The 72,089-nt window shown below is 43.9% G+C and overlaps 2 protein-coding genes across 3 annotated transcripts in view; both read right to left on the bottom strand.

Moving 5' to 3' along the window:
- Positions 1-13,194: 13,194 nt before the first annotated feature.
- LOC123501353 (mucin-5AC-like) lies at positions 13,195-42,710 on the bottom strand. Of its 2 annotated transcripts, none has more exons than XM_045250141.1 (15): positions 42,119-42,710; positions 40,304-40,452; positions 39,700-39,909; positions 37,819-37,952; positions 37,066-37,192; positions 34,236-34,442; positions 32,227-32,423; positions 30,605-30,718; positions 27,754-28,380; positions 27,436-27,636; positions 26,509-27,264; positions 25,866-26,144; positions 20,270-20,389; positions 18,395-19,826; positions 13,195-18,227 (listed from the first exon to the last, which is right to left on the bottom strand). In XM_045250141.1, exons 1-15 carry the CDS (start codon positions 42,178-42,180, stop codon positions 17,770-17,772), a joined length of 5,073 nt encoding a protein of 1,690 aa, XP_045106076.1. In that variant the 5' UTR covers positions 42,181-42,710; the 3' UTR covers positions 13,195-17,769. The 2 variants fall into 2 exon arrangements, with proteins under 2 accessions (XP_045106076.1, XP_045106077.1); XM_045250142.1 differs by having other exon boundaries at positions 27,436-27,633.
- A 26,275-nt stretch (positions 42,711-68,985) lies between these two features.
- The window catches only part of LOC123501352 (mitogen-activated protein kinase kinase kinase 1-like), a 41,900-nt gene continuing 38,796 nt past the window's right edge, over positions 68,986-72,089 (bottom strand). The window contains 2 exon segments of the mRNA XM_045250139.1: positions 68,986-71,860; positions 72,004-72,089. The exon segment at positions 72,004-72,089 is cut by the window's right edge and continues 189 nt beyond it. Of these exon segments, the coding sequence (XP_045106074.1) occupies positions 71,708-71,860; positions 72,004-72,089 (239 nt within the window). The 3' untranslated portion in view covers positions 68,986-71,707.

The following is a 72,089-nucleotide window of genomic DNA, read 5'->3' as shown; positions in this document are numbered from 1 at the left end:
AAATCTCTCAGATACACAGGAGGCCGGCGGTGACGGACAGGGCGAGCAGCAGTCCCCACCACCAGCTAGCTGACTGTCACCTGCATCACCGCCCACTGCCTCCTCAACCTCCTTGGGGACGTCCTCCACCGTTTCCAGGACATCTTCTTTGGCACTTCCTTCCTCCTCGGGCTCATCTGAACCCCAGGAGAAGCTACCAGGGCCGTGGTAGCGCCACAAGCGGTCCGCGTGCACTACCAACGCCCGCTTGTGACCTCTCCTGATCTTGCACGTGACCGCCGAGGGCACGGCCACGACGGTATAGGGCCCCTCCCAGGGGCTCTGCAGCTTCAGCGAGAGGCCACGCCTGCGTCGGGGGTTGTGCAGCCACACCCTGTCCCCCTCTGCATACCTGGCGTCTCGCATGCAGCGGTCGTACAGCTCCTTCATAGCGCGATTCGCCGTCCTCAGCTTGCCATGCACCTTACGATGGGCCTTCGCGAGCCGCTCCGTCTGCGCCTTCTTCAGGTGGATAGCGCTCTGCTGCGCCAAGTCTTCTAGGAAGCCCGGCAGCGGGCCCGCCACACGCGGCCGCTCTGCCTGCCGCCGCGCCTCGGTCCGCTGCATCTCTTCATACGCCCCAACTGGCGTGCCGGCGGGTATATTTCGAGCCTTGTCAGAGAAATTAGCCAGTAACACAGTGACTAACTCCTCCCCCGCTCCTACGAGGCTCCTTCCAAGTGCCACACCGTCAGCCAGCCGCAGATCACTCACGGGCTCCACCAGACCCTCGGCCTCCTTCATCACACGTGTTAAACGGCACTGAACGCGGACCTCGGTGCGTAGGGGCAGCCTCAGTCGCTTCGTGGTAACTACCTCGGCACGCCTGACTTCACGAAGGAAAGGCACGTCATGGCCACGTACCGTCATTCTCTTCTGCCTGAAGTCAACACAGGCGTCCATCTTCGTCAGCTAGTCGTATCCCAGTAAACACTCCTCGTTCAGGACAGCGACGAAGACCGGCATGTCTTCCTCCACGCCACCTACACGCACACGAGCGTTCACCGGACCCTGCAGCGACATGCAGTCCCCCGTTACTCCAAACAGCTGTTGAGGCGAGTCTGGCAACCACTCAGCCTCCACCAGCCCTGGCCGCACCAGCGTGTGATCTGCGCCGCTGTCCACAGTCATGCGACACGACCTCCCGTCCACGGCGCCTCTCACCTGCGTGCTGTCAACGGTGTAGTGACACTTCACACAAGCCGGGGCACTGGAGTTTTGGCTGGCTGAGAGGCGGCCCCTGCCTTCAGTAGTCGTTTCCCGCTGACACTACCTCCTTCGGGCTGGGACAAGCGCTGGAGCGGTGTCCAGACCCGCCGCAGTCCTTGCAGCAGGGCTGAAAGGCGACACGATCAGGGTGGTCGAGAGAGCGCACCCTTCGCTCCCCCGGGCACCGGGCCCTCACGTGCCCCTTCTCATCGCACCGCCAGCACCGCCCGCCGAACGCTCCCGGGCTCGCCGCACGTGACGCTGGCCTCCTCTTCACTTGAGCCTTACGTCCTCTCACGTCACTGCGGGACCGAGCGAAGGTAGACAGGGAGCTCGCGGTCTGCATGAAGGCCTCAAACTATATTGCACGAGCCACTTGCACGTCAACTGGGTGTGCCTGCCTCACATAAATTTGCAGCTGGTGGTCCACCAAGGCATCCAGGAAGGCATCACGCGCCAACACGGTGACCATTTCCTCACCGGCCGTTGGGTACGCCCTTCTCACCAGTGCCTCTACGTCGTGGGCCAGCTGGGACAGTGTCTCCCCCTCTGCCTCGTCCTCTTCTTCAGCTGGGCACGATACACCTCAGCCTGGTGGCGGTGCCCGAAGCGACGACGCAGTGCCTCAGCAATGTCAGGGAAGGAGGCACGCTGTGTTGGCGGGAGGTGGCCAAAAACCTCGATAGCTGGACCCCTGAGAGCTATGGCAAGCTGCAAGGCCTTCTCAGCCTGGTCCCAGCCCTGTGCAGCCGCCAGCAGATCAAACTGGGCAGCATAGGACTCCCAGGCTACCTTACCGTCGTACTCAGCAGGCTTGCGAGACTTCAAGCGGGTGAAAGGCGAGCGAGGCGGTGAGGGTGGAGGTGACAAAGACGGCGCGCGCGCCATGCCGGATGGGGGAAGCAAGGGAAGATGGCGGGCAACTTGACGCCAACAAACCCGCGTTTTCCAGAGGCCGCGAGGCCGCTGGCGGATCTCCAGGAGCCCTCCACGGGCCCGTTCCTCCAACAAGGCCCCAGTCCCCGCCCACGGCATCAGGAGGGGCAGAAGCGACACTCCTAGGGCTCCCAAAACACCCCTTGTCGGGACACGGGCACCCCGCCATATCCGGTTGGCGCCAAACTGCCTCACTCCTTATGTCTCTCACCTCATCCCGCAGCACCTGCAGGTCCTTCTCCAGCTCGCCTTTCACCGTCTGCAGGTCACCCTTCAATGCCTGCAGATTCTGCTCCAGTTCACCTCGCACACTTTCGCAGGAACGATCGGTGTAATCCTGCGCCTCCGCCCTCAAGGAGCCCAGGCTAGACTGCAGCACCTTCATCAAATGCTGTGTGTGTTCTGACTGTTCTGTCTTCATAGACGCCAGCATAGACGTTATCAGCTTGAGCTGGTCGGGCTTCCTCTCACCTGGCTCAGCCTCACCACCACCGCCATTAGCCTCAGCATGCTCCATCACGCTAACCAGTCACAAGCAACCACAAGCACAGTAAAACACAGAACACTATATCCCACTCCTGACACCACTGTTACCTTGGTTCTCCGCTTTGACTGGCTGCGTCAGCTTCGTTGTCAAGGGTCCGGAGCACACAGGAGCACACCAACACGAGGCACACAATGGCGGGTAATGGCAGGCAACGCCGGACAGAGAAACACCAGCTTAGTCACGTCCTTTACTGAGTCCTCAGTTCATAGTACATCACAGGGCAGCCTCCACACACACACACACAGGGCACTCACAGGCGTTCCTAGGGGCGGGCACAACAGACCACAACAGCAGGTAGCACGTCTTAATAAACAGAGAGTGCGTCTCCCAGTCTTGCCTCGCACGTGCTCTCTTGCAGACTCTCTCCCCAGCGCGGCGCGCCAGCCCAACACTCACAAAGTCAGCCTGCGCAAAACACACATACGCACACATTCGTAACAATAAATTTAGGAGAAGAACAGTGACAGTCTACTACGGCTGCAATAGAATGGATATGGAAAGGAAATTTAAGATAAAGTTGCAGAGAGAAGGATAGAAACCGTAAGAGGGCAGTTTTGATATTAAACCTTTGTGCCAGACTCTATCAAAAGTTTTTGATATGTTTAATGCGACAGCAAGTTTCACATAAATCTCTAAAAGAGGATGACCAAGACTCAATAAGGAAAGCCAGATCACCAGTAGCTAGAACGGTCTTGACGGAAGCCATACTGGCGATCAGATAGAAGATTGTGAAGTGACAGATGCTTAAGAATCTCCCTATTGAGGATAGTGTTTGAATTACCTCCCATTCTCCGGTGATATAACTTATAAGAGAATGGGGGTGTGGAGTGGGGATATTGCTTTCCTTCACAACCATAATTGTATATATTTATGTTTGTTAGTTTCTGTGATTCTTTGCATTGTTGTAAAATGTATTGATTGATTGATACATTTATTGTTGAATTAATAAATAAATACAACAAAGGAGGAGGATAGACCTTGCCACCCAGCCCCTAGGTGTAAGCACAGCTCTGGGAGACATGTGCATAGTGAAGACTAGTGATACTACCCCTATGGCAACAAAGCCCCAACTGATCACTAACGCTGCTTTGTACGAAGTCCTTAATGCTACTCTTAACATAACCCAGAGTGTGCTCAGTGCCAGGGTCCACTGTGTCATCTTGTAGGGCACACTGAGCAAGGTGGTCTGCTTTTTCATTTAACGGGATACACACATAAGAGGGTATCCAGATGAAATGGACCGTGGCACCGGCACCTTCTAAGGCGTGGATGAGATCAAGACACTTATTAACTAGATCACAGTCCATGGGGGAGGTGGATTGAAGGACATACAATGCAGCCTGACTGTCAATAAAGAAATATACATTCTTATGGAGAGGCGCCACAATGTGGAGCGCCTCCAGTACAGCATACAGTTCTGGTCTAGTGGAAGACATGAATGCAGGGAGCCGCCTGGAAACCTCAGAGTCAGTGTAGAGACTGGCAGAGATGTAGTCACGGATGAACAGCCCACATCTGGACTTGCTGCCATTGACTGACCCATCACAATAAACATGAATAGCCTGAACGTGTGGGTACTTGGACAATTTAGTCATAAACATGTCTTGCAGCACATGAGGGAGCCAGTCCCTCTTAGGCTGATGCAGTGAGTGAATATCAACACTGACACGGTGAGGGTTCCAGGCAGGTTGGAGCGGTGACATAACAACGTTAATACAAGCCTCGGCTACACCTACACTTGTCAGTACTCCCAAGATCTTCCTGAGGTATGGTGTTGTAGGAGTGCGAGGATCATGATACAGGGGGGTCAGTGATCCCTTTAGAGAGTCAGAGCCCGTGCACAGCATCCAACTAATTGTGCGACAAGTCATTTCCTGTACCCTACACATAATACTCGGCAGGTGCAGTTCAGCTCTGAGGACTTCAATCCGTGCAGTCCTGGGGCATCCCAAGATTATCCGCATGGCTTCATTCTGTACAAGCTCCAGGAGACGGAGTTGAGTGGCACTAAACTGTATTAAAACAGGGACCGTCTGACAGATATATAGAACATTCTTAGGACTGGAATGCCAGCCCCCAGGCCCCTGTTGGCTAGCAGCTGAAGTGGTGCTAGCCGTGGCAGACAGAGGTCTCGAACATAGTGGACGGCTTGAAGAGTCTTCCTGAAGCTCATCTGAACACACAGGTACTTGTGTATATGAACTCTAGGGATGGGAATGTTATTTACAGTGGGCAGCCGAGAGACCTTCCCTTTAGCTTGAAATTTTGTTTTACATTCATTAATCACTAGTCCCATTTGGACACACAATGCTGCCAGTTGTGACAAAGCAACCTGGAGAATCCTGGGTGTGGGGCATTGGAGGAGTATGTCATCAGCATAGATGAGGACCTGGGTGCCCTGCGGAAAGGAACAGCGCAATTTTGTCCATTAAAACATTGAAAAGCATTGGACTAAGGACTCCACCCTGTGGTGTTCCAAGCTCAAAACTTCCTCAGAGGAGACTGCACCTTGAAACCAAACCTGTGCTGTTCTATTGTACAAATAGTCCCTGATCCATCCTAATAATCTACCTTTGACACCTTTGAGAATGAGTTCCTCCATAATAACATCTTTGTTGGCCCTGTCGAAGGCACCCTTGAGATCAACGAAAGCTCTGCAGGTAGCATCCTTATTTATAAGACACTCAACAAAACAATGACTTGTAGAGTGACCTTTTAGGAAGCCATGTACATTGCCAGAGAGTACATGGCCCACCTTGTATATAAGCCTGTTCAATATTACCCGTTCCATCATCTTACACAGACAGCTGGTGAGAGAAATAGGGCGAAAGGTGCCATCACCTTTGGGTATTGGGATGACGATGGCTGTTTTCCAAGAGCGGGAAGCTTGCCTGCAGTGAAAGACATGTTAAATAAATCCAAGATAGGGTTGTCTACCTTTACCTCTAGGAGAGCATTGAGGATATCATAGGTGATGCCATCCTTGCCAGGAGCTGTTGACTTGCCCAACTTGACTTCCGAGAGGAGTTCGTCATGCGTGATAGGCACACAGGTGTCGTCCAGCAGAGGAACACTGTGGCAAAGCAACTCTATCCTTCGTGGTCTTTGCTGATCAAGCGCCTTCTGGTGTTCCACAGGAAGGCCAGAGAAGGATGAGGCTTCCTTTCACTGCAAGACGAGTTCTCGTGCCCTGCCTGCAGGATCAGGGTCACACACCTGCCGTCTGGACTTGTCCCGGACGCTGTTGACATGGTGCCACACCTCCCGGAGGGACTGGGTCCTGCGCACCTTGTCCAGGAAGGAGACCCAGTACTTCTTCCTTTCCTGCTGCCGCAGATCCGTGAGGTGTCGAGCCACGGTTATGTTACCATGTCCTTTGTTTTTCCCATACTCCCTTTCTGTCTGACGTCACGTCCTTCTCCTCAGTCCTCGCTCGCCGCTGCCTGAAGCATACATGCTACGCCTCCTGCCTCTCGTTTCCCTCGGTTTACACTTGTTGTGTATTGTGCTACCGTAAATACACTTTCATAATGGACTAGGTGTCTCCATGCTACCCCTGTTTTACGACAACTACCACACGGTAACCATGGCATCCCGTGACTCTGTGTCTGCTGGGTTGAGCTGCCAACGTCTCTGGTAGGCAGCGAGTGTCTGTTGGCAGTTCAGAATGACAGGATCGGTAGCAAAAGTCCAGCGGCGTGGAGCATGGGCCCTTGCTGGAACCCTTGGAGTCGCGATGAATCCCTCGATGGTTTGCAGGAGTCCGTCGTACAGTGCCTCTGCATCAGCAAAGGAGACCTTCACGGCAGCGTACCATGCCACCACATAGACGACGAGGTCCGTCATCCTGGATGGTGGCACCGTCAAGCGCTTCCTGGGCACTGCCGGGGAGGACTGCACCGGGAGGGTCGTCTCCAGGGCGAAGTGGTCACTCAGCAATGACCTGACAAGATAAGTTTGGGCAGTATATGTTGGCATATTGATGAGGGCTACATAATAAAGTTCCTGGTGTTTTTCCTTGCCAGATGGTGCAGGATGAGGCTCCTCAACAATCTCCATGTCCTCTAGGGCTGCTACGCCTACCTCCACCTCAACAGTGCCTGCGACGAGCATAGTCCTTTGTGCTGGGCCCACGTGGGAAGCAGCAGGCTTTGTGGCGGGGGGCCTCACCAAACCCAGGCACGGACGCTTATTTTCTGTCTTCTTCTGGCTTATTTCTGGCTGGCAAAACGGGCCTAGACCTCCCTCAGTAGCCACTGAGTAGGCGTGTTCACTCCAAATCACTTCTGATTTCCGCTTGTAAGGGCTGCAACTCATGTAAACACGGAGTGATAATTATGACGTCCTTCCGACTCAGCGGGGAGGACGCAACTGTGTAAAATGTATTACTAATAGATAAATTTATGGCTGGATACAGTAAGTATAGTTCATGGTTCCGAGCAAAGACTATACAGAGAGAAAGTTTTGGTGTGGGTTAAAGTTTGGAGGACAGCGACGGTGCTGCCATCTGTTGGAAGCGAGTACTTTCATAGAAAACGTTGTTAGGAGTACCTTAAAATTTCTCTCATACTTCCTCCCCCACCCCCTATTTTTCCCTACATTCTCTCGGGGTTATGAACTTGTAAGGCAAATAAAACATGTTTATATATATATATATATATATATATATATATATATATATATATATATATATATATATATATATATATATATATGCGTTTTCTGCCCACCTCCACCTGGACCACACCATACTGTTTACTTGCATCGGATACGTCGACTGTCTCGTGAGCACTTCTGCCCTTGGTGTAGGACTATCCCTGAGGCCATGGAACATTTCCTACTTCAATGCTCATGCTTCCTCTCTCAACATACTGCATTACGCTCCCGGCTCTCTGTACTGGCCATCACAACACTCAACCTGGCCACCCTCCTGGCGGCCTCAGGCGTCCACCTCTCCTGGCAACCTGCTGTCCTTTGCCTTACTTGGGCCTTCTTGAGGAAGACTGGCCAGCTACCACGCCTGTGATACCCACACAGGACTACCCCAGAGCTCATAAGGATTCAAAAGAGGCCACGAAAATCTATGGATCCTTATGAGCCCTGGGGTAGTCCTGTGTGGGTATCACAGGTGTGGTAGCTGGCCGGTCTTCCTCAAGAAGGCACAAGTAAGGCAAAGGACTGCAGGTTACCAGAAGAGGTGGACGCCTGAGGCCGCCAGGAGGGTGGCCAGGTTGAGTGTTGTGATGGCCAGTACGGAGAGCCGGGAGCGTAATGCAGTATGTTGAGAGGGGAGGCGTAGACACTGAAGCAGGAAATGTTCCATGGCCTCAGGGGTAGTCCTACACCAAGGGCAGAAGGGGTCACAAGACAGACGTAGGCGATGCAAGTGAGCACTGAGCGTGGTGTGGCCCAGGCGGTTGATGCGCTCCTTCCCATGAGTGACTGACTGATTGTTTGAATCTTGTAACGGCGCTCATCCTCCCCTGCTGATGGACGCCCCCATCCATCACCCTCTTATTACCTGCGACCTGCACACCATCTGTTAGAAGCAAGGTTCCCTAATCAATTCCTCCAGCTCGCCCATTGAACCCTAGAATCCTTGGTTCCGAGAGTGAGGAGGTGCAGGTTGGCGAGTGTTTAGCCTCACCAAAGATGTTCCGATTTGTGTTTACAATAAACGGACCTTGGAGAAGGTTGGTTTTCTCTTATCCTCATTGCCTCTGGGAAAGCCTTAAAGGACTAGATACTGCTCAGGACTTGAGTTTTGGTGAATGAACTACACAGAGAGGATAACTAAGAAAGCCTAGTATTGTCACCTGAGTTAGAAAGACATAAGCACTTCTGGGGAGCTTCATACTGCTGGAGTTTCGCACTGTCTACTAAATTGGTGCGTCGCCAGAGATGAAGCTGCAGACTGACTGCCTGCCCCACCCGCAGTGAGGATACAGTAAGGCGATGGGGCATGGTACACCATCCAGGAGCTACTACGGGAGCATTTCCTTACTGGCAGCCTATAGGAGGACCAGTCCCGTGTTGAGCCTCGATCCGTACATGTCTCACACAGGTGTTGTGTTGTGTGTGCTCTCCCCTGTCTCCTCTGCCTTGCCGTGTGTGTGGGGGGGGACAGCAGTGAATGGTGGTGGTGGCGTAATAGTGGTGTCAGGAGTGGGATATGCCTATTGGCTGTCGTGCCAGGAGATGAGAAGAGGAAAGATGGCGGATGTAGTGAGCGGCGTGGAGGAGAATGTGGTAGCAGCCAGTGCGAGCCAGGCTGCTTTGCCCGTCTTGGAAAAGGATGCGGCGTCATCAAGTATTAGTGTGGCTCCCTCCGTCCCAGACAAGCTTGACCTGTTCATGCAGTGAATGTCACAGCAGATGAAGGAACAGTCACAGCAAATGAAGGAGCAGTCAAAGGAGCCGAGACATGAGGTAAGGAAACGGTCACAGCATTTGGAACAGTTGTCATGATGTAATGGTTCAAAATTCCGCCGCTGCACACCAGTGTAATGCTCCCACCACAAGTGTAGTGTTTATGATATAAATTTAAGCTCACGCACAAAAGAATTATTATTATTTGACTTACTTTTAAAGGAAGATTGATTTTTATTAGGATTGGAAGAAGACTATGGTTGTTAATGAGAAAAAAAAAAAAAAAAACATGATTTTATTGACTGATGACTGATGGTGGGGGAGAGTAATGATAGGCTGCCACCAGGTCCTGATAGTTCTCTCACGGGGATGAGAGGAACCACAGGTCAAAAAAAAAAAAAAAGAATAAATAAGTATAAATGAATAAATAAACAAATTTTGAAACCGAAAAAAATATATATTGAGGTAACGCTCTCTTCGGAGGAGCCTAGGGTAAGTATAACACTTGTATCGGTCGTCCGGCCGTCAGAACAAAACACTGATCCGGGAGTAGTTCCGAGAAAATGCCACACAGAAAAAAAAAAATAAATAAATAAATAAATAAAAAAAAAAAACTTCAAAAAAAAAAAAAAAATGATGAGAGGGGACTCGAGAGGACTCTCTACTCAAGAAAAGAAATGGAGAAATGACACTCGTTTCTCCCTGAATAGGGGGGGGGGGTGTTATGTTAGTGTATGTGTTCATGTGATGCTACGAGGCTGAGTCCGAGACTGGCTTATCTGTGAAAGATGAGAGATGGACGGCGACTCAATATTATTACACCAATTACTATCGATTTAATGTATTCACTTCTTAACACTGTATGGTCAGTTTTTAGTACTTGTGGAAAGAGTTCAGATAAGGGGGGTAGAAGATGACTCTCGCATACCTGTGAAAGACGAGAGATGGACGGCGACTGGTCACTGACGTCGCGTGGGGGAAACTGGGATGCCAAGACGAGGGAAAGTGTTTGAATGGTCTCTTTATGATATTAAGTTTAAAAGTGGGGAATAATTTACTTAATGTTATGATACTAATGATGTCAAAAGAATTACCGATAAAGAAGCTAATTATAAGACTTGAATTTTGGGAACCAGGGATGCGTAAAATTTCATAGAAAGTTTAACATAACACTTAGGATTTCATCATTCTGGGGAACAGCGTCCCAACATAGAAATTTAGAATTGGGGGAGCTGCGGCGATCAGCCAATAGGAAACGTTTTTCCTCCGCCAATCCCGTGATGCACAACCACCTGCTGTGTGGAGTATGCCTGTATGTCTGTATATTAGTGTAGTGGGGGTGTCATATGTACTTGTATTATAAGGGGGGGAAATCCATGTTATATATACAATTTACATATTAATACTACGGGGAATAATCATGGCATTACAATGGGAAATGGCAAAGCTGTTGTATCTGAAAGAGCGGATGGAACAGCAGTTTTACGAAGAGGTAAGTGACATGCTGACAATGCAGGACGAGAGTAAGCCTGCAGTATAATGAAGTGAAATATGACAGTGTTAAGAAAGGTATGAAAGAGTACTGTGCCCATGCTCTGCAGGAAATGCAGGGGATCTTTGACGAGCGGTGTGCCCATGCTGAGAAATACTGGGAGGCTCCAGTCAGTGCAATCCACTTCAAGGAAGAAGCAGTGGAAAAGCAAGAGGACACCAGGATACCAGTGAGGACTGTGTGCTCAGTCTCTGCACTTGGAGCTGGTGCCGCTTTTCTGCACTCGCCTTCGCCTCCCAGCAGTGAGGAGGCGGACTGTAGGTGCAGTCAGTCACCACATCCTTCCTCAGTTCAGTTTGACGGCAAGGTGTCTTGGGAGGCATACCAGGGCCAATTTGAGTTGTTGGCAGACGTCCACAGGTGGAGCGACGGGAAGTGGGCACTGCCCTTAGTCACCTATCTAAGAGGCCAAATGGTGGAGATCCTGAGCCACTTGATACCTGCTCAGAGGGCATCTTACAGATATGTGGTAGAGGCCCTGTAATGTCGTTTTAGCCATCTCCAGCAAGCAGAGGTGCACAGGTCACACCTGAAGATGTGGCTGAAGGGCCGAAGTGAGCCTTTGATGCAGCTGGCACAGGAGGTGGAATCCTTGGTCCACCGAGCACACCTGATGGCACAGGGAAAGATGGTGAGCCTCCTGGCAAGGGACTGTTTTGTAGACGCCCTACAGGACTTGCATCTGCAGATCTACATGAAGCAGGCTCACCCAAAGGATATTCAGGAGGCACTTACCCCAGCTTACGAGATGGAGGCCTTCTTAAGAACCACTACTGATGCCCCAAGGTTGGTTCCACCCCATTATGAAGAAGGAACTGACGCTTTACCCCATCATATGAAAGCTAGAAGGGGTGACGACAGGCAAGATGACAAAACTGTGCTCACTGTAGAAGAGGATTTTACAGAACCAAATAGGACATAACATTGCCAAGGATTTCAGGAAATCACACTGCACAAAGAGGATATTAGAAGATAATTAGATAATTTGGATGTCAGAAAAGCAATGGGGCCAGATGGTGTATCAGGCTGGGTGCTACAAAAAATGTAAAGAGCAACTGTTGGATCCAATTTGGGAAGTAATTACAAGTTCACTAAATGAAAGTAATGTTCTACTAAAATGGAAGAGAGCCAATATCATACTGATACTTAAATGAGGAAAGGCAACTGACCCATTATTATTTTCTTTTCTTTTATGTTATGGCCTATAGCACCTGTAGGCACACTTATAAAGTATGTAGGAAGCTTCCGCCCACTAGTGGTGCATGCAACTTTATAGTGGTACCCATATTAGGGCCTATATCACCACCCAAGTGCATCTTTGGTGTAACCACCTAGAACCTGGGTATCATGGTGACATGTAGGTAACTTTAAACCACTTGGCAAATGGCACAGCTTCGGAGTGGTATGTGGTGGGATTCGAACCTACACATTGACGTCTGACCGATCCCATGCTCACCACAGACCGGTGTCATTTACATGTGTTATGGGGAAGTTGTGTGAAAGTTATCAAACAAAAATAGGTTAAACATCTGGAAGAAGAACAAGTTATATCCGACAATTTGGTCATGTGTGTCGAACTTATTAAGTTTCTATTCGAGAGTAATAGAAGGACTGGAAAGCAGAGATGAACGAGTGGACACAGTATACCTGGACATAAAAGAGGCTCTTGATAAAGTTCCTTATGGAAGATTACTTTGGAAACTTGGACTGCAAGGCACTTTGTTAAAATGGACAAGAGAACTACCTGATGGGAGAGGAACAAATAATGAAGACTAAAGAGGAAAAAGATCTGGGAATGATTATTCAGGAAAATCTGAACCCCGAAATATGCATAAACAAGATATTTGGATTATCATATAAAATGTTGACTAATATGAGTGGCATTTCAATTCATGGGCAAAGATATGATGAGAAAAATTATCACAAGCATGATAAATCCAAAGCTGGAATATGCAGTTATAGTATGGTCTCTGAGCTCTAAAAAAGATATAAGATTAGAATGGATAAAGATGATTGCTACAAAGATGGTGCCAGAACTAAAGGACCTAATATATAAAGAATGGCGGAAGGAAATGGGACTGCCAACCTTACGAGATAGAAGAGAATGAGACCTAATAACAATGTACAAGATAGTCAATGGCATTGAAAAGCTAGACAAGGAAGACCTGGTGCTGGTAACAGAAGATAGAAGGACAAGAGGACATGTAAAGATCAGGATGAGGCAGTGTGTGATGGATATTGGAAAATACTGTTTTCCACATAGAACAGTGGAAAAGTGGAATGCATTGAGTTATTACAACACATAATGTGCATAACTTTAAAGAAAAATTGGATAAATGGAGACATGGAGACAGGATACTATGAGCCCTGCTCGAACCCTGTACAACACACACACACACACACACATATCACCCCTTGGTGGAGAGGGACAGTCTCATGAACCACCTCACCACCCACCACACTGAAGCTTGCATTAGGCACAGCACAGGCACAGCTGGCCGCATACTTCTGTCAATATAATAGTATTACAAAAACAGTAAAATAGCTGAATATATACTTTATCAATGGCTATCCATTATTTACAATGTCTGATTCATATTTTCTCATTCCATCTTCATGAATATTATTTACATACAATGAACAAAAGTGTGTGAGAACTAATTATTATCATACAGTTACATTACAGTATACATCTGTACTCTTTTCATATCATTTAGGCTTAAGCTTAACAAAGCATCTTTATTTCTTTCACCAAGACAATCACTGGTATTGTAGAAACTTCATTATCTCCATAAAAAAAGCCCCACATCTTCTCTTGTACCTTTGCTTGTTGGCATAGAAAAAATTGTTTGGTATGTCCAACATCATTTTGACATGAATGTTGTTAAACATCACTTTAATGAAAGTTAGTGAAGATGTGAAAATATGTTGATAAAATTATCAATAAAAATATTTGGTAATAAAACATTGACAAAGATTTGGTGAAAACAAAATAAAATCCTGCCAATAAACACTCAAATAAAGATAAATTTCATGACAAATCCACAAATTTATGGTATCATAAATATCTAAATAAGGAAAGATTTTGTGAAGGCTATTTAAGGGAACAAAATAGTGAGCATATCATGACAATGACAGTGATGATGGAGGTGGTGCCGGCTGCAGTGGTGGTGGTAGTGATGATGATGATGCAAGACCACATTTGGTTAAGCTGGCATTATACAGTTATAAATTTCTTTCCCTTCCTTTCCTTCTTGTGTCCATATTCCTGAACATTTTCACATTTCACCTGAACTACTTTTAAGAGACTTTGCTAGAAGTAATTGGAGTTTTCTCAGAGGTTTTAAAGACTTGACGTGATATTTCAACAAGTCTTGTGTACCATCAAGTGGGGAAAAAAAAACCCAACACATTTGTAACTTTGACATTTTGTTTTGACTACCTTTAAGAGGCTCCAAGATAAGTGACTGGTGTTTTCTGGGGTGTTTAAAAGACTTTAATCAAATCTTGTGTATCATCAAATGAGAAGAAACATCCTTAAGAACCCAGCTAATTAATTATCCCAGGCAAAAGTGACTTGACTTGGCACAGGTGTAGCTAAGAGGAACACACCACACAGGAAAGGCAGGGAAGGAAACTCCATTACCAGCTGAACACATTCCTTGGCCTCTGCCACACTCAACTGGGCACTGAAGAGAAAATGTACCTAGCATATCATTATTGTAAACAAACTCCTCCAGGCTAAATAAAGCTCTGAAAGAAGAAAAAGAAAGCTACAATAAAAGTAAGAACAGCCTAGTTAAAACAATGCACTGTACAAAACACAACAAGATCAGGGTGGGAAAGTCTAAGAACAGACAAACAGAAGGGGAACACACACAGTAATCCTCCTTCCTCAAGTTTGTTCATTGTGATGCTACACTACATATCTTATCATCTGGCTAGCACTGCCTGTTTATCTATCTATCTGTCTGTCTGTCTGTCTATCTGTTACTTTGTATTTTTATCACAGCAGAGTTATTAAAAAAATAACACACACAAAAGCATAAAACTTTGCAACCACTGGAAAAAATGCTAAGGATGAAAATGAAATAAATATGTAAATACAATGGAGAGATATTCCTGGTGAGTAATAACCACTACAAATATAATAATAACAATAATAAAATAATAATAATAATAAATAAATTAATTAATAAATACACAAGGTAACCATCTTTAGTGAGGCCGCATGCTCAAACGTTCCTGATCTGCGTCCTGACAACTCTCAACAGGCTCTCATGAAAACCATCACAATTCTGAAGAATGTTTTCATGCTTCCAGACAGCGTGCAACAAAGGTTCTGTAGCAACAATTAGATAAAAAACAAGCACCCTTAAGAACTTGACTAGCCATCTATGTAGCCTGAGAAAGCCATCATGACGAGAGAACAAAGTGTTTCGAATAGGGGCTGTGATTAGACGCCTGCCCTCATCCTCCTTGGGTGTTGATGCAAGTGTTGTGAAGAACATGCTGGATTGAAGTAACTGCTAGGGTGAGGGACATATTTCAGCCTGAGAGCGTTAAGCAGCCTCTCCAATGTTCAGCCTTTGTACTAGTATTACCCTGCTCTAGATGAGTGAGAGTTATGCTAAGTAACAAAAATAGAATTCCTAATGTACAAAGTTATTACTCATTCAGGGATTCTTTTCTTTACTGTTGTCTTTTCTTTTTCCTTGTTCAGTGGTGTTATGAAAAACTTGGTATATGTATTGTATGTATGTTTATGGATCTGTGTAAGTGTATAAAAACATGAGACACATACTACAGCAGTAGTAGTAATAGGCATTTGTGTTTGTTCAATGTTTGTTCATTTCTGTCACTTCTTGTAGCGTGGTGCCATGTACTTCATGGTTTCTTAAAGACATGACTGGGTACCCTGTCTCCTTTTTCTCTTTTTATTCACCAGTCTCTTCATTCACTTTCTCTCTCAAGAGGTACAGCACAAAACTGTCTTCTCTCTAACACACATACACACACACACACTGAAAGACACAGATTCCATAGTTTACACCTTGATTCCCAAACAAATCCTTTCCAATTCTAAACACCACGGATATTTGCTTTGCTTGTACTGTCTTCCTTCTTTTCTTATTTCTTGAGTGAAGCTTCTATTTCCTCCTGACATCACAGAAATTCCTCTATCATTGAGTGTAAGAAATCGAAACTCCACTTTCCATCTTGTGTTGCACTCACAAGGCAGGATTCAGGATGTAAGTAAAGCATCGTCAATCCTATGCATCCTGAACATAAATAGCTAAGTCAGTCAGCTAAGAATGGTGGTGTAAACACTTCACATTTCACTCCACAGCAATAAACATATTGACAGTGGATTTGAGATGAGTGGTACTTAGTCAGTGGTGGCATAAACACTTCACATCTCTCTCCACAATGGATTTGGGATGAGTGGAATATAGTTTCAGGGCAAGTCTGTCCAATAAAACATCTACTATATAAAAACAATACAAATACTTAATTCTTAAATCTTTTGCTGTCTTGATGATCCTCCAGTATTTTCATTCATGGTTCCACTGTTCTATGATTCTACATTAGAGTATGAAAAACATCACAAGAACCAACAGATTGCTTCCTTGACCACTGAAAAATGCAGTGAAATCTCAAGGCATTTATGAACATAAGCCATTGTGTTGCTGTCAGTTTTTTGTCCTGCAAAGCAACTTGTTCATTTTTGCACACACACACACACACACACACACACACACACACACACACACACTGAAGAGAGCAACTGAATTTCAGTTTTGGAACCCCCACTGGTTCTAATGATGGTTACCAGCATCTGCTATCATGGCTAGGACAAGACCTGAGAGGGCCCTGCTCCCCTACCATCCCCTATAACACTCTTACTCTCCTGTCTTTGGAATCCCCAGATACCCCTGCCCTCTGACCGCGTCAGGCTAAGGAAGGTTGTGTCTCCATGCGACAATGCAATCTTCTCTCACCTCCCCTACCGCTGCCATCACCACCACCACCACCACCAGCCTTGCACCCTCCACCGTATCTGCCGCGTCAGACTGCCATGACAGGCAATGGTCTCAACAGTTACAGTTTCTCACTAAGTCTGGCCAAAGGTCCCTGATGAGCTGCCCCTCAATCTCATGTCCCCAGTGGCCCCTGGTTTCAATGCTGCTGATGGAAAAGGGGTGATGATATTTAGTGGAAGAATGGTAAGTGTTGAGGCAAGTGGGAATGGAAGCCAGCTGCATTGTCTGAGGCTGAAGGGCCTACCAAGGGAAGAGGGCCAGGAGCAGAGATGGATGGCTATGTTGGAACCTACTGAAGTCACACAGGTTAAGGCTACAGTGGACTACAATGGTGTTATCGTGGACAATGATGAAGCCATTCGCACTCTCTTCGACTTCCCATTCACGGTGCTCATCAGTCACCTAGAGAATATACATAACCTTATCCCTCCCTCACACATATCCACACACACACACACACACACACATTACTTCCATACACTTGGCACTGAGATGTGGTTACCATACAGGTTCACTCATCCAAACACTGACAGGTTGTACCAATGACCTCTCAATGATGATGCCTTGCTTGGCTTTTTCCACATAGTAGAGTTCTTTCTTTGAGGGAAACAAGGGAGTTTGGGTCACCTGTTTTGTACTATCATGCACTGTAACTTTTGATAACTAAGAACCATAACACATAATCACTGGAAGTAAAAATGCACTAAAAAATGTGACCTTCAGTTGTACACTTCCTAATATCTATTGTCTCTCGCTCTCTTGGAACTAAATTAGGAGATTCTGAAGAGAGTAAACAATTCCCGCTTAACGTTTACAATTTACAGTTGAGCGAGAAATGCTATGTACACCTTGAGTGTGGTACATATTGTCACATATTGGGATAATCAAGCCTCTCAACTCTCCACTAGACATTTCAATTCCTCTGAAGGCCCCTGCTCCATTACACCACCTCACAACACCAGTCCTCTACAGACTCATTTCAACACCCTTGCACACCACCTGTCTTTAATACTCTTTAGCACTATATATAATATTACTGAATCACTTTCACCTCCCTCTCAAAACCCACCCTACTACTGTTTGAAGCTGCCAGAGACCTGTGCCTTCATCTCAGCAAATGTGGCAGTAAAATCCACACTATTTTCATTGTACACTGAGCTGAGACTAGGCATGAAGGGGGTCTGTGGGCTGGTCTGGGAAGCACCTCTTGAATTGGAGTTGTTCTTTACAGGGGATTCAAAATGCCCAAGGAAACTGGAGAGGGAGAAGTCATTAACCTCGTTGTTAAGCCACTGGGTGTCCGACTGCTGCAGGAGACGCGAGGGTGACGAGGGGGGTGAAGGAGGCGTGTTGGAGAGCGTTGGGAAGCCCGACGTATCACCCACCAGACAGCTGCCCCTGCCCCCTGCAATACCACCCACTTCCCCGCCACCCACCTCCCCCAGGCCCTGTGCTCTGCCCACCACCACACAGGCCTGGGGGTCACCTGTGGTGGCATCTAACAGTGGTTGGGTAGCAGCAGCCAAGAGACCTGTGGAGGAGAAAGAGTTTATATAACCAGCACTGGGAAGCCATGTTAAACAATTGCATGAATCCACACAAACCATAAAATTGGCTAACATCAATATGGCAAGAATTATGAGTTTATAAGTGGAACCACCGCCACAGTTACAACCAGCAAAACATGTAGCTACGCACTGGAGAAGCTAGAGTTGGAGTTGGAGTTGCCAAGTGTGATGTCCATAAGCTTGTCTGCACTGCTGCTGTCCTGACTCCCAGTGTTCAGGCTAATCATGGATGAGGCAGGCAGCGGCGGTGGGCTGTGAGGCAAGACCGAAGCTATGTGCGGCGGGGAGTGTGCCGCGGCTAACTGTTCCCTTAGCGTAGGCTGAGAACCGGTGCCCAGCAGGCCACCTGGTGCCTGGTCTGCGATGGTGACTGTCCCCCCAAGTGATATGTCCAGCAGGGGAAGAGATACGCTGCCTTCTGGTATGTGTAGCTCAGGCACAATGCCACCAGACTCCGGTGCACCTGACCCATCCTGTGTCTCCTCAGACCCAGCCAGGAGGTTCGGGAAGCCCTTGCTGAGATCTGGTGGGGATGACAGCAGCGAGGAGATGGAGGGGGTGGAGGGGAAGATTGCCCGCACAGGGGTGGAGGTGACATTCCTATCGATACTTGGGGTTGGGGTGTTGAGGAGGGAGGAGAAGGTGTTGGTCTGTGTGGGGGGAGGTGATAGCTCCAGGTGGTGTGTGCTGGCAATGGTGAGGAGGGGTGTTGGGGAAAGGGTGGTGGAGGCTGACTGTGGCATGGTGGTGACTGTGGTCATGCTGGTGGTGGCTGCCTCAAGGATTGGCGTGTGCAAGTCAGGCAGGGGCTCCACTGGAAGGGTGGAGCCAAACACGATTGGCGGGGAAGCAGGATGGCACAGGGAAGCTGAGTTGTTCAAACTTGTCACTTGCAGGCTGCCCTGGTCACCATTCTTGTTAAGGCTTGGCTGAGGTGTTCCAGGGGGTGTACTGAGGTCAGGCAGCTCATTCAGCACCTGTGACACCACTGAACTAAGCAGCCCATTGGTCTGTCTGTTCTCTATAGAGGAGGGTGAGTGAGGTACACTCACTGCAGAGGTGACACTTGTGCTGTTCTCTACAGGTAGTGGTGCTGGTGGTGCTGGTGGCGTTGGTGCTGGGGTGAGGGTGGTGAGGGCAGGCATGCTGGCCTGAGTGCTGACAATGGGCGGCATCTCAACTGTCAACAGTGGCTGGCCTGATATGTTGACTGAGATGGCATTGGTACCTGGGGACAGGGAGGGCATCTGTGGGGCAGCAGGGGTGGGTAAGGGGGAGAGGACTGACACCTGCATAGGGGTGTTGGCAACCCCTAGTGTGCTGGGGGCCTGCATGGGCTGCAGGACTGTGCTGGTGGTGGCCTGGTTGCTGGGGGAGTGTATCGGCTGGATGATCTTGTTCCTCACAGGCATGAGGGAGGGAGAGAGCACCGGTGCCAGGGACTGAGAGGAAGAGGGGGTCGCTATGGCCGACCTGGTGAAGGCACTGCTTGCTGGGGAGGTGATGCCCTTGGGGGATGGAGCAATGGTGATGGAGATGTAGCCACTTGTGCTGCCACCATCCTGAGGGAGAGAACAAACTTAAATAAGCCATAACTTTTTTGTACATAAACAAAAAGGTTGCTAAACTGATTTCTTGATGAACCATTAGAGTGAGATATAAGACTGTTTTCATTAATGCTTAGTTCCCCCACCAATATGATTTTCAAAAGCCACAGAGATGAAGAGACAAGCTCACAAGGGTGTTTTTTTTTCTTCTGTGAAAAAGTACAACTCTATATTTTAAACTACCACTAGAACTTTAAAATTTTGTTCTTTCATTAGGACAGTTAACACGGATACAGGCATGAAGAATCAGGTTCTCAAGGATGCTTTCCCCATTGACAGAGTAAAACCCATCCTAAACCATTATTAGAGCCTGCTAGAAACTGTCCCGGTAAGATTTAAAGATAGAGGTTATAATTTGAAGATATTTGATGATATGGAGAAAGTCACTCCTTCATTACCTTGTCATGGGAGGGCAGCTGCACCACTGCCTTGGGTAACAAAGGCAGTTGTCGTTGCACCACTACATTCTTCCTCACCAGCCTTCTCCCTGGTCGATTGTTGTACCTTGGTAAAAGTTTCTGCAACACAAAACATTGATCCAGTCTAGCACTCACCCTCACAAATAAACAACACAGATAATAATGAGACTAACACAAATCCATTTTTCATATGTAATAGGAGAAAGATGGCCTAGGGCAACACAGTAAAAAATGCTCACTTAGTTAGTGTAGCCAGCAAATTCAAGCTGGGTGATCCCAAATAAAGCAAAACACACACACACACACACACACACACACACACACACACACACACACACACACACACACACACCTAGCAGTAAATAGGTACGGGATGTAACTCAAGGGGTTGTGGCCTCGCTTTCCCGGTGTGTGTGTGTTGATGTGGTATCAGTCCTACCCGAAGATCGGTCTATGAGCTCTGAGCTCGCTCCGTAATGGGGAAGACTGGCTGGATGACCAGCAGGCGACCGAGGTGAATTACACACACACACACACACACACACACAAACACACACACGAGACGCAGTCGAGGAAGGACGCAATACCGTCGCTCCCGAGAATCAGCTGATCTTCACTACCTTTGTTTGGGTTTGCAGTGGCCTGGGCGATTAGTGTGGACTCGTTTTTTTTTTTTTTTTTTTTCATGAATACAGTGTTACAAAATCATGAGTGAGAAAAAGATTCCATCTAAATGCAGGTATGAGCCACGGGAAAGAATGAAAGCTGATGATGACAATGTTGGTGAGGGAGAAAGAGCATTCGAAGGCTTTGATATGGCACATACTTCACTATTTGATAGTGTTGACTATTGAACGTAAATTAGATAAATTGATAAAGGAGAGTATGGGAATGAAAGAGAATGAAGAACAGGATAAAGAGCTCCAGAAATTGAAAGAAAAGATAAAAAGAGTGGAAGAAAACGAAACTAGGCTAAAAACCGAAAATGAAGAATTAAAAGTGCAAATAGCGAACTACAAGAAATTGATGGAAGAAGGACTCGGTAAAGCCGAGAAAGATAAAGAGAAGCTAAAAGATCTAGTTAACAAAGATGAAGAAAGAGTACAAGACGTGATTAAAAAAGAAGTACAAGCATGGAGAATCCAAGATAAGAAAGACAAGGAATCATTTCAAGAAGTATTTCAAGAACAGTTAAAAGAAAGAGATGAAAATATGACAAGCAAAATGATAGGAGTCCTCAAGAAAAAGAAAATTTAGTAAGAGAAATTGAAAAAAAAAAGTGTAATTATTTTTGGACTGAAAGAAAAAATGTTAAATATAGACCAAGAAGGAAAAGACGAAATGAAATCAGTAAAAGACCTACTAAAACATCTGAATGACGAGGATAGACAGAACTTAGAAGAGGAAGTAGAAGAAATCCATAGAATGGGACCATATCAAGAAGGAACAGTGAGACCAATTAAGATATTACTAAAATCACAAGCAGCAGCAGAAGAAGTACTATATAGAAAAACAAAACTCAGAGAAACAGAAGGTTGCATAATATATATATATATATATATATATATATATATATATATATATATATATATATATATATATATATATATATATATAGAAAAATAGAAACGAGGAGGAAAGGAAGAGACACAATGAACTGGTGGCAGAAGCAAGAGAAAAAATAATGAAAGGTCAGAGGAGGAGAAGAAGGCATTTTTTGGAGAATTATAGGAGACAGGATAAGGAAATGGTATATAAAAGAGAAAGAAGAGAAAAAATGGAGCAAGTTTAACTAAAAATGATAAGAACAAGAGATTAAAATGATGTATACAAACATAGATGGGATTTTATCTAGTAAATTAGAATTAAGAGATTACATAAAGAAAGAAGAACCAGATATTGTATGCCTGGTGGAAACAAAGTTAAATGAGGCAATAAAATAGACATAGATAAAAGGTATAATATATGGAGGAGAGACAGAGTGGGTAAAGGAGGAGGAGGAGTCATGATGATGTTAAGGAAGGAGATAGTGGTAAATCAAGTGGAGTTTGGGAAGGAAAATCAGAAATACTGTATGTTAAGATGCATATTAATAAAAAGGAGTTAACAATCATTGGAACATATGTGCCACCAAAACAAACTCATGGACTAACCAAGAATATAGAGACATGATAGATGACACAATAAGGAGTCTTACAAGAATCATTAAGGAAAGGAGAAAAGTGATATTGGTAGGAGATTTCAACTGTAAGGAGGTAGACTGGGAAAATTATGAAAGTGGTATGGGGGAAGATGCCTGGGGAGATAGATTCCTGAACCTAATGATAGATAATTTGATGGTCCAAAGAGTAAAGGAAAACACAAGATTCAGAGGAAACGATGAGCCGGCAAGATTAGACCTAGTTTTACAAGGGATATACCAATTAACGATGATATAAGTGCCCATTGGGAAAGAGTGACCATGTAATATTAGAAATGGATATAGAAGAAGGAAAGGAAGATAGAGATGAATCATACAAAGGAGACCGATTAAATTACAGAAAGGCTGATATTGAGAATCTCAAGAACTATTTTAAAACGTAAACTGGGAGGAGATGGAAAACTCAAGAGAAATATAACTTATTTTTGGAAATATACAAAACTGGGGTCAGGAATATGTCCCGAAATATAGACCTAAAGAAGAAGGAAAGAAAGATTGGTTTAATGCAAGATGTGCTAGGGCAAAGGAGAAACGAGATGGAGCATGGAAAAGGTGGAGAAGAAACAGAAATCCAGAAAATAAGGAAAACTTCAAAACAGCAAGAAATGAATATGCTAAGGTGAGAAAGGAAGAAGAAAAGAACTATGAAAAGGACATTGTCGAAAAATGTAAGGAACAACCAAAATTGTTCTACAGATTCATAAATGGAAAAATAAGACAAAAAGAAACAATAGAAAGGTTAAAAGGAGAGAACGGAATGGTGGAAGACCCAAAAGTATGGCAGAACTGTTAAATAGTAAATTTCATGAGGTCTTTACTAAGGAATCCAAATTTGAAAGACCACAGGGTAATAGAGAGACTGTCTATATGAAAGAGATTAAAGTAACCAAGCTTGAAATAAAAAGTTGATGACGGAATTAGATGAGGAAAAGGCAATGGGACCGGATGAAGTCTCAGGCAGAATACTGAAAGAATGTAGGGAAGAACTAGCAAGTCCAATATACAACATCATAAAATGCTCAATAGAAAATGGAACAGTGCCAGTGGAGTGGAAAAGAGCTGAGGTGGTTCCCATATATAAGAGCGGAAGGAAGGAAGAACCTTTAAATTACAGACCGGTATCACTAACTAGTGTAATATGCAAGATGTGTGAAAAAGTAATAAAGAAGCAATGGATTGAGTTTCTTGAAGACAACAAAATATTATCAAATAGCCAATTTGGTTTTAGAAAAGGTCGGTCATGTGTAACAAATTTATTGAGTTTCTACTCTAGAATAGTTGATAAAGTACAAGAGAGAGAGGGATGGGTTGACTGTATTTATTTAGATCTAAAAAAGGCTTTTGATAAAGTGCCACATGAAAGATTACTATGGAAGTTAGAGGAGAAGGGTGGCTTAAAAGGAAGCACATTGAGATGGATGAAGAATTACTTGAGGGGGAGAGAAATAAGGACGATAGTTAAAGATATGAAGTCCAAGTGGAGAACAGTAGACAGCGGAGTGCCACAGGGGTCAGTATTGGCACCAATACTTTTCTCATATATATAAATGACATGCCAGAGGGAGTGAACAGCTACATAAATCTGTTTATGGACGATGCGAAACTGTGCAGAGTCATTAAACAAAAGAGGATTGTGAAATACTACAGGAAGACTTAAACAAGATCTGGAAATGGAGCAAAAATGGGAGATGGAATTCAATGTGGACAAAAGCCATGTCATGGAAATGGGAAAAAGTGAAAGACGACCAGTGGGAATCTATAAGATGGGAGATGGAGTAGAACTAGAAAAAGTAAAAAGGAAAAGGACTTGGGAGTGACAATGGAAGAAAATAATCAACCGGTAAGCCATATTGATAGAATTTTCAGAGAGACGTATAATTTGCTAAGGAATATTGGATTAGCATTTCACTATATGGACAAAGAAATGATGAAGAAATTGATAAGTACTAAAATAAGACCTAGATTGGAATATGCAGGAGTTGTGTGGACCCCATAAAAGAAACACATAAGAAAATGAGAGACTACAAAAATGGCTACAAGAATGGTTCCAGAATTTAAAGGGATGACATATGAGAGACTAAAGGCTATGGATCTACCAACCTTGGAACAGAGAGAGAGAGAGGGATCTGATACAAGTTTATAAATTGATTAACGGAATGGATCAAGTGGATAATGACAAACTGATCCTGAGAGAAGAATATGACATTAGAAGCACAAGATCGCATAGTAAGAAACTGAGGAAGGGAAGATGTCTGAGAGATGTTAAAAAATTTTGTTTCCCGCAAAGAAGTGTTGAGACTTGGAACAGTTTGAGTGAGGAAGTGGTGTCAGCAAAGAGTGTACATAGTTTTAAAGAAAAATTGGATAAGTGTAGATATGGAGACGGGACCACACGAGCATAAAGCCCAGGCCCTGTAAAACTACAACTAGGTAAATACATACACACACATAGTAAAAAGCTGAGAAAGGGAAGATGTCTGAGAGATGTTAAAAAATATAGTTTCCCACAAAGATGTGTTGAGACGTGGAACAGTTTTAGTGAAGAAGTGGTGTCAGCAACGGGTGTGCATAGTTTTAAAGAAAAATTGGATAAGTGTAGATATGGAGATGGGGCCACACGAGCATAAAGCCCAGGCCCTGTAAAACTACAACTAAGTAAATACACACACACACACACACACACACACACACACACACACACACACACACACACACACACACACACACACACACACACACACAGCATTTCACTACATGGACAAAGAAATAATGAAGAAATTGATAAGTACTATAATAAGACCCAGATTGGAATATGCAGGAGTTGTGTGGACACCCCTTAAAAAGAAACACATAAGGAAGTTGGAGAGACTACAAAAAATGGCTACAAGAATGGTTCCAGAATTTGAAGGGATGACATATGAGGAGAGACTAAAGGCTATGGATCTACCAACCCTGGAACAGAGAAGGGAGAGAGGAGACCTGATACAAGTTTATAAATTGATTAACAGAATGGACCAAGTGGATAATGAGAAACTGATCCTGAGAGAAGAATATGACATTCGAAGCACAAGATCGCATAGTAAAACACTAAGGAAGGGAAGATGTCTGAGAGATATTAAAAAATATAGTTTCCCGCAAAGATGTGTTGAGACTTGGAACAGTTTGAGTGAGGAGGTGGTGTCAGCAAAGTGTGTGCATAGCTTTAAAGAAAACTGGATAAATGTAGATATGGAGACGGGGCCACACGCACGTAAAGCCCAGGCCCTGCAAAACTACAACTAGGTAAATACACCCGTCAGGTGCAGTGGAAAGGGATAAAATTTATGTTTAGAGGAGTGGAATGTAGCTACAAGGAGTGCTGAGGTCAACACTCACACTTAGCTGAGCATTAAAGTTAGCCTGCTGAACATGTAGCTGCCTGGGTGCAGGTCCCTGCGGCACCTTGAACTCCCCTGCATCCCGGCCGGCTCCCATCACCACCTTCAGGCCCGGCATGGCAGCAGAGGGTCCCGTGCTGATCCCCGGCATGGGCACCTGCAGGGCATCTGGGTTGGAGGGTGTGGTGGTGGTGAATGTGGTGGTGGTGGAGGCCTGGATGGTGACCTCCACGCCCGCCATGGTGGTGGTGCCAGCCTCCCCATCCCTCGCGTAACTCTGTGGGTGGATTGCCTCAACTGACGTCCGAGGTTGTGCGGCATGTGTTGTGATGTGAGGATCATGTGACAAGGGAAGGGGAAGAAAGGGATGGTGTTGGGTCTCATTAGGCCTAGCAAGGCTACAAAGAACTACCCTGAAATTAAACAAATTTCTCAAGTACTGTATGGAGTGACATCCATGGCAAGTATCTTTTCTGTGTCAATGGCTCTTCATACTCTAAGATTTGTTACATATGAATTTCTCAAAAATCTAATTTCAAAACTTAAATCTTTAATGAGTAGAATTTCCATTCATGGTTGACTGGTGGCAGACAAGACAGTGCCAATCCAGCCCTACTCCTCAATGGTGCTTGGCCACTCACCACACTGGCATGCGGCTCCATAGTCTCAGCCATGAGCTTCTTAGCCGAGGCAGGTTTGTTGCGTTCCCGCAGCGGCCGAGACCCCAGGCCACCCTGGCCACCAGGGCTCTTGACACCCGCCACATTGGGGCTGCTGGCCAGTGCCAACTTGCTGGTGCGGGGACTCCTGGTGCTGCCAGGACTCCGTCCCACCAGGCTATGGGAGCGCCCTCCGGCAGGGCTGCGCAGCACACCTGACCCACGGCTGCAGATGTGGCCACAGGGACAGGTGGAGTCAATGGCTGGCTTGTTGAGGATCATGCGGGTCATGGCCAGCAGCTGTGCCAGCATGCCGGACAGGTTCTCTGCTGCCACTTGCTTCTCATCCTTGGTGGCATCCCCTCCCGAGTCACTGCCGTCCTTACCCTGCTGCTGCTCCTGCTGCTCCTTCTCAGCTGGTGTGGGGCCACCTGAGTCTGTCCCTACTCCCTCCCCAGAAATGACTGGAACACTAGTGGTTGTAGTGGTGGTGATGGTGGTGGCAGTACTGGTGGCTGCAGTGGTGGTGGTGGTGGTGGTGGCAGTGTTGGTGGCTGTGGTAGTAGTAGTGGCAGTACTAGTAGCTGTAGTGAGGGCAGCAGTGGTGGTGGTGGTGATGCACTGACCCTCCACCACTACTCCCTCACTTTTCTCACCACTGGAGTCTTCCGTGTTCTCCTTGATCTTTGTTGGGTCCTCAAAATCGTACTCCAAGCAGATCTTTTTGTTTTGACCCAGCTGTGAAAGAAAATGGATACTCCAGACTCCAGAGAAGCAACATCCTGAACAACACCCCCCACACACACATACACACACCCAAGCTTCCCAACACAACCACCACCACACAAACACACCAACACTCTCATTAACTAACTGAGCACAGAAAAATGCTCCACTCCACACACTCACAATGAGATAAAGTTCTCCGATGGAGATGCCCGTGGCAGAGGCAAGAGTCCATCCATTTCTTATCTTTTGCATCCACGCCTTCATGTCCACCTCCACCGCCTCCACTGTCTCTGTGGAGGGTGGCTTCTCTTCCTCCTCAGGCTCTGGTGTGGTGGCAGTCACTCTCTCCTCCTCCAGCACCACACTCTGCTGCTGCTGCTGCTGCAAGGAGTGTGAAGAATAAGCATCATAAAATGTACTGGAGCAGTGATGTGAAGAGAACAGTTATGAGTACACTTGAAATGAGTCTTAACAAGTGAGAAGACTAGAGAGGCACACCTGAGTTGGATGAGTAAGTCTTGGATGTGGATCAACACCCACATGAGCAGTGAGTCGGGTACTCTCGCCGGTACACACCACATCCGCATCTCCGTCAAATGCCCCTGCCCCTGCCACTGTTTCTAGGGCTAACAGCTGCCTCAGGGTGTCTCCAGACTCACTCTCACTTTCCTCCTTCACCTGCAAGTTTGGGTCAAATTCTTCTTTTGGGGAGCTGGGGAAGTCAGTGTCTGGTGGTTCCTCCTTGATCTGAGAGAGGGTGATGGTGGTGGTGGTGGTGGTAGCCTTGTCAGGAGAGACCCTCACCACATCATCATCAGGGGAGTTAGGGCAGCAGGCCTCCCCATCACTGCAATCATCATGCTCCTCTTGAGACACTTCGCCCAGGTCCTCCAGCTCCACAGCCTCCACTTCACCGCGTCCCTTTCTCTCCCCGGGCCCAGTAGCACCTTTGGCCTCACCCCCATGCCCTTCAGTGTCCCGCAGTGCCTTGTCCTCTGCCTCCTTCTCCTGCTGGTGTTTGGTGTCCTTCCGGCGGCCTCCCCTCCCCACCTTCTCACCTCGCCGCCTCAGTCTTGCCTCGTGGCTTGACAGTGACAGAGAGGAACTCTTCAACATCACTTCTGGCTGTGGCAAACAAATTGTTATTGAAATCATTGTTTTGTTGGAAATTAACAACACTTTTTTATTGTTTGGCTTAGATTCAGATTATACACTAGAAGATCAATGCATCTCATTCTTGTGTGATTCAGACTACCAATTCTCTCACATATTTCAACATTTATTCAACAGACACAACTTAACACCAGTGAAGTCTATGCTAACTTTCTCCAGGTCCACCATCCTTGTACATACAGTACTTAATTTCAGCACACAAACTCTATCAATGTCACCTTTCTCCAACACTGTACTTATCAAAATGAGTCCTGACAACCAACACAAAGCCACAACTTAGAACACCAACACTGTGATACAGTGGAACCACATACACTTTGTGGGCCAAGGGGTCTCCAAGAGCACGGGTTCAAATCCTGCCACTGTCTTTTTTCTTTTTCTTTTTTTTTATGTATGAGAGAAAACCAGCAGAGGGCAACAAAAGATAAAAAAAAAATAAATAAATAAATAAAACAAATGCCCACTTGAAATGCCAGTCCTCTTAAAGAATGATATAGAATTAGCTAAAACTCAGGGAAAAAATGTCTTCAAACCTCCCTCTAAGAAGAAGTCAAGTCATAGGAAGATGGAAATACAGAAGCAAGCAGGGTATTCCAGAGTTTGAGAGTACTGGTTAACTCTTGCATTAAAGAGTTGGACAGAAAAGGGGTCAGAGGAAGAAAAAGCCTTGTGCAGTGAGGATGCAGGAGGAGGAGGCATGCAGTTACCAAGATCAGTAGAGCAGTTAGCATGAAAACAACGACAAAAGATAAAAAGAGATGCATCATTTTGGCGGTGAGAAAGAGATTGAAGACAAGTCAGTCAGAGGAGGGGAGTCGATGAGATGAAAAGCTTTTGATTCCACCATTTAATAAAACTGTGTGAGTGGAATCCCCCCCCAAAACATGCGAAGAGTATTCCATAAAAAGACGAATAAGGCCCTTGTACAGAGTTAGCAGTTGGACGGGTGAGAAAAAATTGGCAGAGACGCCTCAAAACGCCCAACTTCATAGAAGCTGTTTTAGCAAGAGATGAGATGTGAAGTTACCAGTTAAGATTATGAATAAAGGGCAGACCAAGGATATTCAGTGTGGAAGAGGGAGACTGTTGAGTGTCATTGAAGAAGAAGGGATAGTTGTCTGGAAGGTTGTGTTGAGTTGACAGGTGGAAGAATTGAGTTTTTGAGGCATTGAACACTACTAAGTTTTCTGTCCCAATCAGAAATCTTAGAAAGATCAGAAGTCAGGCATTCTGTGGCGTCCCTGCGTGATCTGTTGACTTCCTGAAGGGTTTGTCGTTTCTGAAAGGACGTGGAAAGATGTAGGGTGGCATCATCAGCGTAGGACTGGATAGAGTAAGAAATTTGGTTAAGATGATTATTAATGAACATCAGAAAGAGAGTGGGTGACAGGACAGAACCCTGAGGAACATCATTGTTAATAGATTTAGGAGAAGAACAGTGGCCATCTATCACAGCTGCAATAGAATGGTTAGAAAGGAAACTTGAGATAAAGTTGCAAAGAGAAAGATAAAAACCATAGGAGGGCAGTTTTGATATTAAAGCTTTGTGCTAGACTCTATCAAAAGCTTTTAATATGTTGAATGCGACAGCAAAAGTTTCTACAAAATCTCTAAAAGAGGATAACCAAGACTCAGTAAGGAAAGCCAAGTCACCAGTAGAGTGACCTTGACGGAAGCTATACTGGCAATCAGATAGAAGATTGTGAAGTGACAGATATTTAAGAATCTTTCTATTGAGGATAGATTAAAAACTTAAGACAAGCAAGAGATTAAAGTTAAGAGTAGGATGGGCTTCCTTACTAGGCCTAAAAGTTCCCTAACGGGTAGGCTTTCAGATAGGAAGTCTCCTTTAGCTCGTAAATTTCCATGAGACGCCCATATCGTGGGAAAAAAAAAAAAAAAAAAAAAACCTCTTCAAGGAAAAAGATGCTAACCTACTGTTCTTTCCTAACAGAATAAGCCATATGATTTCTGTCTGTAATTTTGCAAACTGTGTGACAATGCTCTTCTGTAAATCATAAAGAGTAATAAGGCCGGTATGTTCTAGTTCCTTCCAAACAAATACAATATGATATATAAGTGGTGGATATGAATCCTGTACTTTTCTGTTGATTGTAAGCATTAGTAAGGCAGGCATGTCCTAGGTGCTGGCTGACTAAGAAGGACAGCACAGTACCTGGACAGAGATGGGCTTGATAGTGGCTCCCTTCACCGGCATGAGTCTCAGCACCGGCTCAGGCACAGCCTCCATCTTCAGCGGGAAAGTGACATGAGAGCAGAGAGTGTCACGCTGGGCCTCCGTCAAGGAAACATTCACACGTGGATAGAGTGGTTTGTTATTGATTCTATTCCCTGGTTAAACAGCACTGTTATATTAACCCCTTCATTACCGATGAGGTACCATAGTACTTCATGTCAACTTTCGGCTGCCGAACCGATGAAGTACGTCGTGCTTCATTGCTTAGTAATGATACCCAGGGCTCCATATTTCTCGGTTTGTATGGTTGTAATTTACGACAGTGACAAATTGACTAATTGGCACCTTGTGTTTTAAGGACGTTGGCCCGTGGTGGCGGGGGGTGGTGATGTGAACCGCCCCACTCATCAGTGTGTGTGTTTGACTTTGAAACATCCCATGAGCCAAATCTATCAAAAGACATGAAAAATAATACTTAGATGACTAAATATGGGCATAGAAATGAACATTAGACTACCTACGCGAAATTATGAGAAGCGCTCGAAAAACTCGGTGCAGGGGAGGGGTTGGTGCAGCGTGTGTTTGACTTTGACACGCGTCGCATTATGGCATCTTTGTGCTCCTCCAGCAGTGATTCTGAGAGTTATACCCCTCTTGACGATGACTTGCAAGGATCAGATGATAATCTGACACAATCAGAAGGCCTCACAAATGATTCAGATGATGAATATTTGCCAGAAAATGACAGTGAGGCGAGTAGTGATGACCTATATGAGAGTGATGGTGACGATGAGGAGACACCACCCAGCCCCTCACCTCACACCTTCACACTCATGGCTGATCCCTTTTCTGATCATCGTCCTGGCACTGTTCCTGCCCTAGTAGAAGATTTTTCAGGTGTTCATCCTGATATCTCACGGGATAACATTAGTGCTTTGGACTGCTTCCAGCTATTCATGTCAGACGAGGTCATAGGAAATCATGTATAACAACTTCCGATTTGAAAAAGTATACATCCCATGACCAAATCTATCAAAAGACATGAAAAATAATACTTAGATGACTAAATATGGGCATAGAAATGAACATCAGACTACCTATGCGAAATTATGAGCACTCGAAAAACTCGGTGCTGGGGGGAGGGGGTTGGTACGCGCAGGATCACGGAGTCGGTAATGAAGGGGTTAATATGGAAAGATGGTCAAAAGGTAAAAAAACAATGTGCCTTGTATTATAAAAATAGGATTATTTTGACCACACACATGAATACACTGGCCCACCAACAACTGAATAAATAAATACAGAGGCAATCAGACAATAAGACTGGAAGCAAAACAGTAATGCATCAAAGATTATTCAAACTAAAAATGAAAAGCCAAGATAAAAGAGCATCTGGAGACAGGACATCCTAAACTCAGGTCCTGCATACTACAACCAGGTAGTAAATAAACACACACATACATTGATAGAACTGAAAGCAAAAGGCATTAAAATTATAAAAATAAGGCTGGACATAGATACATAAGGAGACTAGACACTCTAAACTCAGACCTCACAATACATAAGCAACCATCTGTCCGTCACACTCAACAAAAGGATACCAGCTTGAGATTAGAGTTCCGCCATTTCTCCTGGAGGTGTGAGATGAGCAAGGCGAGGGGCCGGCGCAGGGAGGTGGTGAAGCGGATGCGAGGGTTGTGAGCCAGTGCTTGCACGCGACACCACGCCTGCATGCTGGCCGGCACCACCTCCACCATGACGCTGGCTGGGAGTCGCAACTCAGCCTGTTCCCGATGCTCTGAGAAATGACAGGAGAGAGTTGTAGGGAGTCATCTTAGCATCTCCCTTCATAGTGAGCAGAATGAAGATACAGAAGAAATAATAAAACAGAATGAAAGGACAAATTAAGAACAAGAGGCAAGACAAAGAAATAATGAGACAAAATAAATGAATGAAAAAAGAAAAGCAAGAAAGATAACTAATGATAGAATGAGAAAAGTTGGAGGTAGGAAAAAAGAAATACACTTGGCCCTCGTTTATCCGGACAGTATCCAGATAAAGGCTTAATAATTTGGGTCTAGATGGCCAAGAAATTAATTCAAACAACGCATGGCTCACACACTTCCAGAAATGGCTAATAGATGGCGGCACCACTGAAGCAGGCGGTTGTAGACAAGTCCAGCCAATGTTAGTGAACAGTGTGTATTGTCCGGTATCAGTGAGCAGGTTTTGTGCATTTTTCAGTATTTAGAATTCTTAATTATGTCTCCCAAGGGGGTTAAGCATAAGTAAGAGGCCCTAGCTATGACTTAAAAGCTAGAATTAGAAAATTAGAGAAAGGAGCTAGAGTTGCGAGTGTTTGTGAGGAGCATGGTGTGGCCAACCAAACTGTGTCGGACATCAGTAAATCAGAAGATAAGCAAGTAGAATATTCTGCCAAATACTGTGTGGATGCATCATCAAGCAAAAGTGGTAAAGGTGCACTAAGGAAAAATTTACAGATTGGAAAACATGCTGCATTAGACATTGCCACTAAAAAGTGGTGCATGCAGCAGCTAGGATGCTGGCACAGAAATTGATATATATAAAGAATTTCAGGAAAATAATGGGTGGCTGTGGTGACTCCGCCATCGACATGGACCTTTTATTGCTACTGTGCAGGGTAAAGCTGGCAATTCGGACACAGCCAGCATCACATGACACGGCTACATGTTGTAGTAGTATAATCACTGTACTTCACGTCTATGAAGTTTTTTTTTATGCACTTGCCTATTACTGCTAGGTTACTTTTACTGTTAGGTTAACTTTGATTAAGTCTGCTTAAGTTTAAATGGTCAGGGAAACCAAAATAAGACAAAATGTTGCAGTTCTTCAAAAGTCTAAGAGACAAAACTATCATATTTGGCAAAGGACCCATTTGTGTTATCCAGACTTTTCCACTATCTAGACTAGAGCCTGCACCATTTAGTCCGGAAAAAAGAGGATCGAGTGAGGTAGTAGTAGTTTTTATGTAGTTGATCGTGTTACATTAGTTGTAGTAGTAGTTAGTTATAATATCTATCCACTTACCTCATTATCTTCCTGCCAGCTCACATGAATGAAATTATAAACTGTGTTGGGATTGATGAGATGATATGGATTATAGGATGAGAATCATCTTGGCAGCTTTGAAGAATGGTACAGTGATAACTTCTTCCACAGCTAACAGTGAAGTGAAATTAAGCAGGGACTATTGTGTCAAGCTAGGAGTCATTCTTGAGGCTCCTTCCATAATAAAAGCCCATAAACTATAGAAGAACTCTAGTTAAGTCCTAAGAATATTTGAGTATGATGAAAACACCAAACCTGGATGAGTTTATTGAAGATCTGACAGATTAAAGTCCAGAAGTCAAACATTCTTCCACATGCACTAAAGTACCTTCAGGTATCTTAGCTCTGAGAGGAAGCACAAAAATGATTATGTCTCACCATGTTTGCTTGCATCCTTTCAAAAACCAATAGATGAAAGTTCAGAAGTAACTGATTCCACTAAGACTTAGCTACACACTCTTTCTACTGTATCTAAGTTCTGAGAGGAAGCACAAGAAGGAACAAGCACTCTAAGTCTCACCTTCTATCTGGTTGAGCTTCTTCAGGGCACGACAAATTGGGGTTCGGACACGCACGCTCTTCCCCTTCACTCGCACGCTGGTCGATCCTTTCCTGATCAACTCCTGCAGCTTCTGTGCCTTCCGCTCATCCAGTGTTCCACCAACCTTCTTCCGCAGCTCACCAAAGTTTATGAGGCCGTACAACTCCTGCGTGGCTTTCTTAACCCCTAGATGGAAACAGGGGACGGAGAAATATAGGTTAAGTGAGGTTCTTGCAGCAATAAAGCATAAATTTAATGAGGGTGTGTCATTCATGTGACTCTTTTGACCCATAGATGGAAACAAAAAGACATATTTATAGGTTAGTTTAGTTTCTTATGGCAAAAAGAGACAGAATAACAGAACAAAACAGACTAGTAGGAACACAGATAGACAACACTGAAACAAACCAACAATAAGACACAACACCAGCAGCACACAATGCACCACTACTTCTTTACAGCATGTGAGCAATTCCAGAGTATAACCTAGACAAATCCTCACATTCACTCACTCACACACACACACACGGCCCGAGCGCCGGCTTCACAAGCCAGATGACCGGGGTTCGATTCCCCGGCCGGGTGGAGATATTTGGGTGTGTCTCCTTTCACGTGTAGCCCCTGTTCACCTAGCAGTGAGTAGGTATGGGATGTAAATTGAGGAGTTGTGACCTTGTTGTCCCGGTGTGTGGTGTGTGCCTGGTCTCAGACCTATCCCAAGATCGGAAATAATGAGCTCTGAGCTCGTTCCGTAGGGTAACGTCTGGCTGTCTCGTCATAGACTGCAGCAGATCAAACAGTGAATTACACAAAAGACACTTTCTTCTTTCTCTCATCCCTATTCTGCCCACCTCTCTCATGCAAGACTTAACCACTACTCACAATCAATCATCCATTTCTTTAGTAAACTCTGGAACTCCCTGCCTGCTTCAGTATTTCCATCTTCCTATGATCTGAGCTAATTTTAAAAGGAGGTTTCAAGATAATTATCTCATTCTTTTGGCTAACACTATCAGAAATACTAGGGGCCTGGCATCTAAGTAGGACTTTTTGTTTGATAATTTTTGTTGCTCTTGGCCAGATTTCCCTTCTTACACAAAAAACACACACACACACACACACACACACACACAAATTGGATAAGTGTAGATATGGAGATCGTGCCACACGAGCGTAAAGCCCAGGCCCTGTAAAACTATAAATAGATAAATACACACACACACACACACAGCCCGGTAGCTCAGTGGTTAGAGCGCTGGCTTCACAAGCCAGATGACCGGGGTTCGATTCCCCGGCCAGGGTGGAGATATTTGGGTGTGTCTCCTTTCACGTGTAGCCCCTGTTCACCTAGCAGTGAGTAGGTACGGGGGGATGTAAATCGAGGAGTTGTGACCTTGTTGTCCCGGTGTGTGGTGTGTGCCTGGTCTCAGACCTATCCGAAGATCGGAAATAATGAGCTCTGAGCTCGCTCCGTAGGGTAACGTCTGGCTGTCTCGTCATAGACTGCAGCAGATCAAACAGTGAATTACACACACACACACACACACATACACACACACACATACATACACACACACACACACACACACTGCGTGGAACCTTGCTCGAATGGACAAGAGATTATTTGAAGGATAGAGAAATGAGAATTGTGATCAGAGATACATACTCGTCTTTGAGTAAAGTAACCAGCAGGGTGCCACAAGGGTCTGTGTTAGCCCCCATTATGTTTCAAGTTTATGTAAACGATATTCACATTGGAGTAAACAGCTATATGAATTTATTCACTGATGATGCAAAGTTGCTAAAAGTTATCAAAACCAGAGAGGACTGTATACTGCTAAAGGAAGATTTAAATAAGATCTATGAATGGAGCAAGAAGTGGAAATTGAAGTTTAATGCCAAGAAATGTCACATAATGGAACTAGGAAAAAGTAAGAGAAGACCAGTATGGAACTATTTGATGGGAGAGGAGCAAATAACGAAGACTAAAGAGGAAAAAGATCTTGGAGTGATCATACAAGAAAATCTGAGCCCTGATAAACACATAAATAAGATATTTGGACTATCATATAGGATGTTGACTAATATAAGAGTGGCATTTCATTACATGGATAAAGATATGATGAAAAAAATCATCACAAGCATGATACGCCCAAGGCTGGAATATGCAGTAGTGGTATGGTCTCTGAGTTCTAAAAAAGATATAAGAAAACTGGAAAGGATACAAAAGATTGCTACAAAGATGGTGCCGGAATTAAAGGACCTCACATATGAAGAACGACTGAAGGAAATGGGATTGCCATCCTTACAAGATAGAAGAGAACGTGGGGACCTAATAACAATGTATAAAATAGTAAATGATATTGAAAAGATAGACAAAGAAGACCTGGTGCTGTTGGCGGAAGAGGATGGAAGGACAAGAGTACATGAAAAGAAGATCAGGATGAGGCAGTGTGTGAAGGATGTTGGAAAATACAGTTTTCCCCACAGAACGGTGGAAAAATGGAATGCATTGGATAATGGAATTATTGCAGCACATAGTGTGCATAACTTTAAAGAAAAATTATATAAATGGAGACATGGAGACAGGACACTATAAGCTCCGCTTGAACCCTGTACAATACAACTAGGTAAATACAACTAAGTAAATACACACACACACACACACACACACACACACACACACACACACACACACACAAACACCATTCACACTGGTGGAAAGGGACCATCTCTTGAGCCATCCTATCATAACCCAGAAGCTCAGGCATACCACAGCTGGCCACCAACAAAGCAACATTTAACATACCTTCATTAAAAGTGATGTGCTTGGAAATCTTGTGCCAGGTGCGATAGTAAAAGTGGCGCACTTGGTCCTTGTTCTTCACCTGGCTGCGTGGCGCCCCCTTTTTACGCAGTTTGGCCGTCAGGTAGTTCTGGCAGCACACCAAGGAAAAGGTTAGATTAGGTTAGGTTCCCCTGGCAAGACTTGTAGGTATGAAAGCTCCTGAAAATTATCTTTGGGTTTGATCATTGTAGTTTTGATTGTTAAGGTTAGGTTATGTTCTTGAAAATTATCTTGGGTTTGATGATACAATATTACGATCTTGTTTTGTTAATTCATTATAAGTAAGGGAAGGAGGTGGAGAATAAAACAGGTGAATAAAAATAGAGAGAGACCAAGGAAGAGAAAGACAGTAAAAATTACAATAATATAATAAAATAATGCTGAAACAAAGATAACATAAAACAATGTATGCAAGAACACACCAAAACAGTGTATTAATTATTCTTGAAACACAAAACCTAATTGCTATACTACTAAATATTCACTGGATTACTTTGCATTGTTAAAGCAAAGCAATAGAACAAAGTAATGCTAACACAAAGATAAAATAAAATATAAAAGTGCAGGATCACATTGAAATCATCAAAATTGTACAGCATGATGACTTTACAAGCACACAAAACCTAACAAAACTAACCCAGCCACTAACAAACATTCATGAGATAATGTGCCAGTTACATGCGAACACCACATCCTCCACTGCCCAACACTCACCTGGATGGCCTCAAAATCCTTGCCACACTCATTGATAGACTCAAAGAAGATGTTTTTATCTTCAAGAGACCAGAGTTCCCAGGCTCTCCGACGCTTCTTCCCATCCTCCTCCTCTCCAAACTCCCCATCCAGAGCTGCAATATTAATAAAAAGTCTGTCTCTATCTACCATGCCTAACTGTCTACCTGGGATGTTAATAAATGAATACTGTCTCTATCCACCATGCTTATCTACTAAGCTGGCAATCCAACACAGACTAGCCTAGATAAATTAATACAGAGAGAGAGAGAGAGAGAGAGAGAGAGAGAGAGAGAGAGAGAGAGAGAGAGAGAGAGAGAGAGACAGACAGACAGACAGACAGACAGACAGACAGACAGACAGACAGACAGACAGACAGACAGACAGACAGACAGACACACACACACACACACACACACACACACACACACACACACACACACACACACACACACAGAGGAGATCTGATACAAGTTTATAAATTGATCAACGGAATGGATCAAGTGGTACAGTGGAACCATGCGTGCTTTGGGGTCCAAGGGGTCTCCAAGCGCACGGGTTCGAATCCTGTCCACGGTCCGAGTGTAGGTTGGGCTTCCTCACTCGGGGTAACGGTTTCCTAGCGGGTGGGCTTTGAGAAAGGGGGTTACCAAAAAGTATCCCCTTTAGCCCAGAAATTCCCGTGAAAAGCCCACATGGTAAAAAAAAAAAAAAGTGGATAATGAGAAACTGATCCTGAGAGAAGAATATGACATTGACATCCAAAGCACAAGATCACATAGTAAAAAGCTGAAAGGAAGATGTCTGAGAGATATTAAAAAATATAGTTTCCCACAAAGATGTATTGAGACATGGAACAGTTTAAATGAAGAAGTAGTGTCTGCAACGAGTGTGCATACTTTTAAAGTAAGATTGGATCAGTGTAGATATGGAGACGGGGCCACATGAGCATAAAGCCCAGGCCCTGTAAAACTACAACTAGGTACACACACACACACACACACACACACACACACACACACACACACACACACACACACACACACACACACACACGGCATGTAGTACAGCACGGTACAGTATGAAATTACGGTACGGTACAAATCTGAGGATGGCAAAAGTACGATACGATATTTTCCTAATAGTACGGGTACGAAAGTACAATATTTTTTCGTACCAAGATATATACAAATACCAGCATGCTGCTTGTGGTCAGGTCATTCAGGTGACTAATGAAGTGAGTGTTTTCATGTCCTGGCACTCCCGTGAGACCTGGAGTGGATTGACAAGGTCATTTATGTCACGTTAGTGAGGTCTCAGCCTTCCCCAGGCATTTAGGGGTGGAGTGGTAGCCTGTATGGATGGTACGAAATAAGGTACAAAATTACGGTATGATATTTTAGCATACCATATGAGTGTGATTTACTGGTACGGTACTAAATTATGGTGCTGTATTTTTCTTTGGTACAAATTACAATAAATCAATCGTACTGTACAGCACTACATGCCTTGCACACACATCATTCACATTCCTAGCCCCATTAGCCCATGGTGAAGAGGAACAGTGTTGTGGACCACCTTACTACACCACAAGAGCTTAGGCATAGCACAGCTGGCAACATGTATTCATAGCAAGGCCTGATCATTGATAAGTGAATGAATAATAAAGACCATGCCTCGGTTATGCATCAACTGAGAGATCTAGTAATATAAATTAATCAATACCATCTACATCCTGGGAATTTACTATATTCCAAAGTGCCATCTGATAAGAGACTATATGTGAGCCTGTTAGAGATTAAAAGTACAAAATAACATATCAGTAACAGTAGCTATATAAACACTAAGTTCCAAACAGCACACCTCCCGGATCAGGCTTCTTGGCATTGAGGGGCTGCGGTGGTGGTGGTTGATCAGCTTTGGTCTCCTCCCGCCGCTGCTTGTTGAGCACACGGGCACTGGTGCGGAGCTGCAGTGTGGGGCGCAGGGCAGCGGGTGGAGGAGCGGCAGCAGAGGAAGGCACATTGGACACTGGTTGCGAGTTTGCTGAAGGAACTGAAGAATTGGAAGTTCCTGTTGGTAGATTGAGAAAGATGGAAGAATACTTGATGTAATGATAATAAAACTAAGAATATGAACTGTAGGATATCAAACACCTGGTTTGAATGAATGTGAGAGAAACCTAATCTAATGTTACCTTAGTGATAATGGAGAAAATTAGCAATCAGTGAAAGGATGGAGGGATGCCAAAAAAAAATAATAATAATCGTTAACTAAAAAAAACAAAATAAAATAAAATAAAATAATAAATAAATAAATAAATAATAATAACAATAAGATAAGAATATGAAGGATAGCAAAAGATACATTATATTAAACAAGATGTAAGGAAAGACAACACAAATCTAACTTTAGAAATGGCAAGGAAAAACAACCCATCAATGAAAGGATTAATATAAACACTCACTGTGGGCCGAGGGGCTGAGAGGCTCGTTGGGGGCTGCATGGTTCTGGTGGGTGGGGGCGGCCTCGGGAGCCCCCACCGACCCCTCAACATTTACCACACTGCCATGGGCCTTCAAGCGCTTGGCCTCCTCACCCCCAAGATCTCCATCGCTGTGTACAAACTACAGTTACTTGACAGACTGCACAGAATGACCAATGGCAAATGTTTGTTCTATGTTCTATGACTAATAGTAAATGTCTTTTGCTATCTTTTTATATAAGAGAGGACATCTGGCCAAGGACAAAAAATAAATAAATAAATAAACACTTAGATACCAGTTTCCAAACAGGTCTAAAAGAGTTAGCCAAAAGAATGGGATAAATGTCTCAAAACCTCCCTCTCAAATGAGATTAGGTCATAGGAAGATGGAAATACAGAAGCTGGCATGGAGTTCCAGAGTTGTTTAGGGAGTGTTTCTAATTAACTCCCTGGTGTGTGTGTGTGTGTGTGTGTGTGTGTATATATATATATATATATATATATATATATATATATATATATATATATATATATATATATATATATATATATATATATGATGTTGGTTTAAAGTCCTTTCTACCTGTCTTTCTTCTGACTCCTACTCTTCTTCCTCTCAGCTAACTGTTCAATTCTCTAGTTTGATTAAATGTAACCTAACCTAACCTAACTCATGTTCTATTTTCTTTCCTTCCTGTTTCCTCTTATATCCTTTCCCTCCATTATTTCCATTCCTCTGGTCTATTTTCCCTTACCCCCTTTTCTGTGGTCACTCCTTTCTCCCCTTTCGGTTAACTGCTAGCTATCTTTTCTCTCCCTTCTTTTCCTCCTATTTTCACTCCCTCACTTTCATACTCTTCTGGCCACTCATTTCCTGCTCTCTAAGGTGTCCTTTTTTTTTCCCTTTCATTCCCTTTTCATTCACATTAGTCTTATGTATTACAGAGATGACAAATTAGTTTATTTACAAATTAGTCTATACCAACACCTACACCAACAAATTGCCTTGCATGTTATTGATATGCTGAATGTTTAGCTGTGATTAAGCTGAGGATGTCATATTTTCCCTTCCCCTGATGCTACATTGCCATAAGTAAGCTTAGCCTGCCTGTAACAAAGCATGAATAATTGTAATAAAAGTCATAAGGGTGTTGTAATACTTACATAAATTTTTAATCTTTAAACTTATCTTGCAATGTTTCCCTTCCTGCACTGCAGTGTAGGGATTAGCAAAGTTAGTCTGTCACAAGGCATGAGAAGTTACAGTAAAGCTTATACAGGTGTGACACCATGCACAATAAACAAATTAAAAATCACAAATATGATGGTGTAATATTTAAATATCATTGGCAGTAAAAAAAAAAATAGCACTCCTACTGTGAAGCTTTAATGGAAATGTCATCTTCTAGAACACTCAAACAAGACCTGCAGATACTACAGGACACAGCCATGGCTACAGACCACAGCACAACATCCTATGACTCCTAGGATGGAGATGAATGTAGCATAAAAATTCCTATGAACCTTCGCCTGGCCGCCTCAAGTGGGCAGCCATGTTGAAAGCCACCCCTCACTCTTATATCGCCTATTTCACCCCCAATACACACTCGTCTCACACTATTATACCCCTCTAAGAGTCAATGGGGCACTCAGCCACAACCCTGGCCCCTTAATTCACACATCTAGCCTTTATCATTTCCTTCCCGGGCGCTTAAAAGATTGCCTTGGAATGGGAATCGAGGGGGCTAAACCAAGATGGCGGGACAAAATCAGTCGGTCTTTTTATTCTTTATTTACCTTCCTTGGCTGACACTCTCGCTATTTTCCTTGATGCTGAGAGTCCGTTTCCTCTTGACCATCTTCTGAGTCACTTTCGAGTCTACATGGTGAGGGAAGGGGCGGCTAGACGGCCCAAAATGAGGCAGTTATTGCAAGCAGGTCTCCGCCTCTCCCGCACTCCGGTCATTCGCCTCGCGCACTTCTCGTCTTATTTCGCCCTTTAAACCTTCATCACAGCTCATTTTCCTGCACTAACGCGGGCTTAGTGTCCTCCATGATCCTTAGGAAGTATAATCACTAAGCACCGACGTGTAGGGAGATATAAAAACGCCTCAAATCGGCCGACTGTCTAATCACTCTCATTCTTGTTGTCACTTTGAGGGGGCCGTCCAGCCTCGCGTCCTTCTTCCTCGGGGCCCTCACGCTATTTCAATCCCTTATTTCTCTATTATCGTACATTTTCCTTTTATTTATCGGGGGTGTGAATGGTAAGTTAGGGGGCTGGGTAGAGTCTAAGAAGGTAATAATTGGAGTTTAGAGTCGGGTGAGGGAAATAATTGAAAAGATGTTATGTTTGCCATTTTCAGCAGCGCGCCTTTCCTGCTGCCTTGTCCGAATGTGTTGTTGTTGTGTGTGTGTGTGTGTGTGTGTGTGTGTGTGTGTACGCCTTTAGTTCATAGTCAGTGTGTACGTACCTGTGTGTCTTGTTGTGTGTGTGTAAGCCTGTAGATCATAGTCTGTGACACTGTGCGTACGTAGTACTTGTGTATGTCTTACGGTGTATATATGCAATTTACCACTATCGCCTCATAGTCACTCATACAGCCTTACCCATTTTTACGGAAAGAACTCAGACCTCAGCCTCATACTGACCGATCTGTGCGTGTGTCGTAGTAGTAGTAGTAGTAGTAGTAGTAGTAGTAGTAGTAGTAGTGGGAAGAGGAAAATTAGGGGCTGAATATGCGTGTATGAAGAGAGAGAGAGAGAGAGAGAGGGGGCATCACGAGCAGACACACCCACATAACTGCACATTATCCTAGACCAATCTTATAGCTGGCAGAACTATGGTACGCAGGACATTTAGGTAGATATTAATTAATTCTCTAACGAGTACGTGGTGAATAGTCTGAGTAAACATGTAGCCATGCTGAGACAAAGACTGTTGGATGAAAATATATGACGACATGCATATGGGATGGATAAAAATTAATATTGGATAATAATATTTCGAGGTTGGTGAAAAGGGATTGCCTTTTGTAAGTCATCATGGTGTACGTTAATTTATATAGTACTTTCTCTCGATCTAAACTTTACAAAAACTTGATTTAGCACATAATTTTGTTCTCGTGCTATACATGATAATAGTTTACTCGAATCGTAAAAAAATGGATGCATATATCTTTCTAAGTTTCTAGTGTTAACGAGAGATGGCATAGATGAGATGGCAATGATATCGATGCCATCAGGATGAAATAAATGAGAGAAAGATGAAGAAGCAAATAGTTATATGAGATTTTGTCACTATTAATGATCGACGGAGTTTGGAGAAACGGATCTGCCTATAGGTTCCAGGCAGAAATAAAAAGCGTACCTCACTATCATTTAGCATCAATAAGACATTTATTTATATTTTATTTATGTTTTTTTTCCTATAGTGATTCTAATTGGCACAAGTTAACCCAAATAGTAAAAATTGGATGTACTTACTATTCCTTTCTAGGGTTAAAATTTCCATCACGTACGTATCTGAATCTCGTGTACTTGATATTTCTGCCCGGAATTTACCCAGATCCGTACTCCAAACTTACCAAAAACTCCTTCACACGTGTCAATTTCCGACTGAAATTCCAAGTCGCTTAAAGTATCCACCAAGTCCTTCCAGTTGGAAAACATCACACACAGCAACTGGAAAGTATCGATAGTTGGCGCCTTGGCGGGAAGTTTGCGACTGAAATTGCTAGTCGGAAGAGTTTCCAACTCAATATGGGTGCCTATAAGTGGCTGGAGAGACTAGTCGCAAAACAAGACCAACATGTTCGTCTTGTTTAGTCGTTCTGCGACTTTATTTACGTTGTGATGTCACGGAGTAAGTTTTGAAAATGTGGTCTCCAGTTGTAGAGATGATGTTTAGGTGGGTTCACACGTGTCAATATACAACTGAAATTGTAAGTCGCCAGAAATATCGACTAAGCCCTTCTAGTCGGAACACGTTCATACATAGTGACTGAGAAGTATCGGCTGGTTGGTGGGAATTAAGTGAACGTAAACAATGAAAAAAAAAAAAAAAAAAAAAACTCTAGATGAAATAAAAAGGGAAAACAGCCGAGATGTCCCAGAGGACATCTCGGCTGGCTTCTTCTGTGGCATCTTGAGAGGTTGGGTGAACATCTTCCTCCTTCCCAAAGTGGGTTAGGTTAGGTTAGATTAGATTGGCTGGCGTACTGGTTAGAAATGGAGGGCCCGCCCTGTTTTCACTTCCTCAACCCAAACGCCGCACATGCGCAGTGCATCCGCCGTTTCCGGGATACATCCGCTCTACATTATCCATGCTTTCGCGACGCGTTCGCTAATCTTTCGCTTTGTTTGCAATGCGTCCGCTCTGCTTTCGCAATACATACGTAGAAAATAAGCTAATTTTTCCGCATTGTATCCGTTTCATACCCGCAATACTCGCAATACATCCGGCCTGATATAACGGTATTTTTCACCCCGGACGGCTTCCGCAATGCTTTCCGCTTTTGTTCGTAATACATCAGCGACACATTCTCAATACATGTGTAATTCATACTGTTCATATCCGCATAGTATTGTGGAAAAAAAGTGCATTTTTGCTGCGGATGCTTGCGGACGGCTAGAACCCAGCAAAATTGGCATCCTCAATTCATTCGTATTTCATCCATAGTTCTGTGGGACCGGGCAATTAAGGACAAATGTACGAACTATAAAGTGGTATTACACGGGCTACAGGAAAAGCTAGACTCTAATATGGAAACAGGAAAAGGGATAGGCGAAACAAAACTAGAGGAATGGAAGGTCTGAAAAAAAAAAAAAAAAGTGAATTTCACTGAAGTAGTTAAGCAACAAAAGAAGGAGAAAACGGACACAGTCATACAAGTGATCAAAGAAAATGAAGAATTAGTGAAAGATACAGTGGACATAAAGAAGTCTATATATGGTTATGTACGGACTAGAAGAAAAAAAAGAAACCATTGAAATTTGTGACGGAGAAGGAGGAGAAAGAGATGGTTAAGGACATTATCTATGTGGTTCAAGATGAAGAGTCTTGATAAACAAACAGAAGAAATATATAGACCTAATTAGTAAATATAGTGAGGAAACAAAAACACCACTAAAACTTAAAATGAGATAGCAAGTAGGGGTAAAAGAAATATTAGTGAGGACTGGAAAGCTGGCTGGTAAGGCAGAATACAACAATATTTGGATAAAGAGAATTACATGAATCAGGTAGAAAGGAAAAAAGAGAGAACTGTGAAATGAAGCTAAGGAAAAGAAAAAAAAAACAGAGAAGGCCGCCTTGGTACAGTGTAACCATGCGCGCTTTGGGGTCAGAGGGGTCTCCAAGCGCATGGGTTCGAATTCTGTCCACGGTCCGAGTGAAGGTTGGGCTTCCTCACTCGGGGCAACGGTTTCCTAGCGGGTGGGCTTTCAGATAGGAGGTAGCCTATCCCCTTTAGCCCAGAAATTCCCGTGAAAAGCCCACTTGGTATAAATAAAAAAAAAAAAAAGTACAGAGAACGATCGAGATCTCTACTGGAAAGTGATATACATGAGGCTGAGGAAATGGTATATTCGGGAAGGGGAAGGAATTCATTAAGAGTCATGTATACATAGATGGATTTATATCAGGAAGCTTGAAAGTGATTATATATTGGAAAAAGGACAAAACGTGGTATGTATAAACAGAAACAAAGTTAAGTGAAGACGTCCAAGTGAATCTTAAAGAGCAGGAGGAAAGGCAGAATGAGGAAAAACAGCCAGCGTATTGATAATGACTCGAGAGGATAATATCCTCTCGAGTTATTATATCATATGCATATATATATATATATATATATATATATATATATATATATATATATATATATATATATATATATATATATATATATATATTGTTACGGCCTGCCGGTAACATACTCCACTACCATCACCTCCTCCGCTTGTTACCTCGTTCGCCACCTCTCCGCCTCCCCTTCCACCTCACCGTTTCATGAAGCCCGCTACTGTCCCGAAGTTGGATTCACGCGGCCCCATTCGACTCAACCGGAAGTGTTAAGCCAGCTCTTGGCTTTCTGGAAGTCAGTTGAGGTCCAGGCCTCAACCAGTGAACACAACGCCTCTTGGGTCTACCGTGGGATCAACCATCACCCAGCACTTCACCACTGCGACACCTCATAAGTATCACTTCCCCTCGTCCCGTGTTTTCCACATTGCCTCCATATAGGATTAGGATTATTGTTAGGTATTAAGTTGGGTTCTTTATTGTTGTATTTATTTCTGTGTTATATGTATATGTGTATGTCATTTTCCTGTGTTTCATGTTATATATCTGTGTTTCATGTTTCATGTTATATCTGTGTGTCAATTTCATTATGGGTTATTAAAATAGCTTTTTAAAGTGCCCCCTTTGCATTTCCTCACCAGTTGAACCTGCAGTGTTTTTTTTTATTGTTATTGTTCACCGGCTCCCCGATGCCAATCTTACCAGTTTAACCGGTGAACGTAACAATTGGCGACCGTGACAGGACCATTATAACCCATGTTCAGTGTTCCATTTTTCCAGTGACTTTTTCTGTGATTACATTATTTTCTTGTGTTTCTGTGGTGTTGTGACTTTGATGTGTTTTTTTTTTTTCTGTGACTTACTCTGCGTGTGGTTTAAATTTACCTTTGTGCGATCAAGTGGCTCCTTTTGGGTTAAACGTGCTTCGTGACTTTCATTGGTATCGCATAGCAGTGGTAGAGCAGGAAACCAGGTAGAAAGGCGTGTTCACCGATAGCACTTATCTCTATTTTTGCACATAGGCAGGTGTGTAATAAGTGTTATCCAAGTGTTGGGATCATCATATGTTCATGCGAACCCTCAATCCCCTCACTTCGCGGATCATTTTTCTCGCTAGTTAGAATCGGCCATTTTAACTAGTCTCTCAGACTAATCCGCCTCCTTATCAATAACAAGTCTCAGTACAATTCGCTCCTCACTCTCAAGTCTCGTAACTAGAGTAATCCGGATCCCTCTTAATGCCGTAACTCTCTAGTTTACCCCTCATTAGTGATTGTACTCATAAGTGTTTACTTAAGTATAATCTAGGTAATTTCCAAGGTTGCCTTTATTATCACTCTGCCAAGTTCCTCACTTAAGTAATTCGCTTATCATTTTTTTTTTTTTTTTTGTTGTGGTTTAACATCTATTTAATATGGCTTCCGCTCAGTTTAACGTTGAAGATTTTTGTGCCGACCCTTCTCTGGAACAACTTAAAGATGCTAATATAAAGAAGGACCAATGGAAGACCATCGCTAAACATTTTGATGTTCCCATCACGTCTCAGATGACTAAAGAGGTCATTAAGAATGTAGTTGTTGAACATCTAGTGCAAGAAGGTCAGTTGCTAGGAAATGCCATAGAAGAGTTAACTCCCATGTCAGCCTCTACGAGGACTATAATACACAGTCCCCAGGAAGAACAGGATAAGAGTAGGATAAGTCAGTGGGAAATTGAGAAGCTTAAACTAGAATACCGGATGCATGAAAAACAAATGCAACTACAGGCAGAAAAAGAAGCGAAAGAAATGCAATTACAGGCAGAAAAAGAAGCGAAAGAAATGCAACTACAGGCAGGAAAAGAAGATAAAGATAAAGAGAGAGAATTACAGGAAAAACAAATGCAACTACAGGCAGAAAAGGAAGAGAGAGAATTTCAGTTACAACTTAAAAGGCAGGAGAAAGAGTTAGAAATTCAGGAGTTAGCCCTACGAAATGACGCTAAGTTTAGAGGGGAAGAAATAGATATAAAGAAAAAGTTAGCAAGCTTTAATCCTGCTACAGCTGCTCCGCTAGTTCCCCCTTTTGATGAATCTGATGTTGACGGGTCATTTCGCGCTTTTGAGAGCATTGCTAATAGGAATAAATGGCCCAAGGATCAGTGGGTGTCTCTCCTTGTCCCTAAGCTAGTAGGAAAAGCTTATAGGGTATACAACGGCCTTAGTGATGAGGTAGAATATGAAGAGATCAAAGGTAACATTCTAGACGCCTACTCTATCACTTCTGATGGATACAGACAACAGTTTCGAAAGTATGTGAAACCAGAGTCTCACACCTATGTTGAATTTGCTAGTGAGAAACTAAGACAATTTAAGAAATGGTTAGCCGCCCTTAACATTACCACCTTTTCGGAGTTGCTCAATCTAATGGTCCTGGAAGAATGGAAGAACAAGTTACCCTTTAATATTCTGAGGCATGTGGAAGAACGGGAGAGAGTGATCTTATGTCTGCCGCTAAAGTGGCTGATGCGTTTGCTTTGTTGATGGGATCCCTGGGTAGTAGAGGTCGTGGTTCACTATCTAATGTTAGGTCCTCCTTTGGGGAAGGTTTTGGGGCGCGGGTGGTAAGCCGACCGGATTCTCGCCAAATGCATATAATTCCCCCTGGTGTACATACTGTAAGAAACCAGGACACACGATCCAAAAATGTAGACACCCAAATTGCAAGGCCTCTCAACGTCAACTTTCTTTTGTGGCCCCTAAACCTAACACATTTGAGAACAAGAAACCAGTGGCCCTAGCTAACCCTGTCAACTCTCCTCTAGAACTTTATGACTCGTACATGTATCAAGGTAAAGTGTCCCTGACTGATGGTAAAGACAAGGCAATAAATATCAAGGTTCTGCGTGATACAGGTGCTGCCCAATCCATCTTAAGGGAAGATGTCATCCCTAACATCAAACAGGCTTTCACTGGGAGAAGGTGATCCTTACAGGTCTCGAATCACAGCTCTCCTATCCCTTGGCTAATATTAGCTTACAGTGCCCGTTCATTTCAGGAGAGGTTGAGGTAGCCATTAAACCTGGTGAACTGCCAGTACCGGGGTACATCTTGTACTGGGTAATGATCTTGCGGGTAACTTGGCTGTTCCAAACTTAATTGTTCTTGATTCTCCCTTAACAGAAAGTCCCACTAAGACCCTGGACGAAACATCCCTCACTTCTTCCCAGTGTGTGCAGTCACCAGGTCTCAGTCCAAGTCCCTGCCCTTTCACCACCTCCTCCACCAATGATTGCCTCTACTGACAACTTGTACAATAACATCATTTCAAAGGAGAATTTGATTAATGCTCAGGAACAGGATCTCACTTTGGCTAAGATCAGACATGTTGCCAGTGAGACAAAGGATATGTCTAAATTGCCTTGTTTTTATTATCAGGAAGGAGTCCTGATGCGTGCCTACAGACCTCCTGAACTGAAACAACTAGACACCTGGTCAGAAACACATCAAGTTGTCATCCCTTGTCTGTAAGACCAGCCATTATAGAACTAGCTCATGATGGATTGTCAGGTCATCTAGGCATCCAAAAACCTACAAGAAGGCTCTTCAACATTTTTTTGGCCAGGAATGAAAAAGGATGTGTCACACTATGTAAAAACATGTCACATATGTCAAATTGTGGGTAAGCCTAACGAACGCCTTGTGCCAGCTCCTCTGACGCCTATTCCAGTTCAGACGGAGCCCTTCGAAAAGATCATTCTAGACTGCGTAGGGCCCTTACCCAAAACCAAACGAGGGAATCAGTATTTGTTAACCCTCATGGATCCCACTACCAGGTACCCTGAAGCATTCCCTCTTAAGAACATCACATCAAAGACCATTGTAAAACATCTAATACATTTTTTCACCTCGGTAGGAATTCCAAAACAAATTCAGTCTGACAAGGGTAGCAATTTCACTAGCAATTTTTTCCAACAGATAGTGAATGAGCTAAACATCGACCATGTTACCTCCTCGGCTTACCACCCCAATCCCAAGGCTGTCTGGAGCGGTTTCACCAAACATTAAAATCCATGATGAAGAAGTATTGCTTGGAGCATCAAGGAGACTGGGATGAAAGTATCTCTTTCCTTCTCTTCGCTTTAAGAGAATCTCCTCAAGATTCTTTAGGTTACTCCCTTTTGAATTACTCTATGGTAGACAGATCAGGGGGCCTCTCAAAATATTAAAGGATCAATGGTTTACTCAAAATACTCCTTCAAGCCCCAGTGTGTCTGACTACATCAGTAACCTTAAGAATAAAATCAGTGAAGTCAGATCTTTTGCTAAATCAAACTTCCTCAAATCTCAAACTAAAATGCAACAGAATTCTCTTCCCAAATCTGTCATGAGAAGTTTCAAACCAGGAGACAAGGTTTTACTTTTCTCCCCACTCCAGGCAATGCTCTTCACAGTAAGTTCATGGGACCTTATGTTGTGGCTCAAAAACTAAGTCCATTAAATTATGTGGTCCACACTCCTGACCGTCGTAAGGATTCCCAACTAGTTCATATTAATCTAATGAAACCTTACCACTCCAGAGAACCAGAGGACGACTTGTCTCGCACTGTACCTGTATGTCTGGTAGGGAAGGAGTCTGGTCCTGTGCCCCCCGAGGAAGAGTCCGACATCGAATTCCTCTTCTCGTCACCTAAAGGACGCCCCTCAAACAGCCAAATCATGTCCAACCTTGATGAGGTGTTTCTTTCCTTAACACCTTCACAACAGTCTGATCTTAAAAAGTTATTGCTAGACTTTTCAGAAATCACAGGTGACCTTCCAGGACTTTGTAATACTATCCAACATGACATAACATTAATATCTAATGACATCAAGCCTATAAGACAACCAGCCTATCGCATTTCACCCATTAAAAGAGACTTGATGAAAAAAGAGGTAGACTATCTGCTCTGTCATCACCTTGCAGAACCTAGTATATCCCCTGGGCTTCTCCCTGCCTGTTAACATCTAAGCCAGATGGTAGTAGTCGATTTTGCACCGACTACAGGAAATTAAATAAAGTGACGGTGCCAGACTCCTACCCATTGCCCTTGATAGAGGACCTTATAGATAGTATAGGAGTAGCCAAATTTGTAACCACTATAGACTTACTTAAAGGTTACTACCAGATTTCCCTCTCGGACGAGGCCCAAATAATATCCGCCTTCATCACCCCCTTCGGACTATACCAATACACAGTGATGCCCTTTGGCTTGTCTAATGCTCCCGCCACCTTCCAGAGGGCTATAAATTACATCACCCAGGACTTGGAGGGAACATCTGCATATCTGGACGACCTGGTGGTGACTTCAGACGACTGGGTGACACATCTGACCCGTCTTCGGAGGCTGATGGGTCGGTTGCAGGAAGCCGGGCTTACAATCAACCTGGCCAAGTCCACCTTCGGGAAGTCTACGGTGGTCTACCTGGGACATGTGGTGGGGAACGGCAAGGTTCGCCCCAAGAGAGCTAACGTGGAGGCCATCCTTGGCTTCCCTGTCCCTACCACCAGGAAAGCTCTCATGAGGTTCTTGGGGATGGCTGGTTTCTACAGAAGATTCTGTAGGAACTTCTCCACCCTGGCCGCCCCCCTGATGGACCTTATCAGCACTCTCGTCCCCTTCCACTGGACCCCGACCTGTGACCAAGCCTTCCAACACCTCAAGGCGTTCCTCTCCTCGGAACCAGTGGTCTGGACGCCGGATCACTCCCGCCCCTTCCATCTACAAGTGGACGCAGGTGGAGTTGGAGTGGGTGCTGTCCTACTACAAACGGACCCCACAAGCGGCATCCTCCATACCATCGCCTATCACTCCGCCAAGTTGAAGAAACATCAACTCAACTACTCCACCATCGAGAAGGAGGCTCTGGCACTCGTCCTGGCGCTCCAACGTTTTGAGTTCAACTTGGAAGTCCACCATATCAAGGGGATGGACAACATCATCGACGACGCCTTATCAAGATCTCCCGTATCACCTCTTTCATGAGCCCATTACGGAGGTCTTAGGGGGGAGGAAATGTTACGGCCCGCCCGTAACATACTCCACTACCATCACCTCCTCCGCTTGTTACCTCGTTCGCCACCTCTCCGCCTCCCCTTCCACGTCACCGTTTCATGAAGCCCCGCTACTGTCCCGAAGTTGGATTCACGCGGCCCCATTCGACTCAACCGGAAGTGTTAAGCCAGCTCTTGGCTTTCTGGAAGTCAGTTGAGGTCCAGGCCTCAACCAGTGAACACAACGCCTCTTGGGTCTACCGTGGGATCAACCATCACCCAGCACTTCACCACTGCGACACCTCATAAGTATCACTTCCCTCGTCCCGTGTTTTCCACATTGCCTCCATATAGGATTAGGATTATGTTGGGTTCTTTATTGTTGTATTTATTTCTGTGTTATATGTATATGTGTATGTCATTTTCCTGTGTTTCATGTTATATATCTGTGTTTCATGTTTCATGTTATATCTGTGTGTCAGTTTCATTATGGGTTATTAAAATAGCTTTTTAAAGTGCCCCCTTTGCATTTCCTCACCAGTTGAACCTGCAGTGTTTTTTTTTATTGTTATTGTTCACCGGCTCCCCGATGCCAACCTTACCCGTTTAACTGGTGAACGTAACAATATATATATATATATATATATATATATATATATATATATATATATATATATATATATATATATATATATATATATATACACACACACACACACAAAGAAGTGCAAAAGGAAATACTAAATTGCCTGGACAATATGTTAAGGAAGGACAGAAGAATGGATGCAAACGCAGCCAAACAGTCACGCTTGATGTTAGAGGGTGGAAGTGTTACAACTGGGAATGGTAAACACATCGGACCAAGGGGTGAAGGACTGTACAAGATATAGAGGGGAAGAAGAACCATCAATGCTGGATTTGGTATTCACCAAAAAAACGGAGCTTTGTCCGAACATCAAATGTCATAGCCCAATGCGAAAAAAAATTATCGTGTGGTCCTAGAAATCAATTTAGAGGATAAGAAAATTTTGAAATGCAATGAGGGACACAAATAAAAAAGACGGAACCACGCTAAGTCAAATTTTGCCGGATTAAGAAGATACTTTACAGTAGTATTGAGTGGAAGGAAATTATGCAAGGCAAAACAGTTCAAGAGAAGTATGATATATTCCCAGACAAGTATAGTGAGGGGTAAAGAGATATGTTCCCGAATACAAAGTAAAAGAACAAAGACACGTGTTATATTGCTATATGTGCAAAAGCTACAAGGTATAAGGATGCATCTTGGAAAAAATTAAGGAAGTATCGAAATGAAGTAAAGAAGAAGTAGTATAAAGAGTCACGAATTGAATACATTAGGATAAGAAAGGAGGGGGAAGGAAATTTTGAAATGAATGTAGTAAAGAGATGTAATTCACCACGATCTTCTGCTGGTTACCCAGCCAGCCATCCCCATTACAGAGCGAGCTCAGAGCTCATAGACTGATCTTCGGGTAGGACTGAGACCACAACACACTCCACACACCGGGAAAGCGAGGCCACAACCCCTCGAGTTACATCCCATACCTACTTGCTGCTAGATAAACAGGGGCTTGCCCATTTGCCTCGCCGCTTTCCGGGACTTGTGAAAAGGAACCCATGCTTGCAGCTTTTTTTATAAGTATATAGATGGAAAAAATTACAAACAGAGAGACCATTACTAAGTTGATTAAGGGAAATAGGATATATGAAACATCAGAGGAAATTAGTAGACATGAATGAGAGCTTTAAATCAGTATTTAATGAAGAGGGAGAGTTCTTAGAGTCAAACAGCCAAGCGACAGAGGAAGGATTAAGAGACGTCGTGGTACAAAAACAGAAATTTAGAGAATTATTAGAAAAGATGGATGTTAGATAGGCAATAGGCCCAGATGAAGTGTCAGGATTGACACTAAAGGAATGTAGAGAACAACTGGTGGAATCAATTTACGATGTAATCAATAGCTCTCTAATGGAAGGGAAGTACCAAAGAAATGGAAAAGAGCATAGTCCCAATATACAAAGTAGGAAAAAAGACTGAGCCCTTAAATTATAGACCAGTGTCACTAACTAGTGTTCTGGGAAAGATCTGTGAAATTGTTATTAAAGAAAAACAGTTAGAATATCTAGAGGAAAATAAGATAATTAATAAATCCCAATTTGGTTTCAGAAAAGGAAGATCATACATAACAAATTTTCTAAGCTTCTATACAAGTTGTAGATGAAGTACAAGGGATAGATGGATGGGTTGACACGGTATATCTAGATATCAAAAGGGCTTTCGACAGAGTCCGAGCTGAGGTCAGGGACTTCAGTGTGAGAGTCACTGCCTTGGAGCGACAGCGGGATGCAGCAAGCCTTCCACCCCAGCCAGTGTCCACCCCTGTCCAGCCAGCGCCCCAACCTGTCCCTGATCAACCCCGGAGTGTGCCGGCCAGCCCATGGCCCCTGCCAGTGTGTGCCCCAGTCCAGCCTTCGCACGAGCCTGACCCAGAGAGAGAGAGAGAGAGAGAGAGAGAGAGAGAGAGAGAGAGAGAGAGAGGGAGAGAGGCGCGGCGCCTAGCAGAGTGCAAGAGGCATTCCTAGCCAAGAGGGCACAGGGAGGTAGCCTGGGACACAAACCATCGAGTGTTCAGTTGGGCAAGCGTGCCGCGGTGGCGGACGCCCCGCCGTTCGCGAAACGGTCCCAGGCCGAGTCGGTGGAAGCATGAGGCTTGCCTCTTTGTCACTTCCTTTGGCCCAGGACCCAGGTGTGACTATAAGTGAGGTTCTTGGCCCACTAGCCCATCTCAGACCCTTGGGTGAGGGTTGGACTGCTTGTGACGATACAGATCGAGCCTCAAGCGCATCCAGCCACTTAATTAGTCCAAGGGAAGTGAGGTGCGAGAGACAGCACTACATCACGTCTCTCCTCCGTCCATGGCACCCGAAGGGGGGTATCAGCAGATGGTAACCCCCTTGGCTGCGCATCATCCCCACTGTTTGTCTCCAAAATAACTATCGTCTTCTCCATGGCAACCTTTGTACCACCATGGTGCAGGTTCGGTGCGTGACACTCACTCACTTCTCCATGTTCCTTCCACCTATCATCCCTCCATGTCTCTTGGTGGGTATCGGGAATCGGTCTGTGGGGAAAAGGAGAGCTATCCCTTGGTTAAGGAAGGTTGTCTTCTGGAGTCCTCCCCTACCTTCACGGCTTTGATGAACTTCATATGTGAGAAGTTTTGCAGAAGCCCGTAGTCCAGTTGTACAGGGTTCTCCTCCTGGGCATGCAGAGGGGTGAGATTCTTGCCACCACTCCTCGCTTCAGGCGTGTACATCCTTTAGACTCCATGATGTCTCAAACCTCGGAGACGTTGACGCTTGCCAACGAGTTCTCTAAGTCTTCCTTTACCAAGTATCCAGCCAGGCAATACTACATAAGTTATAGGACCAGCGTTGATGAAGATAGGAGCCTTCCTGCAAGGGTGAACTCTGATTTGGTTCAACACCTGACTGTGCGTGGTGACTCGTGAGTCTCGCTTTTTCAAGGGGAGATGATGCGTCTTGAGGTGGCTGATCTCACCACTCAGCGGGACACACAGAACTTCCTGTTTTGGTTAACGAGTGCCTTCTTCTCCCTTACATCATCAGATGAGGGCTCATCTGCTCATTGGCCCATGTTACACCAACTTACACACAGCTTTCAACGACCTTTAATGAACCAAGTCAAGATCACAGCCTTTGCTCTTGCCAACACAAGGGCGGCGAGGAAGGAGTCCTATTTCTTACATCTTCCTCACTGCTTCAGTTCGGTTTCTAAGGCTCAGCTACGCCATATAGGTATGGATTTGGACCTGTTGTCTGATTCGGCTGATGTTGACAAGGCCATTGGTCAAGCGCAGCAGACGGCTTTGGTTTCGCTCACTGAATTGGTGACCAAGGCTCTTATCAAAGTGAAACCAAGACCGGAAACACTGTGGAGAAACATCCACGACCCTCCACCTCTGCCGAATCTTGTCCTCGTTCTGATCCAGCCCAACAATGGTTCTCTAAGCCGCGCTTCAACCCTCGCAGTTCCTATGATTCTGAACGTCCTCTTTGAGACAGTCAAAGAACCAGATATTTCGGAAATTACTTTCCTTCTCCGACTTCTTCAATTTGAGGCTGCTGTGCCCAACACCTGCCCACCTGAGAGGACATAGGGGCAGAAGAGTGGATTCTACGGGTTTTCTGTGAGGGGTACAAGATCCCTTTCCATTCCTTTTCCCTGGTACCACGGGTGCCTCGGCACTTGGGCTCCTACTTGACAGATTCTGAGCGAAGCAGGGCTCTGACGGAGGAAGCAACAGCTCTCCTCAACAAGAGTGCAGTGGAGGAAGCTCCTTTTACACTTAGGTTCTACAGTTGGCTGTTTGTGGTTCCCAAGGTGACAGGAAGATTTCGTCCAATCATTGACCTTTCCTTCCTCGACCAACATATCACCACTACGAAGTTCAAGATGGAAACCGTTCACATGGTTCTGGCTGCCGTCCGCTGACACGACTGGATGGTCTCCATCAACCTGAAGGACATTTACCTGCAAGTTCCTGTCCATCCCCCTGGAGCAGATGGTTCCTTTGTTTTGGTTGGGGCAGATGTACTCTCCAGTTCCGGGTACTGTGCTTCAGCCTGTCTATAGCTTCCCAGATATTCACCATGATTATGGCACCCATTTCCGTGGAGTTACAGAGGTGGGGCATCCACATCCTACAGTATCTGGCCGACTGACTTCTCTGAGCTTTGTCTTACCAAGAGGCTCTCGACTTGACCCAAGTCCTGCTTCAGCTGTGTGCCCACCTAGGGATCTGCATCAATTATGACAAATCTTACTTACAGACAGCCCAGAAAATTATCTACTTGGGAGTCAACATTCAGACTCCTCTTTTGAAGGCTTTCCTGATGCGGGCTCGGGTGGACAATCTTTTCTCTCATATACAAGCTTTCATGGAGTCACAACTCCCGACTGCTAAAGAGTGCTTAACACTACTGGGCCACATGGCTTCCCTCACTCACCTGGTTTCAGGAGCTCAGTTATGCATGTGGAGCCTGCAATTTCACCTTCGCTGTCAGTGGTCCAGCTCGACACAAAACAAGTCGATCCAGATCAGCTGGATTCCCAACAACCTTGCAGATCTACAGTGGTGGACAATGGAATCCAATCTTCTCACTGGCAGGGATCTCCAGGACTTGGTACTGGATTTTCTATTGTACACAGATGCTTCCACTCAAGGTTGGGGCTGGTCCCTCCTGCATTACATTGCGGGTGGACTATGTTCCGAAGACGAAGCAGCTCTTAACATCAATATTCTTGAATTACTAATAATTCGGCTTGGTCTACTACACTTCCAACACATCCTCCAGGGCATGATGATGGGAGTATTTGTGGACAACATCACAGTTCTGGCGTATGTCTCACCATGGGGGCACTCATTCTTCGATACTCAACGACAAGGCACAGCGAACATTGTGTTGAGTGGAGGACAGAGCTATTGTTCTAAGGCCAGAAGCCGCAGGTCATTTCTACGGAGTGGACCCCTGTGGCGACTTTGGGGGATGCCTCTCGTGGATCTATTCCCCACCAGCCAGAATTTCAGGCTCCTGCATTTGTCTCTCCGTTCCCAGACCCAATGGCCATCGCAACGGATGCCTTTCTATTCCCTTGGGATCACATGGTTCTGTACGTCTTTCCACGTCTTTTCTTTGCCTGCTTATATTGGAATTTTTTTTCTCTCTATTATCAGTATCATGTCAAGGAAGAAAAAAAAAAAAAAGTACCACACGCTAGCAGCGTTGTCTAAAATGAACAGGTACAAAACGAGTAGGGAAAAAAAAAAATCTGAAGAAAAGGGCAAGTGAATTACATCCAGGTCAAAAGTCCTTCAAGTGAGTAGCTACCTCCAAACATTCGTATAAATATATTGACATATTATTACCAAACAAATAACATATGTATATAGATTCAATTTGGTTCAGTTTTGTGGCTGAGTCTTTATATAGTTTCAATGCTTTGTTCAGTTTGCGGCTGAGACTATATTTGGAATGTCTGGAATGTCAATCTAGAATGCCCATTTGCTGGGAAATTATATATAAATGTATGGATGAAAGTCAGTAGAGTCTATATATAGTAAAATAGTAAATCACCCAATGTTTCTTTTATACAACTTAATTGAAGATCACAAATTATGACAAAAAGAAAAAATATATATATAGAAAAGTGAATTAAATAAAATTTGATACAATTGTTTATCAATGAGTAAAACAATGTTATGAGGAAAAGAAGACAAAGATGTACAGGAAAATCAAACAGGATGATTCCAAAAATAAGTACTATTGGTAGAAAATTGAATAAGGATTTAGAATGAAATAAATACAGATTAGTAAAAGTGAAGTTATTTAGAAAATGTCCGTAACAGTCCGAGTCATCCAAAATGTGTTGAGTGTTGTAACTTATCTGAGGTGGTCATATGGGATACGTCATTGTTTGCAATTATTTTTCATAAAGTATGCATGATTTCATAAAAGTGTCAAAAGCAAAAACGTCTTGTATTTAACAGTAGAGTAACATACTAAAAGAATTTCTTGATATTTCTGTAAAAATTTAGAGTGGATCTTAAAGGGCTAAAGCTGAACTCTTTTTCAAATCTTTGTTTATAATTCTACTTTTGATGATTCTTGGTTTGTTCTTCTCTCTTCACCTGTACGGACTACTTACTGCATGCTATCTATTACTTTCCTTCGTAGTGATGTTGACCATTTCTTCACTGGAAGATACAGAGACACTAGATGATCTAGGAACTGACCCTTCATTACATATTTCATCAATGAGTTGCAAAACTTTTATTTTAAAACGTCTTTTCTGTGAACCACTGAAGCCTGCCACGTCTGGTAGAAGACTTTTGAAGAACTGAAAATCAGGATTTTTTTATTCATCCCCAGATTTTTTGGAAATAAAATCAGCTGCGGTTCTTTCAAAAGGATCATCTGTAGCTCTTTTTCTTCCCCGTTTGGATGAGGTAGCAAAGCTTGAGAGTGACGGATGATTTTTGGTTGTCCTTGGAGTTTCGAGTCCTTCCAAAGATGCTTCACAAACAGGAACTTTAGGATCAACATCGTCATCTTCCACGTCAGCAAGGTCTTCATCGTCATCTCCTGGACTTGGAATAGGCAAAGTTCCTGTCTGAATCCTAGATTTCAAAAACGGGAGTACAAACTGCATCACATCCCACAAATAAAACTAAAACTGTCTGATAGATTTTGCATCTTGCCCACTTTTCTCTTGTCTCTTCTTGATGTGACTTTTGGGAAGTCAGTGCTTCTCCTGGTGTGTGCTGTATGGTGTGTGGTGCACTGCGTCACTATATCGTGGAATGTCCTCTCATTGCTAAATTTAGGCCACAAGGTCAACATGACTTGTATAACCTCATTGCCCATCTCCTAGACTCAGCCACTCTCAGGGATATACTCAAGGAATATCCCCATTTTGCCCCCAGACTGTAGGATGTTCATGCAATAAGGTGTGCAATATCTGTATTTATTTATTGAAATACTTGTATTCTTGTTGTGTATACTGTCTACAGTAGTGTTATATTTTTGATGCTTTAACCTTAATTAAGTCTTGCCCAGGGGGTGGGTGGCAAGACCCACCCTCCTCCTTTGTATTAATTTATTAATCCAACAATAAATGTATCAATCAATCAATCTTCTTGATGTATCTTGTGAGCCCGCCTCTCAGATGCTTCCACCTCGATTTTGCATTCTGAAGGCGGCGTCACACTAGCAGTTTTCCGTCGTCTTTTTCCGTCGTTTTTCCAACGACTGTCAACTTTTGCAGACGGTGGCCGTCACACATAAATTTGGTTTCGCCTTTGTCGATTGTAAACAAACATGGCTCCTCAGTCACCCCAGCAAGCCGCGACTTTTTTGCACCTTATAATGTGTTTAAGGAGGAGGAAACGAGCCAAACTAGCCAAGAAACACCTATGGGTTTGCTCGTGGTTGGCTCGTCGAGAAAAAGAAAGTATATATCACAGAGTACTGGGAGAGCTGAGATTAGAGGACCACGAAACGCTGAGGAACTGGACCCGCCTGGACTATAAGCAGTACCAAGACCTGTTACAGCGAGTGACTCCACTTATTGCAAAGGAGGACACAAAAATAAGGAAGGCAGTGACTGCAGGGGAGCGCCTGACACTCACCCTTCGATACTTGGCAACAGGTCAGTTCCAGTATTATTTTTTGTATTCCATGTAAGATTTCACTTTATGCATTACAAAATCCTTTCTTGGGGGCAAGGTTTATAAAAAGCTAATAGAAATGCTGTTTTGTGAACATAAATGCATATATAAGACAGTGAGAGGTGGTGTTCCCACCAACCTCAGAGCAACCTGATAGCAACCTCGTTACCGTCCCTCCAAGCGTTCATGAATGCCATTTCGCGGCAAAGGGGTTGCCCTGACGTTGTTAAAGTTTCTTGGATCCAGCTCCTGGCAGCCAATGAGCACTTTTAGGTAGGCTACCAACCCCCACTCGCCAACAGCAACGAATCTTTGTGGATGCTATTTTACGAAGGTTGGTATGTGAGTAGGTGGTTGCTATGGAGGTTGTCTGTACCAACACAGACAACAACCTGCTTCTTATGCCCGTATCACACGGTCACGTATACCCGCGACTGCGTGTTGCGCGAACACGCCGACCAGTATGTTCGACGATCAGATCGCAGGAAACATAGCACACGGCGTTGATCTTCCATCCGAGATCTTCACCACCACAACAACAAACCCGGGCGGAGCGCCACTGAACACAATGGACTCAGTTGACCACGCTATCTTAGCTGTTGGACTTTATGCAATTGCACTGCAAGAGCAGAACAAACGAAAAAGGAAGGCAAGGATTTGGACGCGAAGGTGGCTAGTCCATCAATGACAATGCAGAATCCGGCTCAAAAAATTCACCACGCCTGGAGGAGTGAAGGCAATCGGGTCGGCCGGTGTCGCAGTAAATAATGTCCCGGAAGTGTCTTGTTCATCAGCGCATGCGTGGGTGGCCTATGCACTGCCAGACGCACGAGGAGTCAGGACAAGATTTACTAAGCATACTGCGCATGCGTGAGCAATATGTCATACTGCACCATCATGTATAGGGATAAATACATGTATTTTCCAAATTCTTTCGTCGTATATACAGTCAAATAGAATGTTTATTAAAAATTCAAATGATTGCCATATAAACAGGTCATTAATATCACGAATAAATAAATATTTCCATCTCAAGCATGATGATTTCATTACCTGTTTATATGCCAATCATTTGCAAATCGTATCGACTTTCGGATCTTTCCGGTTATACCAGGGGTTCTCAACCTGGGGTACGCGTACCCCCAGGGGTACGTGAGAGGAATTTTTGGGGTACGTGGCGGGTTTCTCAAAATGCTTCAGTTTTAAATAGCAGCAAATTCGTTTGTAGCATACAATGTGTCCTTCACTAGAACCAGGACACGTTAACAACGTTAACAAGGAAACTCTTGGAGTTACATCACTTGAGAGGAAGCTCTCTTGGATTACAGTTGCCACACAACCTTGCAAACCTATAATATTTGCTCCGATTTCTTATCTTATATGTTATTCACACACACAGTGACTTATTTATCACTGTTACTAGTTACAAGTTGCAACTAGCTGCAAGCAACACTAGTTCACTGCCATAATGATCGAAAATTGTCTGATATAGTTTCTTTTTGGTAAATGCATTGCATGTTAGTCACATATAGTGTCTCCCTGTGAGGTACCAGTTCCTATCGACACTACCTCATAGAAACATACTAATATTAATTAAAAATTGTGTCTGCTCCACATATATAACACAATTTAAACTTAATAAACTAAGTCAATAAACCATGCATTTATTGTTACCCTTCCTGACGCTGCATTGTGGGTAAGGGGTACGTGATCAATACTGAAAGACTTCGAGGGGTACATCACATTAAAAGGTTGAGAAGAAGAAGAATTAACCTGTGCAGAAGCGAGGTGAAATGTGTGTTAAGGTTCCGTGCTGTCTTCAAGTCTCTAGAAATGAAAGATCTTGGTACACCAGACAATTATGTTTTGCTCTATATTATGATGTCAGTCGTATAAACTCAAGTAACTATAAAGAAATACCATGGTAGAATAAGAACAGAAAAATACTGGTAGGAGTAAAACCCTGGCAAATCAATAGATACATCATAATACAGTGTTTAGAGACGATTACTCTGTACCGCGAGACGATACTGACTCTCTCCTGCGAACACTGAAATTGTGACAGTTTGGGTCCTCTCCTATTGATATTAATCAAAGTATTGCGATTTATTCACAATAGTAATATATTACACTCCGACGGAACACGGGCCTAATGTGTTTGAGATGTGGCATTTTGTTTTAGTACATTTCGCTCTATATAGCGACTGTTTAGGACTAAAAAACTGTAGCTTCAGGTAGATATTCAATAATGTTATCTATCGATTTTCAGTCTTAAAGTAGGGAAAATTACGAATATTGATGCATTTCTTTTATAGTCCTCCTTGCTTCTCGAAAAGGTGCACGAATTTAGAAAAGGTTGAAGAACACTAAACTGTACCCTGAAAAAAAATACAGTAAAAAAGATAAGATAAAAATGACCAACATCTCTATTATTATGGAAGCTAATAATAATAATACCAAGACTAATTAAGTAATTCAGAGATAACGAAACGAACGACGATCACGAGAGCTTCCACGATAACAGTGTGTACGATAAGATTTGATTCCAGATTCCTCGATAGCGCTCCGAGTTTCCAAGATAACAATGGCATTCCAGTTTCCTCGATAGCGATGCAAGTTTCCAAAATGACGATGCCTTTCCATGATAAAGATGCCCTTCCAGTTTCCAAGATAATAATGCGAGTTTCCACGATCAAGATGCAATTCCAGTTTCCACGGGAACGATGCGGGTTTCCACGATGTCGATGCGGTTCCAGTCCTCACGATGCGATTTCAAGACACAATATTGAAGTCCACTTGCCTACACAGGTACTGGGACGAACCCTTTCACCCGTAAGGATCCACCCAACACCCTTGAGTGCGAGTAAAGTGACGCTGCCACCTTCCTGCGCTGCAATTGAAGTCCACTTGCCTACACAGGTACTGGGATGAACCCTTTCACCCCGTAAGGGTCCACCCACACCCTTAGGTGCGAGGAGAGTGGCGCTGCCACCTCACTGCGACGCAATTGAAGTTCACTTGCCTACACAGGTACTGGGGCGAACCCTTTCACCCCGTAAGAGTTCACCCCAGACCCGTGAGTGCGAGGAGAGTGACGCTGCCACCTTACTGCGCCTCACACGGGTAGCCATGAGCATAACCCGCCACACTCCACTCCCCAAACACTGTCAGTGAGTCCTTTTCACCCCGTAAAGGACCACTGGTACGGTCAGTGCCTGGCTCATGGCGCACAGCGTGCCCTCGTTCATGGCGAGTTGTTCAGCCCGATGTCATTATAAGCAGAGGTCCTGTACACACCACTCACCACCAGACTCTATGCAAGGAGCCCTTATCACCCTTAAAGGCCCCTCACGGCATCATCTGATGGACGGTAGACACGGCACCCTGCTTAAGGCGACGCCTTGCCTAGTATGAGGCGCTGCAAGTTGACAACAATCAGTGAGCTTGAAGCCGCGAAGGAAAATGAGTCCACGCTAACAATGGGATTCCACGACAGGTTGCGATTCCAGTGTCCACGGTACAGATGTGTTTGTTGAGGATAACGATCCGTTTATCGAGGCTAACGGTGCGGCGATGGCGATGGCGAAACGATCCAAAGTATTATTACCTACACAGGTACTGGGACGAAACTTTTTACCCAGAAAGGGTCAACCCCAGTCCCGTGGTTATGAGAGCAGTGACGATGCAACCTTGCAATGCCTCACACAGGTCGCCATGAGCAATGACCCGCCACACACCACTCCCCAAACGCTGTCATGAAGTGAGTCCTTTTTACCTAACCTAACCTAACCTAACCTAATCTAACCTAACCTAACCTAACCTAACGTAAAGGACCCCTGGTACTGTCAGTGCCTGGCTCATGGCACATAGCGTGCCCTCGTTCATGGCGAGTTGTTCAGCCCGGTGTCATTATAAGCAGAGGTCCCGTACACACCACTCACCATCATATTCTATGCAAGGAGCCCTTATCACCCCTTTAGGGCCCCTCACGGCACCATCCGGTGAGTGGTAGACATTGATCTCTTGCTTATGGCGACCCTTGCCTAGTGTGATGCGCTGCAAGTGGACGACTAGTAGTGAAGCTTGAGGCCACCAAGGAAAAGCAGGACCTGCAGCCAGTTCCTGCCTTGGGCCCCAGGCCGGACCCGACGGCCACCTCCTTCCCCCGTGCGGCGCCCAAGGCCGTCACGGCCCTCAAACATCTTTAGGCCGAAAGTTCTCAATCGTCGTTTTAATTTTGATTCGAATATAAAATCGTCGATGGTAAATGAAAAATAGCTTTGGTGTGAAAGTGTGCAAGAGTTAGCTGATTAATGAAACAAGGTGAGGCAGCTTTGCTCCGGAGTATTTAGTGTACTTTGCATGTTGCTGCCGTGAATGTGTACGTGTTTGTAGGTAACTGGATAGAAACAGTAGACCAATGGTAGTTGTGTAGCTATTGGGGAACTTTTGAAAATTAGTTAAGCTTCTGGATAGAGTGGATGAGTGCACACAGGTTTGCGTGTCTTATACATAAACTGCCACTTGTAAACATAAATTTTTCTATTTCATGCTCTTAGAAAAAAGCAAACTTAGTTTTCTTTATTTCCCTGATCACAATGACGTGTAAATATCAATGTTTCAATCATAAGGAAACACTAGGAGAGGACCCAAACTCCCGTTGAAGTTGCAAGATTCAACAGATATCGTAATATTTCACAGAAAAGATGGTCAACTGCATATCGTATATTTTTGGATATTCTTTTGTCACGTAAGGAGATATCAAGATAGGTAAAGTATTTCTAAACATGTATCTACGACAAAAAACGCTATAATAGTAGAGTTAGGTTATAACTATGCATTGTGTTTTTTTATTCCATCTTGCTCTATTCCTGGGACAAAATTTTACTTCTTCCTCAATTGATAGCTCGAAGTTAGTTTGATATTTTCTTTCCTTCTAGGTTAGTAAGTAGACTACAAGACACCGTGAACCTATGAAGCCCCGTAAATGAGATTATTTTCATAACTTAGAAATCAAAGTCTGATAATGAGATTGTCTATTGCCAGCCAAACCGTTCTGCATAGACGTCTTCAGCGTCATAGAGACCTAATGATGTTAGCTCATGGACAGTGGCCATCCTGACAGCGCGAAACCACAGGGGGTTCATAAGAAGATTTCCAGGGGTACTTAGATAGCTGATCTAATAAAATCCTTTGCAGTGCCATTGCATATTGAGTTCCATGTTCCATGTAACAATACTGGGGGTACAGGTAGATGGTCTTATAACTCAGGGGGTTCTTAACGATAAAAAGGTTGAGAACCCCTGGGTTATACGAACTATCGATTTTTTGGGTATTTTTACATTTTTTCAATGTATTTTTTTTCCGTAGAATCCGAAAATGACTTTTTTTTTTTTTTTTTTTGGAGAAACCAATACGTAAAAAGTTATTCAACTTTAAAGTTATTTATTCCCTATGTAATACTGAAGAAATGCTAACTTTCATTTTTCCTCCCTTTTCAGGGCAAAAATCACGTTATTTAGGTTAATATGAATACTAAATACAATCTAAAGTGGCTATTTGAGAATATTAAAACAGAGCTTGATGCGGCAAAATTCCTTCAAGAGAAGAATATTATACCACAGAGCAAAAAATGCAAAAGAAAGCATGAAATGGAACTAAAAGAAATGAATGGATGCGCTAAATGGCGTTGCAACAAATCAAGTTGTGGTCAGGAAAATGTTACAGTTCGTAAAAATACTTGGCTGGAGGGCTCAAAATTACCTTTGAAAAAAATCATTATTTTCATATATTCATGGGCAAAAGACTACACAAGCTCTAATTACTGTAACGATGAGATTGAAATCAACAAGGATACAGCAGTCGATTTCAACAATTATCTCAGAGGTAAGTAAATATCAATAAACTAACCGAAGCTAACCTAACCTAACCTAAACTAACCTAACCTAACCTATCCTTTCCAGGTATGTGCTGAAACATTGCTGAAAACCCCAATGGTCATTGGCGGACCTGATACAACGGTGGAAATTGATGAAACTCATTTCAGCAAGAGAAAATACAACAGAGGAAGAGAGCTACCAGAGCAATGGGTCTTTGGTGGAGTATGCAGAGAAACCAAAGAATGTTTTTTGTATGCTGTTCCAGGAAGAAATGCTGAAACACTGACACAATGCATAAAAAGGAGCATTCGACCTGGAACAACAATAATAAGCGACCTTTGGAAAGCGTACGACGGCATATCACTACTTGATGGATATAATTATAAACACTTCACTGTGAATCACTCCGAGAATTTTGTAGACCCTAAAACAGGTGCAAACACTCAAGCAGTTGAAAGTATGTGCCATAGCTTGAAAATGAAGAAAAAACGCCAAGGAGGAATTCACCGACAAATGATTGATTCTTATCTCTGCGAGTTTGTGTGGCGGAAACGTATAGAAAAGGACCAATATTTTGAACAAATATTGCTAGATATAAGTAATTTTGACGTAAAGTAATTCTTTTGAAGGAAAAGAGTTCTTTATTTGATAAAAGATTGAAAACATCAAAGAATGTATGTCTTACTAAAAGAAAGGAAAAATCAAAGTTTGCATTTCTTCAGTAATGCATAGGAAATAAATAACTTTAAAGTTGGATAACTTTTTATCTATCCATTTCTCCAAAAAAAACAATGTTATTTTCGGATTCTACGTAAAGAAATACATTGGAAAAATGCAAAAAAATAAAAAAAATAAAAAGTAGATAGTTCGTATAACCGGAAAGATCCTGACTTTGCATTTTTAAACATATTATTTGACTGTGTATACTACGAAAGAATTTGGAAAATACATGTATTTATCCCTATACAAGGATGGTGCAGTATGACATGTTGCTCACGCATGCGCAGTATGCTAAGTAAATCTTGTCTTGACTCCTCGTGCGTCTGGCAGTGCATAGGCCACCCACGCATGCGCAGATGAGCAAGACACTTCCGGGACATTTTTTACTGCGACACCGGCCCTGCCAACGAGGTGTCCATTATTTATTTTTCAGGGAGTGGCAACCCTAGATTGTCACATGTGCTTCCACAAATCTGTCTCGTCTCTTGAAAACTAATCAGCAAAAGTTTTCTTATTATTGTATATTTCGTTATTAAAATAAGAAAAAATAACAGTGTACATCGTCTAATAATAAGTTTTGAAGTGAAAGTTCCATCAAAATTTGGCATCACAGTCCGGGGTGGCAAGTCGCGCATTCAAAAATAACGAGCAAGTCCGACCCCCGAGTGGCGTGGCACGTCACACGTGGCACATGCGATGTGTCACGCCACTTCGGTGTGAAAGGTTTCATATGTTTCCGGATGTTGATTTTCATGTGGCACGCCACGTGGCTTGCCATTTGAAACGTGTGACGTGCGCCTTTAGGCCACTTTCACACCAAGGTGGCACGTTGCATGTGGCAAATGGCAGGTGGCAAGTAGCAAGTGACGCGTGGCACGGTGATTTCAGACCAAGGTAGCACGTCGCCATGCACCTCAGGGTGGCAGTTCACTTTACAGTGCTCAAGATGGCATGATCTGATGAGGAGGTTATTGTTGCTTTGATTGGTACTATAGTCACCCGCAGAAGAAGAAGAAAAAGGAAGAAATTCTGGATACATCCAGAATATCTTAAAGATAATGTAGAAGCTCAAAGTGTTTATGTAGTTGCAAAGCAACTAGAGCTCAGTGAAGAGAAGTTCCAGCTATTGTACCGAATGTGGAAAGAAATTTTTGCTATCTGGTATTTTATGTTAAATAGTTCATTGTCTGGAAGAGGCACACTCGTAGTTGTGCACGAAAGCATGCATGAAAGACAATTGACAACAAAAAGACAACTGTGTCCGACACGGCTACGTGTCCCTCTCACAGGCAATGTGTCACACGTGCTTGCTTAAATTTGTCTAGTCTCTTGAAAACTAATCAACATGTCATACATCTAAAAGTTTTCTTACTATTGCATATTTTGTTATCAAAATAAAAAGAAGTACTAGTACATCATCCAATAATAAGTTTTGAAGTCAAAGTTCCATTAAAATTTGGCAGCACAGTCCGGGGTGGCAAGTCGCACATTCAAAAACTAACGGACAAGTCTGATCCAGAGTGGCTTGGCATGTTGCACGTGGCACATGTGACGTGCCAAAAAAAGATTTCATGATTCCGGATATTCATTTTCACGTGGCACGCCACGTTGCTTGCCACGTGCAACATGCCACCTTAGTGTGAAAGCGGCCTTAATGGAACTTTTGCCTTCTTCAGGTTTCAAATTTCTATGGTCATTTCTGTCTGGTGACTGGTACCTTAGTGGGCTACTTTATTTCCATTTTTGTTGTCTTGACCAGTGCTCATGAAAAAAAAAAAGTAAAAATACTATAAATAAAGCTTAGATTTTTTTCTTCTTTTTTTACAATCATCTCTTATGATTTTTGTTAGGATCATTTCAAGAAGATAGTCTTTGGATATGTCCACACCAAGAAACATTGTAACCTGTTTGCAAACAATGTTTCCGGGTGTAGACAGGGTTTTTAAATTATGAATCCTAATTTAACCAAAACAAGACAAAAATTTTCCAATTTTATTTTAGTCTACCAAAAAGTCAACTACAAAAAAATTATCAAACATTAAAAAGTTCTCTTAAAAACTTGGTCCCGGACATGAATAAAAATAAATAAAAAAGAGGATTTCATTAAAGAAATGCAAACAGTGAACTGTAGAAAAATAGCTTAAACTAAGAAATGTGCTCTGTACAGTTTGGCACCACGAAGAACGCTGGTGGGGGACGTGGTGGGGAAGAGGCAGGCAGGCGTGGCAGTGAGGCAGTCATTGGATACAGGCCATACCCACACTTCCTCCCTCACTGATGGGGAAGTAAGAGCATTGCCTTTACAGTTGTACTCATAATGTGTCACCAAGGCACTCGAGGGATGAGTTGTGTGGGTAAAGGAAGACATAAAGGCACACCAGTAGTCACCATCATCATCACCACCACCCCTGCCACTACCAGCCCTCTCTCCTTCCCCAACACTTATTTTGTTTGATTCCAAATCTCATTCATATTGGCCACTTGGATAAGTGAGTGAAAGTGGGGCCCTGCACACTAACTGCATTCATTTCACAATAACACCTTGACTTGCATTACACTTCATATCCAAACTAAACAACAAAAATCTCTCTCGAACATCTGATCCAGTCACAAATTGAGGGAACAAGAATAAACTGTGGAAGACAAAGACTAGATATACAAATAATGCCAAGAAATACACTGATTTTGCAACACTTAAAAAATTATTATTGAAAGGAAATAATGGATAAATGTAGATATGGAAAGGATATTACAAGAAGGTAAACACACACACACACACACACACACACACACACACACACACACACACACACACACACACACACACACACACATACAGAGCCCCACTGCTCAACATTTTCCTTTCCCATACTGAGAATCATTTCCCCATTAAATTTTGTTCATCGTGTATTGTTCGGCACTTCTTCTGTGGGTTGGTTGTTGCCCTAACAATCAGTAAACAAATTCTCTATAGTTGTATTAGTGAAGAACTCTCCTCAAAACAGGTTTGTTTCAGTCCCGACTGATACTAAGTACTTAATCTTTTTTTTTTCTCCCTAAATTCGAATGTCAAAGAGGACTGTCACCAAAACACTGCACAGTTTGGGGTAGCGATTCCATTTTTTTTCTTTACATGGTTTTTGCTGACATTATTTTTTGGAAGTTGTGACTCTAGCCAGTGACCTGCAACCTTCAGGGTAGAGGCCACCTGGGCTGGGCAGTCCTGGTGACAGTCTCATTCAACTCTTAAGACTACAAGAACAGGGTCAGAGTTATGCAAATGTTCACTGGCTCACCAGGAGAAAAAAGTATAAATAAATAAATAAAAGTTTCTAGGTTTTGTTTTCCCTTACAAACAGGGAAATTTGGCTTTGACAGTCAAAAAAAAAAATGACAACAAAAAACTTTTGAACTTGGTGCTCATCACTGCAAAACTCCTGTGAGGTGGCAGGGCAGCAGAGGTCCCCAGACCCCTCTCAGCCAATGTTCCCTGGCAGGGGATTGGCTGAGATGGGTGTCGGCGTCCCGCAGGGTAAGGACCCACGCCAACACCCTATTGTCGGGTGAGGAGAAACAGGGCTCCTATGAACACAGGAAGTATAATGTGGATAGAAGCTGGGGACAGAGCAATTTATACAAGGAACGTTAAGAAATAACACAATACAAATAATTTAAATAAAATACATAAATAGTAAAGAGCAGGTTGGTCCCCTAAATTACACTGAGATCTGTAGTCCCTTTGTAGAGCATTACAAATGCAATGGAATTTCTGGTACAACAACAGACATCAGATAACAGGTCCCATCAGCCCTGACTGGAGCAGCACACACTGCCCTGCTGCAGCCCCTGCATCCCAGGGCAGCACTGCAGGGATGCTGCTCCTGCCAGGGACATGAGAGGTGGAGACAATAAGGAGTTTGTGAGGTCTAGAATGGGAATGCTGGTGGAACAGGTGATGTCACCACACACAGCAACATTTGCATGCCCACACCCAACACATCACCACTGGCTACATTTTGGCCACCAAGTGTGCTTGAGGTACACACACAGAGGAGGCTGGCAGTATTGGTGGTGGTGCATGACAGAAGGACCTCTCCCTCACACTAAATAAAATAAGTTGGCCTCAGGTGTTGTGAGGCTCTCTCCACCAAAATGGTTAAGTTGTGAGTGTTGTGTGTCCCTGAAGGTGGCTGTCTGTCACCCACGCCGACGTGCACAGCCTTGCTACACACTGGGAGCTGGGTATCCCTAACAAAACACTGTGCTTGCAATGCCAGCTCACTCCTGAACACCTAAACTTGAGAGGAACTCCCTCGATAAATAAAGAAAAATCCAAGATGCTGGTAGTAACCTAGTCAAGATTTGTACTATTGGCTTTTAAGACAAGAGGTAAAATGTAGAAAACAGCATTGGTTCCTCAAGCATTATGCTATGAACTAATTTAATGAATCTGCCAATGACAGCTGGAGGCACTTTTGCTGCGATGTTCCCGTGAAGGGTAGTGGCTGCCACACTGGCTGGTGCTTCCTTCACGCCCACTCAGACCATCTAGTCACAACTTCAGAAATTAACCATTTGTTGCAGAGATTAAACCAGTTGAAATTTTGAAAATGCCAATAAAGAGAATTTATGGCAGATTTAATTTAGTTATTTGTGAATGTTCCTGAAGGGAAGTGTTTGGTGTGAGGGGAGGGTGGGGGTCAGGGTGGCTGTGTCTTGAAACACTGGTGGTGGATCAATTCCTTGGCCGGTGGTCTGTTCTCACTCTTGATCTCCAGGCACCGCAATGCCAGGTCCCGGGTAACAGCTGACAACGTCTCTGGCACGGGGGGTGGCCCGTTGCTGCTGGCAATCTGTGGCAGTACAAGATAGTGAGTCAGTGTCACCTTGCCAAGGATGAGTGACTTATCATGAAGGCCAAGGTCACCCAGTGGCCACCCTGCTGGTTATCTCCAAACACAGATAATGCAGCAAGGCACTACACTGCCAAACTCACCTTGTACATAAGCTTCAGCTCATTGGAGACGTAGTCGGCCTCCCAGGGTGGCTTAGTGGTGGCCATCTCAATGACACAGCAGCCAA

Source organism: Portunus trituberculatus, chromosome 9 (assembly GCF_017591435.1).
Source record: "Portunus trituberculatus isolate SZX2019 chromosome 9, ASM1759143v1, whole genome shotgun sequence".
NCBI lineage: Eukaryota > Metazoa > Arthropoda > Malacostraca > Decapoda > Portunidae > Portunus > Portunus trituberculatus.
Note: the sequence above shows the minus strand (reverse complement) of the source record. Positions and strands in the feature narration are given on the sequence as shown.

Bases quoted from the DNA above. Each gene is read 5' to 3' on its own strand.
- LOC123501353 (XM_045250141.1), bottom strand. From the start codon at position 42,180: ATGGTCAAGAGGAAACGGACTCTCAGCATCAAGGAAAATAGCGAGAGT. The intron at 20,390-25,865 runs GTGAGTGTTGAC...TTTGTGTTGCAG, and splicing joins ACTTTAATGCTCAGCTAAGT to AAACTTTTACCAAGGTACAA. The intron at 19,827-20,269 runs GTAATGAAGGAG...TCTCTCCCTCAG, and splicing joins AGCTGCCCTCCCATGACAAG to GATGGTGGCAGCACAAGTGG.